The sequence below is a fragment of the Talpa europaea genome, assembly GCF_964194135.1.
Source record: "Talpa europaea genome assembly, chromosome: 12".
NCBI lineage: Eukaryota > Metazoa > Chordata > Mammalia > Eulipotyphla > Talpidae > Talpa > Talpa europaea.
In genome coordinates this window covers 16,902,980-16,975,068 of record NC_140079.1, presented here as the reverse complement: position 1 = coordinate 16,975,068, position 72,089 = coordinate 16,902,980, and positions in this window count along the sequence as shown.

Genomic DNA, 72,089 nt, shown 5'->3' with positions numbered 1-72,089 from the left:
CTCCCTCGTGACAGGTGCTTCTCACAGCTCTCTCTTGTTCGGTTTCAAGCCTTGTCACGGAGCTGGTTACTTCGTTCATTTAACAAATAGTCCTTGAGCCTAAGTGTCAGGCACTATGGGAAGCCCTGGGTTTATTCAGTGAGCAAAACAGACCTAGTTCCTGTTCTGATGGAACTTAAAAGCTAGTGTGGGAGGGACAGTTATTAAGCAAATGGTAACACTTGTAAATATATGGTTATATACGCCATAAAAATTACAAAGGGGAGGAACAGGAGCAATAGGGAGAATAGCAGGGGACTGAATTTAACTGGTGGGTGGGTGGGCAATGAAGGTTTCTGTATAAGAGGCAAAGGAGGAGGAGGGGTTAACCAAGTGAAGAGTGAGAGGAAGGGCATTACTGGCAGAGGGAAGAGCATGTCAAAGGCTTGGGGGCAGGAGATAGACTGGTGCCTTTGGGAATTGAAGGGAGGTAGGTGGCTGGAGTGATTGATGGGGAAGTTAAGGGAGCTTGGTGAAATAGCAAGAGTTAAGAGAAGGTGTCTTAGGGCAACAGGCAGCCATCTTGAGCAGGAGAAAGGGGTCCTGATAGTTCACAGAAAAGGAGGAAGCACCCCCCAGCAGGAGGGCCTGGGGAGAATCAGTATCAGAAAGGCCTATTTGACTCTGGCTCTGCTAATTGTTTCCCCTGAAAGCAAGTGCTCTGAGCTGTGGAGTCCTCACCCATGATGGGGGCTCTGTGTATCTCCTGGGGGCTCCTCCAGAGTACTCTTCACCTTTCTCTGCCCTGTGCTGGGCATAGCAAGGCTGGTCTGTATGGATTAAGTCAAAGCACCCCCTATACTCTTGCTTGGGTGATGGAGGTCCCAGTACAGATATTGGAGGGCAGGAGTGGGGCCAGGTACTTAATTTCCCTGCTCTCACCCTGCTGGGCCTTGGGTTGTCTGCACCCCACTCTGAAAGGCCATTGCTCCAGTCTCAACCCCCTGCCACTTCTGAGTCCTGGTTCCGGTAACTGTTTCCTCCAAGGTCACCTTAGCTGCTGGGTGATGATAGCCTCCTGCTGTTCTAGCCCCGAGGTGCTTCCTGTCCCTGGTCAGCTTACCTTAAACCTGCCCACATCTTTACTGAGAGTCCGCTCAGTGATGGTTAATTTTACATACCAATTTCACTAGCTGTGAGGTGCCTAGACATTTGGTGAGACATTCTGGGTGTGTCTGTGGGGGACCTGAAACATGGGCTGTAACTGGGCCTGGAATATTTTTTTCTTTTTTAAGATTTATTTTATTTATGTATGCATGCAAGAGCTGGGGTATAGGACAGAGCTGCTGGGGGTGGGGTGGTGGTAAGAGGATTCACCAGAGTGGGGAGCAGAGCAGGCAGAGCTACTGAAATACGCTGCTGAGGGGAGTAGAGGGTGAGACAGGAGAGGTCTGCTGCACCATGTGGGTAGCTCCCTGGCTGGTGATCGAACTCATGCTACAGTGTCTGCCAATAGCTTCATAGTGCTAAGACTTATCTCCCTGCACCACCAGGGAGGCCCTGGCCTGGAATCTTTAGGCCTGGAACTTCCACCATCAGTGCTCCTGGTCCCTCTGCTTGATAACTACTGGTCTCATAGCCCGGCATGTGCCTGCCCACCTCACCCGCCACTGTGAGGCTCGAAGAAACCTCTGTCTGAGAAAGTGCTTGGTAACCTGTGAAGTGTTATGTAATTGTGAGATACAGTGAATGTTGGGTTTTTGTCCTCCTGAGGACAGTGTTTGTGCCTGTTCCCTGAGGTGGGGTCAAGGACATGGCACTCAGGTGTAATTTCAGGGCCCAGTACATAGTGACTAAAGGTCTCTGGGTTCTGTCCTCCAACAGTAAGTGAAGGGTGAGTTTGAGCCCTGGTTTCCACTCCAGCTCTGCTCTGCACAACAGCTCATTTGTGGGATTGGAGGTAGTGAAGCTTGGAGCCCAGAATCAGAGCTGGGAGGTCTGAACTCAAATCGCAGCTCCTCTTTCTTCCTGTGTGACCTTTGGTAGCTTTCTGATCTCCTTACGCCTCAGATAATCACCTGTAAAATAGGATGCCAATAGGTTATCACATAGTTGTTATCTGTGTGTTCTCCGCTGCATTGCCTAAGACTACCTAAGGTAGGGCATAGTGACAGGACAGCGTAAACCTTTAGGAAATGCTAGTTATTACCAATCTGTCAGTTACTAGCTGTGTGATCTTGGACAAGTCACTTTAATTTTCTGAGTCTGATCTTTTCTCTAAAATTAATCTGGAATGAGTGAATGTATTTGCTCTTTATTGCTATATAACAAATTCCCATCCCTCTAGCTCCTTAAAGCAACACAAATTTAATATCACAAATGTCCTGTGGGTCAGAAGTTCTGGTGTGGCTTGGCTGGGTCTGCTTCTTGGGGTCTCAAAGGGCTATAGTCAAGGTGTTGGCTGGGATGTGCTGGCACCTGGGGCTCAGGTGTTCTTCTGAGTTCATTTACCTTGTTCCCCATCACAGGCTGTCAGCTCCTAGGGGCTGCCCTTGACCTTAGACAACTCAAAACATGCTTGTTTGCTCCTTCAAGGCCAGCAAGAGAGTGTCTCTATCAATGAGGGGCTGGCTCCTCTCTCAAGGCTTCACCAGATTAAGTCAGGCCCACCCAGGATAACCTCTCTTTTGATGAATTCATTATCAACTGTTTGGGGATCTTAATTACTTCTGAAAACAATCCTGTCACCTGTGCCATGTGTAGTAATAGGGTCAATACAGTGATGCCCAACATCTTTGCCATATTATATTGGTTGGAAGCAAGTCATTGTTTCTGCCCACATTCAAAGGGAGGGGATATATACAGGGCCCAAAACCAGGGGGCAGGAATCATGGGGTCATCGTAGAATTCTGCTGACCACAACGATCACAATGAATTGTAAGAGTATTCTTAACATCTGTCTTGCTGTGGCCTGAAGCTCTAGGAGGACTTCCCTTGGCTGCTGTTTTGCTCCCAGCATCGAAAACACAGTAGATGTTTGTGATGGGCCATGGGGTGCCCAGGTATTTGGCCAAACATTTTTTGGGTATATCTGTGAGGATGTTTTTGGATAAGATTAACTTATGAATTACAAACTGAGTAAAGCAAATTGCTCTCCTTAATGTGGGTGGGCCTCATGCAATTAGTAGAAGGCTTGAAAAGAACAAATAGCTGAATAAGTGGAAACGCCTCCTGTCTGACTGTTCAGCTGGGAACTGGTCATCTGTTCTCAGACTGGAAGTTATGTCATTGACACTCTTGGGTCTTCAGCTTGCTCACTGCAGATCATGAGACTTCCTAGCCTCCATCATTATGGAAGCCAGTTTCTGAAAATAAAGAGAAATGTTTATACCTACATATATATGTAAACACAGAGAAATATAGAGATATCTGGTATAGATAGTTTGATAGAGCTAGAGATCTCTATCTAGATACATAGGTATGGGACATGTGTATGTATGTATGTCTATATACTATTGATTTTTTTTTCTGGCAAACCCTAATATTAGTGTTCAGTAAATATTTTCTGATGGTTGCATGTGACTTTATGAACTCTCAGGTCCCTGCCAGCTTTCACACTCATTAATTTAAGAAACAGATATTGGACAGGAGGCACGAGGAAGACCTTAATACTTAGAGCTGGCTGAAGCCCAGAAGTCCTTTCATCATTACTTTCTGTCTCCCTCCATCATCCTCAGATTTTGACAGGGAGTTAGGATTAGGGGATGGGTAGAAACAAACCAATAATCTTCCCTTCTGTTCCTGTACCTCTTCATGGGTCTTTCTCTTTTTATGCTATATTGAAATAAAATTGGCATATAATAAACTGAACATATTTAAAATGTGCTATCTGATAAGTTTTGACATATGTATATTTAAGATAATGACTATATCCATCAACCCCAAAAGTTTCTTTGTGCCCTTTGCGAGCTCTCTCTCCTGCATTCCCCTCCCCTAATCCCCAGGCAACCACCAGTCTGCTGTCACTATAGATTCATTTGCATTTCCTAGAATTATATAAATGGAAGCATATAGTATGCACTCTTTTTTTGTCTGCCTTCTTTCACTCAGCATAATTATTCTGAGCTCCATCTGTGTTGTAGTATATATCAATAGTTCATTCCTTTTCATTTCTGATAGTATTTCATTAAATGAATACACCACAGTTTGTTTATCTATTCACCAGTTGATGGACATTTGTTATGTTTCCAATTTGGCTATTACAAATAATGCTGCTGGGAACATTTGTGTAAAAGTCTTGCTATGGATATACACGTACATTTAGATGTTTAAATATTTAAGAAACCGCTGTGGCATTTTCCAAATTAATTGCACCATTTTATATTCCTCCAGAAGTGTATGAGAATATCAATTGGCAACACTTGGTATAGTAAGGTTTCTTAATTTTAGCAATTCCAATAGGTACACAGTGGTATTTTTTCATCTGTTTCTTTGCTATCTATTTGCTATCTTATTTGGTGGGTCAAGTCATTATCCATTTTTAAATAGGGTTGTCATGTTCTTATTGTTGTATTTTGAGTTGTTTTATATGTCTCTAGGTATAGTTGTTTCATCAATATATGACTTACAAATATTTTCTCTCATTCCGTGGCTTGTCTTTTGATTATCTTCACAGTGTCTTTGAAGAACAGTTTTTAATTCCATGATGTCCAGTTAGCAATTTATTCTTTTATCTAGGAAAACTTTGTAGAGCCCAAGCTCATAAATATTTTCTCTTATACTTTTTTCCTAGAAGCTTCAAATTTTCAGGTTTTACATTTTATCATGTATTTTTTTTTTTTGTGGACCAAAATTCCTGTGTTTGTATGGGTATCTCTAGTTGCCCCAAGTTCTATTATGCTATCCTTTCTTTATTGAATTGCCTTTACAGATTTGTAAACATCAGTTATCTTGATGTGTGTGGTTCTATTTTCCAACTTCATTCTGTCACATATTTTTTACACCAATACCACAACTCTATAATAACCCTTGATTACTACAACTTAACAATAACTCTTGATTACTAGAACTTTATAATAACTCTTGAAATCATGTAGTGTCAATCATTAAATTTTCACTTCTTTTTCAATGTTGTTTTAGCTATTCTAGGACCTTTGCATTTCCTTACAAATTTTAGATTCAGTTGGGCAATTTATCCTTAAATACATGCTGGACTGTTGATTGGGCATGCACTGACTCTATAAATGAATTTGAGGAAGAATGACAAAAATCCAGTACATATCTCCATTTTTTAGGTATTTAAAATTTTTCAGCAAAGTTTTATGGGTTTTGGTGTACTTGATAATCACAACTTTTGCAGATTTACCCCTAAATATTAATACTTTGGGGAAATTTTTGTAAATAATATTGTTTTTCTTAATTTCTATTTTTGATTATTCATTTAGCATATTTTAAAAATGAAGTTGTGAATGTTGATCTAGTATCTATCAATCTTGATAAATTCACTTATTCTACTAATAAGCTATTATATTTTTTCATGGACAATCATGTTGTCTGTGAATAATGGTTTTTCTTTTTCCTTTCCAGGTTGATTTCCTTTTATTATTTTTTCTCTTCTTATTGTGCTTGCCAGGACCTTCAGAACAATGTTGAATAGAAGTGAGCATCTTTGGGTCATTCTTGGTATCTCTGTGTGTGGAGCATTATTCTCCTTGTTATAGATGCCCTTTATCAGGTTGAAAAAGTTCCCTGCCATTCCCAGTTTATTGTGAATCTTTGTCCTATAAGGATGTCAGATTTTGTCAAATGCTTTCTCTGCATATATTGAGACGATCATATGGCTTTTCATTTCCAATTTGCTCCTATGGTAATTGCATTGATAAATTTTGGATGTTAAACCAACCTTGCATTCCTGGGTTAAATGGTACTTAGTTGTGATGAATTATTTTGCATATTGTTATGTTCACTAGAATTTAGTTTGAAATTTTAACTTTTGATATTGTTTTATAGATTTCTTTTCTTGTAATATCTTTGTATGACTGATATCTGAGTAGTAATGGCTTTATAAAATAGGTTGGGAAGTAGTGCCTCCTCTTCAGCTGTCAGGAAGATTTTGTAAAATTTATCATTTTTCTATAAATATTTGGTAGAATATATCACTGAACTAGAACAGAAAGTCTAATTTGTCAGAAGATTTTTAGCTTCAAATTCAATTTTTAAAATAGATGTGATGTATTCAGGTCAGTAATTTATTCTTTATAGGAGTTGAAAGTTTATATTTTCAGTGCATTGATTTTATCTTAGCTGGATTTATTGGCACACCGTTGTTTATATATGCCCTTTTTGTTCATTGACTTACGTGGAAACTGTAGTTGTCATGTCTCTCTTTATTTTCATTTGTAATCTGTGTCTTCTGTGTACCTTTACTGATCAGCTTGGCTAAAGCTTCATCAATTTTATTGATAATCTCAAGAACCAACAGCTATTGTTTTTGTTTTGTAGTTCATTGATTTCTGTTCTAATCTTTGTTACTATCAGAACCCTGCTTACTTTGCACTTAATTTACTTTTTGTTTTCAAGTTTATGAAAGCAAAAGCTAAGGTCTTCTATTTGAAATCTTTTTCTTCTTTAATATAGACATTTAGTGTTCTAAATCCTCCTTTCCTCCCCTATCTCATTGCATTCAGTACTAGTTTGCAATCAAACTAATTTGATTAAGTTGTGTTTCATTTTTACTTAGTTCAAAATGCTTTCTAATTTCCTTTTTAAATTTCTTCTGTGATGCAGGGTAATTTTAAAGTATATCATTTTGTTTTGTTATAGATGCCCTTTATTAGGTTGAAGAAGTTCTCTTCCATTCCCACTTTATTGTGAACTTTTGTCCTGTAAGGATATCCAAATATTTGGAGATTTTCCAGGGATATTTCTGGAATTAGTCTCTAATCCAACAAATTTGAGAAAATATGTTTTGTGTGATGTAAGCACTTTATATTTATTGAGACTTGTTTATGGCACAGAATATGCTCCATCTTGTGAGATGTTCTCTGTGCCCTAGAAAAATTTGCATTCTGCTACTGTTGGGTGGAATGCTCTGTAGTGTCAATTAGGTTATTTGTTTGAGAGTGCTGTTCAAGTCTTCTGTATAGTTAATGATTTTCTGTCTACTGTCTTATCAATTATTGAGGAGTATTTCAGTCTCTGACTGTAATTGTGGACTTGTCCATTTCTCTTTGTAGTTCTATCAGTTTTTGCTTTATACCATTTGAAGCTTTGTTATTAGGTACATACATGTTTAGGATTATTATATTCACTTGATGAATTAACTCACTTTTTATTAAGGAATAAACCTTTAAAAATACCCAGTAGTATTCTTTGAATGGAAATATTCTTTGACATTAAGGTAGCCATTCAAGCTTTCATTTTTATAGATATATTGAAACTAAGTTAAACAGCATAAATTCACCATATCAAGTACACAATTGAATGATTTTAGTATATTTTCAGATTTGTGTGACCATCGGCACAACCCAACATTTTCTATTATGCCCCCCCCAAAAAAAGGCCTTCAAATGTATTAGCAATACTCCCATTCCTTTCTCTTTCCATAACCTTAGGTAACCATCTTCACTTTTTGTAGCTCTGCCTGTTCTGGACATTTCATATAAATGGAATCATACACTATGTGGCCTTTGTGTCTGGTATGTTAAATTTATTTTTAATTAAAAATTTTATATAATGGTAGAATCACATGTAGTTTTAAGAAATAGTAGAGGGAAAACATATGTAACCTTTAAGCAGTTTTTTTCCCAATGGTAACATCTTGCTAAATTATAGTACGTTATCTCCACCAAGAGATATACATGGACATATGAAGATACAGAACATTTCTATTACTACATATTGCTCTTTTTTTACTGCCTTCCCTCTCACCCCACCTCCCTCTTATCTTTTGGCAACCACTCATCTGGTCTCCACTTCCATAATTTTGTTATTTCAAGAGTGCTTTGTAACTGGAATCAAAGAGTATATAACCTTTTGTGGTTGGATTTATTCACCAATCATAATTCTCTGGAGATGCATGTAGGTTGTTGCATTGTAGGAGGAGAATTATTTTTTTTTATTATTGAGTAGTATTCCTTGATGTGGGAATACCACAGTTGTTTGGGCATTTGTCTATGAAGACCATCTTGAGTATTTCTTCTTTTGCCTTTTATGAATAAGATTTCTATAGACTCTTATGGTCAAGTTTTTTATAAATATAAATCTTCATTTTCTGGGTTAAATGCCCAGGAATACAATTTACTGGGTTATGTGGTAGTTGCAAGTTTAGTTTTTCAAGAAATTTTCATGATTTCTTAGTATATAATCTGCTATTCCTACTAGCACTCTACAAGTGATCCAATTTTTCCACATCTTCACCATCATTTGGTGTCCTTTTTTATTTTAGTCATTTGATGTGCATGTAGTAATATTTCAATATAATTTTAATTTGCATTTTCCTAAAAACTAAGGATGGTGAACTTCTTTCTTTTTGCTTATTTTCCATCTCTGTGTCTTCATTGGCGAAATGCCCTTTGCCTACCTTCTAAAATGGATTTTTAAAATTGTTGAGTTTTGAGGTCTCAGTTTATATATACTACATATAGTATGTATTTTATTCACATCATGTAGTTTGTCTTTTCAACCTTTCTAAAAGATATTTTACAAGACAGAATTTTTAAATTTTAATGAATTCTAATTTATCAATTTTCTCTTTTTCAGTCTTGCATTGGTATCAAGTCTAAGGCTTTCTCTTATTTCTTACTAAATGTTTTATAGTTTTACATGTCACTTTTAAGCTTGTGATCCATTTTGAGTTACTTTTCATGTAATGTATGAGATTTAGGTCAAAGTGTTTGTTTGTTTCCTATGGGTGTCAAACGGCTCCAACACCATTTGCTGAAAAGCTTATATTTTCTCCATTGAATTCCTTTTTCACCTTTGTTATAAATCAATTTAGCATATTTGTGTGGACCTACTTCTGGATTCTCTAGTCTGTTCCATTTATCTTTGTGTCTATTCCTCAATATCACAGTTTTGAATGCAGTAGCAATATAAGTCTTAAAATCAAGTAGACTGATTTCTCCTACTTTAGTCTTGTTTTCAAAGTTGTTTTTAGCTATTTTAGTTCCTTTGTCTTTCCATATAAGTTTTAGAATAATCTTTTCCATATGTACAAAGCATTTGACTAGGATTTTGATAGAAATTTTATTAAATCTATATATTAATTTGAGAATTATCATCTGTACTTATCTTTGCTGAATCTTGCAATTCATGATTACTATTTCTCTACATTTATTTAGATCTTTCTGATGATTTTCATCAATATTGTATGACTTTCAACAAACAAGTACTGTACATGTTTTGTAAGAGTTACAGCTGAATATTTTTAAAAAAGCAATTACAAATGATATTGCAATTCAAATTTTGGTTTGCATGTATGCATTGCTAGTATATAAAATATAATTGATGTGTATGGTTTTATCTTGTATACTATAATCTTGTTGAACTCACTTATCATTTTTAGAATTGTTTTGCAGATTCTTTGGGATTATCTACATAGGTTATCACGTCATCTACTGATAGGGACAATTTTATTTCTTCCTTTCCAATTATATGCATTTTCCTTCCTTTTCTTACCTTATTGCACTGGCCAGAATATCTAGCACAATTTGCATTAGAGTGGTGACAGAAGATATTCTTCCCTTGTATCAATCTTGTAAGAAATACATTTAATTATATATGACTTAGAACTTAGTTGTAAGTTTTTTGTAGTTTTTTTATTTAGTTGAGGAAGTTTCCCCCCTTCTTATATACAGTTTTATACTCAGATGCTGTTTCTACGTTGATTGATATAATTATGCAATTTTTCTTTTGTAGCCTGTTCACATAGTGGATCACATTGATTAAGTTCTGAATAGTAAACCATTCTTGCATCCCTGCATTACACCCAACTTGATCATGGTGTACAATTCTTTTATTTTGTTGCTGAATTCTATTTGGTATTTTATTAAGAATTTTTGTATCAATGTTCTTGAGGACTATTAGTCTCTAGTTTTCTTTTTGTTTATTTTCTTTGTATAGCCAATACTGGATTCATGAAGTGAATTGAGAGATATTCTCTCCTATTATTTGGAAGTATTTGTGTGAAATTGATGTTAATTCTTATTTGTAGATTTGGTAGAAATACCCAGTGAAACTATCTAGACCAGAAATGTAATTTTTAGAGGTTTTTCAATTATACATTCAATTTCCCTAATATTTGTGGGGCTATTCAAATGACCTGTTTCATATTACCTGAGTTATGGTGGCCTATATTTTCTCAGGAATTGGTCCATTTCATCCAACTTGTCAAGTTGTTAACAGTACAAGTTTTTAATATCTGTGGGGTTGGTAATCACATCCCCTATTTGATTCCTAACATTGGTAACTTGTGTCTTCTCTTTTTTTCCCTTATAAGTCATTCCAGGGATTTTTTTTTATTTACATTGATCTTTGAAAAGATCTGTTGTTTATTATTATTCTGTTTTAAATTTCATTTATTTCTGCTTTTACATTTATTTTTCTCTCTCTGCTCTTTTGAGTTTAATTTTCTTTTTTCCTAGTTCCATAAGGTGGAAACTTAGATTATTAATTGGAGATCTTTTTTCCTTCTCAGAAATGTATATATTTTGTACTATAAATCTTGGTATCAGCACTGCTTTAGCTGTGGTTCACAAATCTTGATACAGTGTGTTTCATTTTTACTCAATTCTTTATACTCTTTAAAGATTTCCCTTGAGACCATCTCTTTCATCCATGAGTTACTCTGAATTGCATTGTTTGGTTTTTAAGTGCCTGGAGATTATTTGGTTTTATCTCTACTGTTGATTTTCAGTTTGATTCCTAATGTGGTTAGAGGGCACAGTTTGCATGATTTTATTTATTTAAATTTTGTTGAGTATGGTTTCATCCCTCATGATATGGTCTATTTTAGTATATATTTCATGCCACTTGAAAGGAATATGTATTTTACTGTTGTTGTGTACAGTGTTCTACAATATATCAATTAGATCTTTTTGTTTGATGATTTTGTTGAGTGCTTTTATATCCTTGCTGGTTTTACATCTTGTTCTTTTTTTTTTAAAGATTTATTTATTTATGCATACAAGAACTGGAGTATAGGCCAGAGGTGCAGTTGTGGGGGATGAGAGGATTCACCAGAGACAGAGTGGGGAACAGAACAGGCAGGTTGATTGAAATACACTGCTGAGGGGAGCAGTGGGCGAGTTAGGAGAGGTCTGCTGCGCCATGCGAGCAGCTCCCTGGCTGGGGATGGAACTTGTGATGCAGAGGCTGAGGATAGCTTCATAGTACGGTGCTTACCTCCTTATGCCACCAGGAAGGCCCCTGCATCTTGTAGTTCTGTCCATTGCTGGCAGTAGAGTGTCGAAGTCCTTAGCTGTAATTGTGTTGTAATTCTCCTTTCAGCACTACCAGTTTGGCTTCATGTATTTTTTCAGCTCTGTTTTTTTGGCTCAACACTTCTTAGTAAATTGGCACTTCTGTCATTATATACTATAACTCTGAATCTCTGGTAATTTTCTTTGCTCTGAAGTTATTTTATCTGATATTAATATAGCAACTCCTTCTTTCCACAGAATAACATTTGTATCTATATAATTTTTCATCCTTTTAATTCTCACTAGCTTGTATTACTATATTTACTTGAATTTCTTATAGACAGTTGGGTCAGTTTTTAAATCTACTCCTTTAATTGGTGTATTTATACTATTTGCATGTAAAGTGATTACTGATATGTCAGGGCAGACATCTGTTGTTTTATTCTTTGTTTTCTCTCTTTTTTTGTTTCTCTGTTTTCCTTTTCCTGATTTCATTTGGGTACTTTAGCTTTTTTTCAAAGATTCCATTTTCATTTATTAGTAGTGTTTATGAAACTGTCTGTTTGTATTGGTGTTTTTTTTTAGTAGTTGCTCTAGTTATTATATTTTATTTACATATAACTTACCACAGATTATTGAAGTGATCATTTTGCTAATTCTCATAAAGTATAGGAACACTTAGTTCCCTTTACATTCCTTTACCTCGCCACATTTGTAAAATGATTTTCTTAAATAATTTCTCCATGTACAACTACATTAGACAATGTTATAATTTTTGTTTTAACTATCAAACACAGTTTCAAGGGAAGAAAGCCCTATTGAATGTATATATTTTATATATAATATCTAGAATATTTAGTTGTACTCAACAGAAGAATAGGGAAAAGCATATCTACTCCATCTTCCCAGGAGTGGAAATGTGCTTTCAACATTCTTTTGATTAGTGTTGGCATGGTATATCCTTTTCTATGCTTTTTAAAATATTTAACCAGGCTTCCCCTGGTGGTGCAGTGGTTGAGCGCTGGGCTGCGAATCTGCCCGCGGCCTCAGCAGCACCATTTCGATCCCCAGCCCCAGGCAAGGGACCCACATGGCGTGCAGACCTCTCCTGCCACCCGCTGCTCCCCTCAGTGGTGTGTTTCCTCAGTCTGTCTGTTCTGTTCCCCGCTCTGGCTCTGGTGAATTCTCTCACCCTCCCACGCTTCTGACTGTACCCAGTGCTTGTATGAATAAATAAATAAATAAATCTTTAAAAAAATAAAATATTTAACCTATTTGTGTCTTTATATTTGATGTTTTCTCTGTTAGAGGTATATAACTGAATCTTATACTTTTATCCAGTTCAATAATTAATGTATTTAAAGTCAATTTAAATTTAAAGTTGTTTAAATTGATTATTAATATAGTTAGGTTTAAACTGATCAGACTGCTGTTTGTTTTCTATTTGTCTCATCTTTTTTTCTGTCTTCTTTTGGATAAATTGAATATATTTTATTTAATTCCATTTTATCTTCCTTGGGTCATTAGCTGTAGTTTTATTTTTTATTGATTTATTTAATGTTTACAATAATTTTCCCTCATCTTGTTTTTTTTATTATGATACTATTTAATATATAACATAAAAAAATCTGTCACTTCCAATTTTTCCTTCCTGCCTTTGTGCTATTTTTGTCACACATTTTTACTTATATTGTAAATTCCATGTTTTCAAGATACTAAAACAATAATTACAAAACGATTTTATTTGCCTACGTAGTTGTCATTTCTGGTGCCCTTTATTGTGTTGTACATATAGATCTTACAGGTTCTGGCTGGTATCCTTCTGCTTATAGGTTGTTCCTTAACATTTTTTAATAGTGTGGGTCTTCTAGTGGTGAATTTTTTTCATATCTTTTTTGTTTAAAATTTTTTCATATTGTCTTTTCTTTGGGAAGATATTTTGTGGGGTATAGAATAGTAAGTTGACCCTTTTTTTTGTTCAATTAATGATGTTGCTTCTCAGTCTTCTCACCTGCTTTGTTTCTAGTGAGAAATCTACTGTCCTCTTTCTATCCCTTTTAATATAACATCTTTTTTCCTAGCTGATGTTGTTATTTTTCCCTTACTGATTTTGAGCAGTTTGATTATGTGGTTTGCAGCTGTAGTTTTCTTCATGTTTCTTGTGCATGGGTTTCATTGAGCTTGGCTCTGTTGACTCATATTTTTAACCAAATTTGCAAAATTATTGACCAATATTCAAACTTGTTTTCTGCTTCCCCTCCCTTGAAAACTCCAATTACATATATATTATGGTTCTTGGAGTTTTTATACCACTTACTGATACTCAACTGAAAAAATTCTCTTACTTCACTGTATTTCATTTTACCTTGCTATGTCTTTAAGTTCACAAATCTGTTATTTTGCAGTGTTTAATCTGTCATTAATTCTATCTAGTGTATTTTTCATTTTACATATTGGAGACTTCATTTCTAGAATCTAATATCTTTTTTGTATCTCCTGCATCTTTGTTTAGTTTCTCAACATTTGAAATTGTCATAGTAACTGATTTATGTCTTTGTGTGCTAATTCTAACATGTGTGCCAGATCTGAGTTGATTTTTGCGTCTCATTATGGGTTGTATTTTCTTTGCATGCCTGGAATTTTTATCAGCTGCCAGGCATTATGAATTTTCCTAGCTGATTTAGGTATTTTTTGCATCTATTGTTACATCATTATCACTGGAGGGGGTCACCCATTGTTCTTTAGGATGCCACCAGTGATGGGATGTCAAGACAGACCAAACCGGACATTTTACATCTTTGAGTTATAGCAAATAAGCTGGTATGTTCTATTTCTCAAAGATGTCTAGACTTATTCTCCAGTGTTGGCGAGTGACTCACTCCTTCCCAGAATTTTTTCACTGGGTCACACTCCACTTTTAAGGTTATATTTCTATAACATATTAACTTCTTTCTTGGGTAAGGATGGCAAACTTAAACTGCTACACTCTATCTGGGTTGATAACAGGGGCAAGAACCACATTTTTCCTTTCCTACCAAATATGTTTTTATGTCTTCCGTCCTCATTTTTTTTTTCATTTCTAGTATAGAGTTCCCAGTTCTTTTTGTGCACTGAGAATTCTGTAATATATGAGTCAGGCAAAATTTATATCCTCCTGCAATTTATATTCTGATGAGGGAGAATGTGGTAATCTAAAGAATGGCTTTCATAGATTCCCATGTCCTAATTCTCAAAGCTATGAACATGCTACCTTACATCAAACAAGGTACTTTGCAGATCTGATTGAGAATTGTGGTAATATCCTGAAGTATATTGGTGGGCCCTGTAAGCACAAGGGTCCTTATAAGATGGAAGCAAGCTGGGCAGAGTTAGAGAAGGAGATATAACAATGGAAGCAGCAATCAGTCAGAGAGGGATTTGAGGATGCTATGCTTCTTGTTTAAAGATGGAGGAAGAAAACCAAGCCAAGGAAAGCAGGTGGTCTCTAGAAGATAGGAAGGCAAGGAAATGGGCTCTTTCCTCAAATTCGCAGAAGGGACATAAGTCTGTCAATACTTTAATTTTACCCCAGTGAAAATGGTTTTCGACTTCGGGCCTCTAGGAGTCTAAGATAATAAAGTTGTGTTTTTTAAGTCACTGAATTTGTGGTAATTTGTTACAGCAGCAAAAGGAGATTAATATAGAGCCAAATAATAAATAAACAACTAATTAATAAATTACCTATGGTAGTAGCTGCTACAGGTGAACTATACAGAATTTGAGGGATTCATTTATATGGAATAATAGGTAATTATGTCGGGGATCCTAATCTGGATTGGATGGTCAAAAAAGATCTAAATAGATGACATTTCATGAGTTCTGAAGGATGATAAAAACAAGCCATATTAAGCTTCCTTCTCTTTCTCTTTCCCTTTTCCCCATTCCCTCCCTTGCTAAGAACACTGGCATAAGAGAGAAACCTGATGGAAGTTTGCTTCTGACCTAGGGATTAACAGAAAAAAAGTGAGGTTAATTTGTGAAAGGAAGTGATGAGTTTAGATGTGGGGAAAGACTTTGGCAGAAATTGGCTGAGGAAGACCTTGTTGAGCCTAAAACCTCAGTGTCACTCATCTTTGAACTTGCAAGACAGCTTGGAGGATAGTTAGCACAACTCTGCAAACTTGCCACAGGGGCCAGGGAATCCTGGTAAGGGCGGTGGCCTGTCCACAGTTACTCAGCCAGAATCAGCAGGTCAGGTGCTGATATCTAAGTTCTGTGCTGGCCTTCCCTCACACCCACTACACCACCATTTGGATTAATTTCAGATTAGTGGGTTGGGCTCCTGGAATTAATTACCAGGCTAAGGTCCCCAAATGGGCTTGGTTGCAATCAGCTTCTTAGACAAGGCAGGGAGGCAGCCAGACTCCAGAACAAGTAGCCTGGGGCTGGTAAAGAGGCCATTTGATATTTGGTGTGAGCCTGAGCTCTAACACTGCTTCCTCCCTGAAGGGCTGGGATCCCTCTTGCCAACTCCATGTCATTGAGACTGAGAGAGCCAGCAAGGATTCAACCAAGATAGCCTGTCACTGCCTGCCTGTAGAGGATAGAGAGAGGACTGCACCTGCCTGCTGTCCTGTGTTAATAGTCTATCAGGGAGTGAGCGGGCCATTGAGAGGGAGAATTGGGTCAGAACTTCCAGAACCTTCTCTGCCCCTGCCAGTGCCAACATGGATCAAGTGCGCAAGAAGAATCCCGAGAATTCAAACTCATTTCTGTGAAGTTTGTAGAAGTTAAATGAAGCTCAAGTGTGCTGGGTCTAGCAGGCAGAACAGGGACAAGATGGCAAAAGGAACAAAAGGGAGAGTGGGTATGGCCTTTATGAGAGCCATGATTCTGCTTGGTGGGTGCTCAGAGAAGGCCGGCTAGCTGAATGCAGCAATACAGTCTCCAGCATTTTTCAATCAACTTTAGAAATTGGGAACGGTGCTATGGAGGTTCACAAACATCATTATTTAATGCCTGTAAAATTCCTGCCAGATTTGTGCTTATCACCCCAATCCTACACAGGATGCAACTGCAGACACAACTACCAGGGTAACACAGTGACTTGCTCTGGATGGGAAGAGGCAGATCGGGTCCCCTGGAATTATCACCACCACCACCGCATAAAGGAGTGAAGGAATGAACAGGAAACAAATGCCATGCAATCTAGCTTCAGGCCCAAAGGGAAGGGAGGTCTTCGAGCAAGGGAAGAAGCCCTGGACAGGGGTTGTCAGGGAAGAGTGAGGACTAGACCCCTGAGCATGCCAGATTGATATTCCAGTTGGTGAGAGAAGATATGCATGAAAAATGATGGAATGATTTAAACCAATTAGCATGTGAAGAAATGTGGATAGAGCCCCACAGAAAGTCTAGTGGGAGAAGAGAAAGATCCAACTTCAAGGGGGTGAAGCTCAGGATTAAAGGGAAGGAACCTGCCAGTCGCGGGATGTAGGGGTGGCAGAGTTGTCTGTGAGTTGAGGAGGTGGCAACATGCTCCAGCCCCAGTAAGGGGTGAGAAAGGCAGCATGTTCTGGAAGGGGATCTGTTAAGTAAAGTCAGCTCCAGCATGGGATGGGTGCATGTGGGTGCCACGTTGGCCGCCCCATGTCTGAAGAAGGGGTTGGGTGCCAGGAAAAGGGGTCACCACTAGACTGGGAGGGGTGGCTTGCAGGAGCCTGAGAGGGGATCAAACTGGTGGAGACCTCCTAAGGGAGCTCGTCCCTTCCCTGAAGCTACAGAGGCCTCAAGGTTTGGGACTCCCTCCTCTCTGGGAGTCATCTTCCTGATGCTTTGTATTTTTTCCCAAGGATCTTTTATGGCCCCAACTTCCAGAGACCATGATCCTCATCCCTTAATCTGCCATTTGCTGCTGCCCAGGCTCTGGCACCAGCACACCTGTGGAACCTGGCCTCTACTGTCACCCAGGACATCCTCTGCTACAGGTGCACAAGTCCTTACCACCAGGTTCCTTCCCTTTAACCCTGAGCTTTACCCCCTTGAAGGTGGATCTTTCTCTGTCTCCCACAAGACTTTCTGTGGGGCTCTATTCACATTTCTTCTATTCACATGCTCCCAGAACATGCAGAGGCCTCGGGTTGGGGAACCACTGCTTGGCCCACCCTTTGCCTCCTACCCTCAACCATGGCCTTTCTCCCTCCTTCTGTCTTTCCAAATGCAATTTCTTTTAGACTTCGAGACTGAGCTCCAAGACCACCCCTCCAGGCAGCCTACCCTGTCTTCCCTAGTTCAGAGCAGCCTACGCTGCCTTTCCTAGTACCTCCCTCATTTGCAGTGGAAATTTCTGTCCCTGCATTTGCTTTCACACTTAGCACATCATCCTTGGATTGCTGGAGGAAGAGGTTACTGGACTTGCAAGATCTGGTTTCAGAGCCCCTGTGACTTTTACTATATTAAGCCTTTTTGTGCTTTGGTTTCTGTCTTTTGTGAAATAAGCGTAGCAAGTAACTGTATTATCATTCCATCATGAGCAATAAAACAACTTGGTGTATGGGATACAGCTAATAAGCAGTTGGTGCCTATACATAGTTGTAGAATGAACGCATGATTTCTTCATCCATGAACATCTCCCCAGCATGGGGCTTGGGTACCGTGATGGATAGACCACAGCTGCTAAAGCCATGAGGCCCTGAGCACCAGCCTGGGTCTGAATGCAGCGGGGAGGGAGGTCACTAGCTCAGTGTCCAGGGGCACAGCCCTTTGCTCTTCTGACCATGGTTCCTGCTTCTCCTGCCTCCAGGACAGGCGCAGGCACAGGTTCCAGGCGCACTTTAGGGTTCTGAAGAGCTGTGGCTCAGTGTGACCAGCTGCTGATCGTGATTGAGATCCTTCGAGTTCCCCGATTCCTTGAATCTGTCTGCTCTTTCTGCGATTCTCAAACAGGTTCTCAAATCCAGCCCTGTGGGATTCCTTCCCCTCTTTTGCTGGTCACAGGGAGTCCTACTTTCCTAATGAGCTGCTAAGGAGCTGTCAATTACAGATGCAAATGAGGAGGCAGCCGGAAACCATTACTGGCCCAGAAATGAAAGGAAGGAGCAGTTTCCCTTCAACCTCCTGGGCTGGACCGAGCGAAAGACAGGGAGGCTGGCCTGTCCAGGTCCCACTGCCAACAGCACATCCAGGCCTTCTCCTTCCCACACAACCCCTGCTTGGAGGTTGCCCTCAGAATCAGGTCAGAACTGCAGGAATTGTCCATGCATGTTCTGTGTACTTTTCTGTACATATGAGTTAGTTCATATGGACACACACTCAATACAGATTAATAGCTATTAATATATGTGGTGTGTACATTTTCTTCTAACAAAAAATTTCTTGTTGTTAATCTTTCCTTTTTTCACATGGTTATATGTGTGTCTCCCACAAAAATCCAGGGCAGTAGTTGCTCAATAAACTTTCACTTAATTAATTAATTTTTTAAAGCTTTTTTTTTTTTTTTTGAAGATTTATTTATTTATGCATACAAGAGCCGGAAATATGGTGGGTGAGAGGATTCAACAGAGACAGCATGGGGAACAGAACAGTCAGACTGACTAAAATACACTGCTGAGGGGAGCAGCGGGTAAGACAGGAGAGGTCTGCTGGGCCATGTGAGTTGTTCCCTGGCCAGGGATTAAACTCATGCTGCAGAGGCTGCAGATTGCTTCATAGTGTGGTGCTTAACCCCTTGCACCACCAGGGAGGCCCAACTTTCACTTAATATAAAAGGAAGAGTATGTGTGAACCCACTGCCTAGTCAAGTGGGGTGGGAACAGCTTGTCTTCTGGCCTTCAACTCCTCACACCCTTTCTCTCCAGTGAAGCCCCCTTTTCTAGTTCCCAGAGACCACCTGCTTTTCACATTCTAAAAAACAGAAAATGTTTTAGTAAAATATCAGCTCAAGGTACTATTGGGTCAAGATGAGGAGTGTGGTTTTTGGTGCAGACAGCCTGGGTTCAAAAACTGTTTCCCCTTCTTTACTTTAGTACAGTCACACCCCTGAGGTCTGCATTTGTGACCTCGTTCCTGTGACTAGGGATTCGCAAGGATGAAGTGGCACCGTGCATGCCGGGGCTCAAGGGCCCAGTGCATGCGAGCTCTCAGGTGATGTTGCAATGATTCAGTCCTCTCACAGGGAGCAAAGGTACAGTCTGAGTCACCCCTCATAGAGATACGGTGTAGGGGAAGGGTTGCCTGTGGTTCACACTGTGCAGAGAAGACTCTGAGGTTCAGAGGATTTAGCTCCAGGTACTCAACAGAGGTGGGACTCAAGCCTTCATCGTGGGCATCTAGAATCCCTGTTCTTTCCATGAAGGAACTCACTGCTCTCTCTCTCTCTCTCTCTCTCTCTCTCTCTCTCTCTCTCTCTCTCTCCATACACACATACACACCTCTAATTGTAGATATTCATATAGCTATGGGGTGAAGTGAAGTGGGCAGTCAGAGCTAGCTGGGGAAAGGGGAGGGTTGTTTTGTTTTGAAAGAGTAGCAGCAGGAAGGGAAAGAGAAAAATTTTGCTACTTCTGAGATCATGACATAGGCTTATGAGTTTAGAACTCTTTTTGTTCTAAACTGATTTTGAAGGATGAAATCTCAACCAGGAAAAGATGGTGCTGAGGAGGGTTCCAGGTAAAGGGCTGTTTCACTTGACCATTTGGAATTTGGAGAAACTTCCGCTGGTCTACTGGTCTAGGAGAGAAAGGGGCTCAAGAGGTGTCTTTGAAGCTGAAATAGGCATCTGCTGAGGAGATTGAAGACTCTGCCACAAGGTTGAGGGATGCTTCAGTCAGAACCTGCAGCGGCCTATCCCCCTGGCCAAATGCAAGAGGAAATGGGTTTAAACAGTGGCACAGGGGAATCTTGTTAGACCAGACATGGAAAAGTCTGGGGCTAGCACTGGCTTCAGGTAAAGCTGGGTTCGGGGGCTCAAATGAGGCCATCAGTTTTCAGTTCATCCCTACCTCAGCTCTGCCCTCCAAACCTCTGTTCTTTGCCCCCAGGATGACTCACGGCAGGGCCACGACAGCACATCATGGAGGTTAGCAGTCCTGTGACGGAAGGAGAACAAACATGGGGCAGCGTGGGGAGGGGGCCCAGTCAGGTTTGGTCAGGAAGCCAGAAGCACTTCAGGTATATGGAAGAAGAATGGATTTAGTACTGGTAGTACAGTGTTGGAAGGACTGAGGAACAAGGGCCAGGAAGGCAGCTGCTAACCTCCAGGACTTGTAGAATGTGGAATTCTCGGGGAAGCTACCCCCAGTGGCACCCAAATGAGTGATTCATAGGGGATGCTTGGAAACTGGGCGAGGGGAGAAAATAATAGCTGCTGTTTCTTCTCTGCCTTCCACACCTTGTCCACGTGCCTTCGTCAGCAGGCTCTCATGGAAACCAGGAGGAAGAGAGAACTTCCTGACTTTGCTCCTGTGCACCAGGAAAAAGCTGAGAAGGGTGGGAACAATACTGAGTGCCAACAAGTAGCCCCCCTCAATAATTCTCTTGCAAAAGGTGGATTGTGTTTTGTAGACTCTGGTTGGGTTCCATAATATCCCAAGCAAAGTACCACATCTGGGTCTTCATGTTCTAAAGGTCCACGGAAGTGGATTTGAGTCCATTCCACCCAAAACACTTGGATTGAGACTGGGGAGGTTGTCTCTTGAATGAAAATTTGTTAGTAAAAGAGGAGAAACTGAGAGTCAGGAGCCAGAAAAATATTCACTGTGATTTCTCTCTTGGACAGACAATTCAGAAATGGAGCCATTGGCTCCACTTGGAGCCAAGTGACTACTGGTTTAAATACCTGTGTGATTTCAGCAAATGTCTTAAATACCTTCACGTTTCATATCCCCCCCCTGAGAATAACAGGCTGATGTTATCCAGTCAGCAGGGTTGGTAACAGATTCATGAGTAAGAAATGCTCGTACCGCTACCTGGCACAGCATACATGCACAACAATTTAGTATGTTTTATTTCTCTCTTTCCCGCCCATGTATTTATTTGATTCTACCTAATCTGTCTATCAGCACCGTAATAGTTGCTGGGAATCAAAGATGAATCTGACAGTTTCTGATCTTTACTAGTTCAGAATCCAGGGGCTAAGAGAGTCAAACAAATATTTAAAAAGTGTGGTCTATTTCATTATAAACAAGGTATCACTTTTCTGATGTATAAATGAAATGGCATGCATATTAAATGACATTCCCTTACAGACTTAATACTACCGTTGTGTGCGATTATTCTGGCAAAACTGGGGATTTCAGTTGCCATTATTCTCTATCTGCTAGCAGCGTTCTGTCCCCGCTGGGGACCAGAGCGGGCTGCCTGCTTAGTGCTCTGTCTCACAAATAATAATATATATTATTAACATATTAATTAATTAATCATTAATAAAAATAAGCCACGGGAAGGTCTGAGGGCTCCTACAGATCAAATAACGACTCCAGAGTAACACTCTGCCCCCCTTCTCTGTCTAGTTCTCTTTACCCTGATTTGGGCTGTGCCTGACCCCAAGAACAGATTGGGTATGAGATCAGGGAGGTTTCTGGGCTTGGTGCATCTCTGCAAGAGTCTTTCCAAGGCCTGTAAGGAGCATATTCCAGCCTTCTAGATAGCTCAGCTCAAGAGGGGTTAAGCTTCCAAGGAAAAGGTTACAGGAGGCCTTGGCTGGCCATCTCTTCACTTAACAATGACAACGATTCTTCTGCGCAGTAACCTTTGATCTAATTGCACACTCGGCATCACTCAGCCGGACTCACAATTCTCTGCAGAGTAGGGAAATGACAAGAGACCAAAGGGTCGTGAAAGTTCAGTGCTTGGCTTTGTGGCTTTTTGCCTCAAATGCCACCCGGGCTCCTGCAGTAGGAGCATACAACCGTGGCTCCCAAGTCTATGTGCCCCTATGGCAGGAGCGCCAGGGGGTCAGGGCTGGAGGGGAGCAGGAAGAGAGCGAGCAGGAGGACCCCTGAGGATGTGGTCCCTATGCCCAGCTGCCACAGAGGTGATACTGAGAAGGGCATCCAGACCCACAGGCTGTGTTCAGGCATTGGGGTGCTGGGTGCTTTCACCTGAGGGGTTGTCTGTGGGCTGGTCACAGGGGTAAAGAGCCGGGGCAGGTTCCCATGAGAGGAAGCAAGAGAGAGAAGAATGGAAAGGGCCTGGCTGCCTCCTGAGTGCTAATCTAAAGACAGCAAGGCAGGAAGATGGCGGGATCTCCATACCATGGTCCTGGGAAACTGGGTGGGCTGAGTTCCCAGAGAGAAGAGGAAAGCTGGGCCCTAGCCTTGGCCTGTGCTCCGGCAGGGCCTGGCCTGCCACCCCTCAGGCCCCTGCATGCACCTGCTGTTGCACACTTGTCTTCCAGCTGCCACGCCCCACTGCTGTCCCCTTAGCCTGGACAGAACAAAGCTGCACTACGTTACCTTCCCCTGTGTCCTTCGACAGGTCTCAAAGGCCCACAGAATGAGCTCAGCTCTTTGGTTTTTAACCTCATCTAGGAATTGAGCTCAGTCTCCTTGTGAAGCATCATCTCCAGCAGTAGCCATGGGCCCACTGCACTCTTGAATTTCCTGAATACACCGGGCACTGTCCTGCCCATGGCCTGGGATCCTTGATCTTCTCTGCACCTGATTATGCACTGTCCTTTGCCCAGGGTCACTGTACCTGTGCTCCACACATCCCTGCTCTCAGGTGAGAATTTCTGGCTCCTTGCATATGTTGAATTTGACCCTAAATGGAGACATACCCACTTCTGTGAGTTTGTAAGCCCCGTGGAAAAGCCAGTTTGTTCTATCCACAGCATCTAGCTCAGGGCCAGGCTTATAGCCCGTGGCCAGTGGATGGTGAATGAATGTGGGGCCCTCCCTGGAGCTTAATTGTAATGAACCACGGACGGCATTGGTCCAGAGGGGCAGGCTGGTAAAGGAGCAGTGAGGAGGCACATGGCTTCTCTTACTGCCATCATTCATTTGCCAGGCTGAGCTCAGCAACCTGTCACCAAGGGATATAGAGCTTGAGGCCTGGGGCCTGTTTCATATGGGTCCAGCTATTCTTGGGAACTTTTTGTGTAGTAAAGAGAGTCCCCCGACTGGCCTGCTGACCTTTGCCCAGGCCTCCTGAAGGCTGAGTTTTTGCCTTGTACATAGTACAAGAGCTGCTTCCCTGGAGGAAGGAGAACAAGCACGCAGAAGGGGTGGCGACAATGGCATCTACTTACTGAGCATGCGCAGTGTGCAGACACCTGCTAAGCATGCTGGATACACTCGCTCATTGACTCCTTACAGCAGCTTGGCGACTGAGAGATGATTTGGACCTGAGGCTCAGAAGGGTTAAGTCACTTGCCTAAGGCCATATGGCTAGAAACTGATGGAGCAAGAATCTGCATCCACTGACTGCAGAAGTCCACATTCTCATCAGTTCTTTGATTCTTCACAGTCTCGGCTGGAGGTGGGGGGCTGTGCACCTGCAGCTCTACCTGCTTCCCAGGGGGAGTCTCTAGAGGCTGGCTCTGCAGCTCTTGATGGGCAGTTGGTTTGCTGCCTTCAGCCCTTGGGAATTTGGGGTGTGTGTGTGAGAGAGAGAGAGAAGGGAAGAGGGGGATCTGTTATACTGATCATGCCTGTGTTCTGTTGGGTTCAGAACTATGTGACAGAAACATGGCCTGGCTAGGAAGGGGTATCTTTATGGCACCACTGGCTGCAGGGGCTGGAGTGTCTCTCGCTGGAGATAAAGTCAGGGGAGATGGATTAGGCTCATCAGGATCTCAAGCAGCAGAGAAAGGAGGCCGACAGCAAGCGTCTCAGCTCAGCCCCCCCATCCTGTCCTGTCCATGGGAGTGGGCAGGCAGGTGGGGGGCTCAGCCTGCCCCCAAAGGGGGGCTGCCCTTCCTGAACGTGAATGCCCGCCTGACCTGTGTGCCTCTGTTTGCTTCTTTCTAAGAAAATGCTAATGTGATACAAAGCACATTCTAATCACCACATCTAATTACAAAAAAAAAAGAGTAAATCACCAAACAAAATTAGTTTTCAGAGTCTTAATTATCACCAGAAAGAGTAATTAATAAGTGAAACAGGAAATGACCCAGCCGAGTGGGCCTGTAGCCCTCAAAAATGTGCTTGCCTCCTCAGCACGCACATGGGTGGGGCATGAGGGTGCAGAGGGGGGTCAGCGGACAGAAGGGGCCTCGGTGCCCAAACTCCCAGGGCCCCCGTGGGCATTACCAGTTTCCTAAGGCTCCACAGGTTCTCAGAAGTTTGCATGCCTTTCAAACTTGGTTTGCAGAGTTTCCGGGTCATTTCTTCCAGGCCCTTTTCTCCCCCAGGCCTTGAGGCCGGAGTAAGACAGTAGAATTAGGAAAAAATAGACAGACCATCCTCCTCATTTACCTCCCCCAGGGTAGAGGCTCTGAGCCAGAAACTCCCAAACCAATCGATGATAACAAGCTCAAGTTCAATGGCATCGGCTGACTGGTGAGACCGTCCTAGCTTTTCTTGTCTCTCCTCCTCGGCTTGTATTTCTTTATTTATTTATTCGTTTTAATAGTAGTGCCATATAAATAAAACACTATTACAAGAATGTCGTGGAAAGTTCAAAACTATTCATTATCCATTTCATACAGATTAAAATTGCCATCAAGGCTGTTTGGATTTGACTTGCGTTCCTTTCCTTCTAATGAGCCGGATAGAGAAGGCAAAAGATGCTAATTCACCCTTACATCTCTATCATATCTCGGCTTTTACTATATAAAGCATCAAGGTCGCATTCTGGGGAAATGTCTTTTTACCAAAGGTGCTATAATAATAATGAAGAAGCAATTTGTTTCAGCAAACTGCCTGCAGTAATGAGGCTTAATTATAACCATGTTATTAATACCGCTGCTTAAGGTAATTCACTTCTGAGCGGGGTGCAGAACAGTAAACTATAATTTAAACAAGAATCGAGACCTAATTTAAATCATCGGATCTACTGCGGAAAAAGGCAAACAGAACGACTGTAATCTGCACGTGATTTAGAGCTTCTCTCGGTGCCATTTCCGGAAGCCCTAGGTGACTGTCAGGGGGCAGGGCGCCTGGCATCTGGTCTCCAAGTCTCCTGCTTCTTCCATCTCCCGCAGGAGACGCAACTGTGCAGACTGCGTCCGGGTGGCTGCTGCCTTGACCCCTTCCCAGCAGGCAGAGAGGCTGGGAGCTCAGGAAAGGGTCCTAGTCACCCCTGTGGCAGTGCCCAGGTACTCTTTCACCCCTCTTCTCTCTGCTTATTTGTTGTGAAAATATGCAGCTTGTGCTGGAAGGGAATTTGTCCTTGTTATCAACTCCACAGAAGAAAGGCAAGGCTCAGAAACGGCAAAAATAATTGTCTGTGTGGCCTTTTCCAGGAACACATACTGGCTGCCAGGTATGACCAAGATCCTCCCAGCCCTGTGCTCTGGCAGGAATGTCAGTGGTCTTGGTGTCTCTGCCCACGTCTAAGCAACACCCAAGGCATCTAACCCAGTGATTCCCAGACCTGGCAGCTCATCGGACTCTCCTGAGATGCTAGTTAGAAAATACAAGTTCACGGGCCTCCCCGGTGGTGCAGTGGTTGAGCGCTGGGCTGCGAAGTTGCCCGCAGCCTCTGCAGCGCCGGTTCCATCCCCGGCCGCTGGTGAGGGTCCCACATGGCGCAACAGACCTCTCCTGCCACGCCCACTGCTCCCCTCAGCAGTGTACCTCGTCAGTCTGCCTGTTCTGTTCCCCGCTCTGGCTCTGGTGAATTCTCTTACCCTCCCGTGCTTCTGACTGTACCCAGTGCTTGTATAAATAAATAAATAAATAAATAAATAAATAAATAAATAAATAAATAAATAAATAAATAAATCTTTTTTTTAAAAAAAAGAAAGAAAATACAAGTTCATGAATCCTGCCCCACCCCCTCAATTCTGATGTTGTTAGTCTGGCTCTGGGCCAGGGGACACCATGTGTTTATCAAAAACAGTGGTTTTATGATGGTGTAAAGGGCTAAGTGTGTAGTTCATCCATCTATTCAGCATCACCAGTGTATTTAAAATACCCCAAAATGGGGTATGTGTGTTTTCTCGATCACCTCTTCTGAGTTACATTTATTCGCTCGTCTATTCAACATTTGTAGGGCGCCAATTATGTGCAAACCACAGCTTATGCACATCAGCTCTTCCTAGTCAACTATGCTTTAATCCCTGCTGCTGTATTTTCAATGAATTTTCTTCCTTTTAATACAGGTCTATATTCCATGTTACTTTAAATGAAAAGGAACAGGAAATTGAGAATAGACTTAAACGTGTTTTAAATATTATAAAAAACCATGTCTAACTCCAGGTTTTATGCCAGTGCTCTGTGGACACTGAGTATTGCCAAGGTAAATTGCTGTCCTGTCTGGGTCTTCACCCATATAAGCTAGCTGAGAAAGACTTAAGAATTCCTGGTGGTCAAGGCACAGTTAATGAGGCAGTTATGAATGTTACTTGCTGGGAATTTATAAGAGCAAGAGAGTTTTTTGGAGGCAGAGCAATGGAGACACCATTTTCCAGCCCTGACTCCATGATAAATCATGGGAGCCTCTACACCTAGTGGGTGAGCATTGACTGATATCCAATTCCTGCCTGTCTGCCCTCCAGCCCAACACATGACCAGCTAGTGCCTTCCATCCTAACTGGATGCAGGGGGTCGTGGACTGGGTGGTAGGGAGGGAATCCAAAGGCCTAAAAGCCAGAGTTTACCAAGGGGAGACTTACATACCTTCTGTGGCTTAGGTCTGCTGCAGAGTATGGACTCCCCAATATCTCCTGCCTCCCCTCCTCCAAGCCCATGCAGACGCAGGTCCAAAGCAATGCAAAAAGTGAAGCCCATTGGATTCAAATCCAGAAATATTTTTGCATGAAATGTTTGCTCCCCTCCCTCTGCCCTTCCCATCAGCAACCCTTCCCCTCTAATGCAGGATTGCTATTTTGTGAAGTGTAAGCGGAAAGGTGGGTTTTCACCTGGCTCAAAATACAATAGAAGTTCTCCTTTATTTAAGGAAGATAAAGACCTTATTTTGCCAAGGTCAGCCAGCCTTTTTAGGCCTGCCTCAGTTTACCTATAGTGCCAACTGCACCCATTGTCTGTCTCTACTTCTCAGTGGAGACACATTCCAGCCCCTACTCCATGATAAATCGTGGAATTCATCATTATTTTTTCGTGGGATTGTCATCCCTCTGCCTCCTCTGTTTCCTGTTTTCCTCTTACCTTCACTCTTTTCCAAGAGCACTCTCCCCTCCTGGGTTTCCTTCCTGGTGCAGGAGCTGTGCAAAGCTCAGTGACACCAAATGATGTCCCCAGCTGGTAGTGACGATTGGGCTCTGGCTGAACAACGGTAACAAGACTCAGGCTGCTCACAGCCCAGGAGGTGCTGGGAGGGATGCTCCCGTCCTTTTAGTCTGAGTGGCTGTCTCTTTGTCTCTCTTTCTCTGCCACCCTTTGTCTCTTTAACACACAAACACACAACATCCCACACATTTATATGCATATACATTTGCACATACATATACTAGTGCACACAAGCAAATCCACACACACAGTACAAACACACATACACCATGCCCGGCGTGTGTGTAAAACCATGTATGCATGTGGGTGCAGATGCAGACATAGCTTCCTGCAGCAGTGACTCTCCCTTTCCCCTTAATTAACCCCTCCTCTCTTCCCAAAGTGCTGCATTCACCCCACCAGTTATGGGGGCAGGTATCTGGGGAAATAGGCCATTTCAATCCTGGAGACACTGTGAACCCATCCAGATAAAAATGCCTGGAGACCAGCTGAGAGCTGTAGAGGTTGGGAGGTGTGAGGAGGAGCCGAGTCTGGAGCATATCCCTGAGGGGGGACAGAAAACCCCTCTAGCAGTGTCCCATTTCTCTGCAGCCTCCTGCAGGCTGTTTCATCTCATATTGTGTGAGCTCTGGGGGGGGTGTACAATTTGAGGAACAATAACTATAAAGTCATTTGCCGTGCCCTGCTGTGGCACAGCATCTAACTGACCTGGCAACACACTGACCTGGCCCTCCGAGCTGACCCTCACTGCGGCCTTGTGTTCATCCCCTCCCCATTGGCACCCGAGCCCCCCCGCCTTCCATCCTGGGAGTCCAGACTCGGGGCCTCAGAGTAGATCTTCCAGTCGAGGTTTTGGGGTTGCAGAGGAATACCAGGGTGAGCTCCTCCTGTGCGAGGTCTAAGTGGCAGGTGATGACCCAGAGGTGTTTGAGAGTGAAGGGCAGGCCCCCCTGGAGTGGATGTGGGAAGCTACTTAGAGAGCCCCCCTCTCTCCTGCCTTACTGTGGCATTTAGCTGGAGTCTGGAGGATAAACAACCTATGAAAACCTGTGACTTATTGCCATGAGCCTCAGGGCTGCATTTAAAAACCTAGATATTGGAATCCCTTTTTCAAAATAAAGCTGAATAGGTGTCTCCTGTCTAGGTCAATGGGCCCTTCACCCGTGTTAAGGGAGGGCCGGAGTTCCTGGGGGCCTCTGCTCCTCGAAAGGCCCCCACGGTCACTATTCTGATCATCACGATCTCTTTCATCTTACCCTTTTCAAAGCACTTTTACATCCATTAGCCCATTAATTGATTCATTCATTGTACACATTTATTGAACACACAAGGCTCTTCAAATCATTTTAGAACAAGACAGGATCTAGATAAATATATGTGTACATATCGAGTATCCTTAAAGTGCAGGTTGTTCCGATGAGCCCCAGGGAGGGAGGAGGGTTCCGTCGGGACAAAGGGGGGTCAGCCTTTGCAGATAGCCTCCCCCGCACGCTCTGTAGTCAGATGGCAAATTCTTGTGTGAATTTGGCAGATGTGTAAACTGAGGCCCCCTGGGAATAACTGACTCGCCTGAGGTTAGAGGTAGATGCAGAATTCACTTCCTGATTCAAGTGGGATGTGTCCTCCTGTCCGTCCTCTTTTCTGAAATGCTGCTTTCCAGAAAGTTCCTCCTGTGGTCAGATCTCTCCTTTCCTCCCCCTTCTCTTGGACTCTCTGGAATAAACTGTCTCAAAGGAGGAATAGTCACATTGCAATTCTTTCTGGGCCCACATATTGCTTCAGGGACAAGAAGAAAAAAAAATGTCTTTTCTATTTCCATAAGAAGGTCAGCGAGACTGAGCCATTGTTTGCATTTCATATGCAGTCTCTCCAAGGACTTCCATTTTCTCCAGTAGGGCCCTGGGGTGGGCCAGGCAGGCCAGCTGGGTGCAGTATGCACTGTACACAGCAGTCAGGACTAAGTCTCCGTCCACCCCAGGCTTCCCTCGAAGACTGAGAAGATAAAAAGGCCCCTCTCGGCCCTCCAGCCCGGACCCCGAGGCTGAAGGGGGTTGAAGGCCTTGTCAGAGGTCACATAGCTGGTGGCAGAAGGTTGACATTGGCGCCCTCTCATAAGCTTTTATTTGAACTTGTGCCTCTGCTTGTCTCTGTTCTGAAGAGAGATGTGTGTGTGTGTTGTGTGTTTGGGGGATGTGTGAGGCTGGTTCAAGGTTGAAGGGGGAAGCAATGTAGCTATTTTCTCTCTGTCCATGTCATCTTGTCAAAAATTCTGAGACTCTTCCAGCCGCAGGCCCCTCTCAAGTAAGGTCATAGTGTCAACCCATGAGCAGCTGGAACAGCCACAGGAATGATAATGGAGCTGCCCAGGCTGTGTGTGTGGGCCCTCACCCCAGCCAGCCCGTGCCTAAGGTGGAGCCTGCCCCCAGGAGAGATGCTGCAGGACAGAACATCCTGGCCTCTTGTCCCTCAGGAGCAAGGGACATGTTCTTGGTTGCAAACAGGCAGAGCTGGCCCTGGGCAGAGTAGACAGAAAGGGGACTTTTGGGGAGGACATCGGAGGCTCACTACATCTTTGGAATGGTCAGGCCCTGGGGGTTCTGCAGAAGGAGAGGCAGGGAGAACAACAGTTGCTTTTTAGCCCATGTCTGTTCAGGACTTGCCTTGTTGCTGCCTGGGCTGCCATGACTGTGCCAGTCGCAGCTACAACCACTGTCACTAGACACTTGTCCCCAAGTCCCTCTCCAGGGTCCCGGGCCCAGGGGTTACACTGTCTGCCTCATCCTGGGTACCTGGGAACCAGAGGCAACGGTGGAAACAAGTGATTGGCTGGGCCCAGACTCCAGTAGGTGAGGGAGCAATCGTCTGTGTCTGTTTTTTTTTTTTTTTTTTTTTTTTTTTTATAGTGGGAGATGGTCCAGGCAAAAGGGAGACCTTTGTCCTTCAGAGAGATGCTGAAGCCCGCACCTTCCCTTTCATCGGGACTTCCCTTAAGTGATCTATAATATGAAACAGAGTAACTCTTTTTAAATAATGTAGAGGATATTTTTCCTTTCAGAGGATGCTGGACAGATGGCAAATGGGCAGTGAAATGGGCTTAAATCCCTGTAGGAGAGTGGGGCTTAGATGTGTGAAGGGTTACCTGGAGATGAAGGATGCAGGGCCCGGGGTAGATGGCTGTAAGGTGGGGTGTCCTCACTGTGAGGAGTAAAGAAGATCTCCCAGGTCTACTCCTTCCTTTTTACCCCCAGCCCTGCCCTCTAGAGGTGTGTCTGGTCATTCAAGGGGGCCAGGCCAACAGCATTTCCTGGAAATACATGGAAAAGCATAATAATGATGGAGGGGGGCAGTGACTGAAGGAGGGGTTCATTATTCCTGCATAATGAGAGAAGACCCTATTGGGGCTTTCTTTTCACTCTTAGCCTCAAGAAAATGAGATGGACAAAGCTCCCAATCTAGAAAGTTCTCTAAGTAAGAATATACCATGCCACTCAGCCAGGGGGATCACATGTGCTCCCCAGAGTGCTGTAGCCATCCAGAAAAGAGGTGTGCCCATGGCCCCATCTTTGTCCAGTGTCCTGTACCTTTAAAGCCCTTGCCTGCCTGATGCCACAGTCCACAAGGAAAGGGGCCAGCCCAGCAGCTCTCAAAGGAGCCCAAGCAATAAATGATGAGCATCTCCTCTGAACTCATCTCCCCGTGCCCAGTATTTAAAGTGAATTGAAACGAATATCTGATAAATGAATAAACCTGTAAATGGAATCAAAAACCTTATGAACCTGAAGGAGAAATAGGAGTCCCAGGTCTGTTAAGTCTAAATTGAATAAATCTGATCAACTCCCTGACAATTTCTGCCAATGCTCTTGAAGAAGAAGAGGGGTGGGCAGAGATGGGGCAGAGGAGGGAGAAAGAGGCCGTGGGGGAGGTGAGGCAGGAATGGGATCAGTCATTTCAGGAGCCCCGTGTGCCAGAGGAAGCCCTGGCCTCACTCAGTGGGGCTGAGTAGACGACAGACCTGCAAGGCCAGGATCCTCTGAGTCTACCCCAGAGGATGCCTCTGGAGAACAGTTAGAGACATGCACAAAAAGGGGCCAAAGTCCCATGTGAGCCTTTCAGGGGGAGGAGCTGTGGAAGAATGGCAGCTGGTGACTCAGTTTCTGGGCTCATGTGAGCTGGCTACTGGGGTGAGGGTCTGGGGTGCTGGGGATTTGGTCCTAGAACAGATTCTGGAGGAAGGAAAATCACATACACCAGGAGCTCTGAGCACTGATGCACCAGGGAACTCCCTTGCTCTCCATCAATGCTGCCTCTTTCTGCCTAATAAGTTGGACAAGTTGCTTCCTGTAGTGCTTTTAGAACATGGCCGCAAAATTCCTTAACACTCATCTCAATGAGAGTTGGTTGCTGCTGGTGGTGGTGGGGGGGGGGCGGGAAGAGGTTTGAGTTCTCTCTTCTTGAATCCAGGTAACTGTGACTGTTGCCACCAAGACAGAATGGTCACACTGATGACGTGGGACTTTCAAGGCTGGGTCAGAAAAGGTCATGCAGCTTCTGTCTGCTTTTCTTGGCTTATCTCTTATGGGGACACCAGCCTCTGTGTAGGAAGACCAGGTATCCCGAGGCTGTCGTGCTGGGGAAGTGTTCCAGGCCACAGCCCTGCTGAGCCACCAGCCACCACTGCCGGCCCCGGGAGTGAACTCTGCTGACCCCGGGGGAGTGGGCCCTGCTGGCTACCCAGCCCAGTCGAGCCTTTGGGCAAGCTCAGCCCACAAGTGGCTGCACAGGGCAGGTGCGAGCCGCCCCTCCAAATCTTCCCCAGACTCCTGGCTTACAGAATTATAAGCACCCCAAAATCATTTTTTCAAATACTGTGTTCTGGAGTCATTTTTTAATAGTAACTACAATACTTTGCTTCTTGGGTCTTGATTTTCTTTTTTAAATGGTTATATTAGTTTTTTTTATTAATATTTTTTAATTGCATTAGTATTGGTTTATATTGTTGTTTGCATTTAATTAATTAATTAATTTTGGGGGGGACTGTGGCTCTTTTATTGGGCGTGGACACAGTTTAACATCTTGTGTGGGGAGAGAGAGGTAGGGTGGTAAGAGTAGAACAAACAGGGAAATGTAGCTCGCCTGAAATCGTGTAATTTTTTCTTCTTGATTGTGTAAGGCATTTTGAACTGGAAAAACTCCTTTGCTTCACATTTTCCAAATAATTGGAGGGAACCTAATTGGTAATTCAGAATACAAATAAGACCCCCTTTTGCTCTCTCCCCAACCCCCTAAAAAGTCCTGTACACCCCAAACCCATAAAGTACAAGGCAGGCAACCGGCTTCATGAATTAGGAGGCAAACCGTGTTCATCTGGAGGCTGACCCTGCTGTTTCAAGGGCCCTCCTGAGGGCCCCGGCCCTGGCCCCTCAGGGCTCAAGGGGGAAGTGTCCATCTTCCATGAGGGTTTAAAGTCCCAGCGGGGCACCGGTCACTGCCTCCTGGGCAGGGGGAGGTTACAGCCTCATTTTAGAAGGATCCTCCCCTTCATGTGTGGTTGCTGTAGCACACCCCATGTTGTCCCCTCCCCTCTTTGTAGTCTCCCCTCCCCCTCCCTCACCCTCTCTGTCTGTCTCCACTGTGTACTCAGCTTTCAAGGGTTAATTTTTGGGTTTGGCTTCATCTGATCCTTTGCTTGGTTTCTCTGCGAATAAGTGACATGATCCTGTATCTGTCCTTCTCCTTCTGATTAACTTCGCTGAACCCAAGCCCTTCCAGTTCCATCCTTGTTGCTGTGAATGCAAGAGTTTACTGTTGTGATAGCTGAGCAATACTCCATGACGTACATGTACCACATCTTCTTCATCCCGTTGGTCTGATTTGGGCATTTGGGTTGTTTCCATGTCTTGGCTATTGTTAGTAATGCTGCAGTGAACGTGGGAGTGAAGTTTCCCCTAAAAAATGAGTGTTTTGCATTCTTCTGGTAGCTGTCTAGGAGTAGAATTGCTGGGATGTGTGGCAGGTCCAGTTGTAATCTTTTGAGAAAGTCACACACTGACTTTCCACAGGGGTTTGATCAGTCTACCTCCCGGCAGCAGTGCAGGGGGCTCCTTTTTCTCCGCATCCTTGCCAGCACTTGTTGCCTCTGATCTTTTTGATGTGGGCTGTTCTCACTGTGGTTTTCATTTTCATTTCCCTGACTATGGATGATGATGAGCCTATTGTGCCTATTGTCCATCTGTATGTCTTCTTTGGAGAAGTGTCTATTTAGCTCTTCTGTCCATTTTATTTATTTTTATTTATTTATTTTAAAGATTTATTTATTTATACAAGCACTGGGTACAGTCAGAAGCTTGGGAGGGTGAGAGAATTCACCAGAGTCAGAGTGGGGAACAGAACAGGCAGAAGTACCGAGGTACACTGCTGAGGGGAGCAGCGGGCGGCAGGAGAGGTCTGCATGCCACGTGGGACCCTCCCCGGTGGCCGGGGATCGAACCGGTGCTGCAGAGGCTGCAGGCAGCTTCTCAGCCCAGCGTTCAACTGCTGTGCCACCGGGGAGGCCCTCTTCTGTCCATTTTATTTGTAACTGGGTTACTTGTTTTCTTTTTGTGGAGGTATATGAATTCATCCTAAGTCCTTGGTATCATCACCTTGTCAGATATATGATGTGACAATTTTTATATCTATATTTTGAAAATTATAATTAGCAGATAAATGTGACATTTTTAAAAAGTTCAAATGGCACAAAAGGATAAAAATAGAAATAAAGCAATTCCCTTCCCTACTCTTGAGTTCTTCCCACCACTGTTATAGATCCTTCCAGAAATGTATTGTTTTTGAAACTACGTGCAGAATTACATCATAGGTAAGTTTTCTTTTAATTTGCTTTTGTCATTTACTAATATAGATTGAAAGTATCAATATACATCAGCCTAACACATTCATTTTAATGACTATATAATATCCATGGAATGATTGTATCAAAATTTACTTCCTCAGTCCCTGTGGATGAAAGTTTAAGTCATTTATACATTGGTTGTTCGGCTTTGCATTGTAATACTGCAGTGAAATTCTTGTACTCTTTATTTATGCTTTCTTAAATGAGCATATTTTATGGGTTAAGTTCTTAAAAGTAGAATTCCTGGATCAAAAGACATAGGTATTTAAAGTTTGATAGTTATTGCCAAAGCTGACTTCTAAAGCCCAAATTTATATCTACACCCACAAGAGGCCTAGTTTCTTGCCACCCTCCTAATCTTTTAAGTTTTGCCCATCTGCTACAGGAAAAATCTTGTCCCCTTCAAAAGTTGTGAGGTTGAACATTCTGTGTATGTATCATGATGATATTTAGTTCTTTATTTCTTTGAACAGCACATTTCTCTCTTGCTAATTCTAGTTTGTTCATCTTTTTGAAAACTGCTTTATAATTTTTTCGTGCATAAACTTTTCACTATCTTGTTACACCTATTATTAAACTTTTAATTGTCTTTTGGCCTTATTTAAGATGTTTGTGTACAGAGTTTTACAAATTTTATGACATCAACTGTATTAATTGGTTTTAAAAGTAATTCTTGACCTATTTTCAAAGGTCATCCCTACTCCAGAATCATAAAATGAAGCAATAATATAAATTATGCATATTTCTCCAGGTATCCTATTTTACATCAAAATTATTAATCTATTTGGATTTTATTTTTGTTATAAGGAATGAAATAGGGATTCAATTTTACTTTTTACTAGTGGTTAATCTAGTTCTATACAGTAGAAAGAAAAGGTAAGCCAAGTATGTAATTTAAAATTCCCTATTTGACACATTTTAAAAAAGTAGAAAGACTGGTGGGAGTAGTTATAATAACATATTATTTAATTTAGGTGTCCAAAATATGATTTTAACATATCATTAATATAAAAGTTATGAGTTGCTTTATAATTTCTTTTTTAATACCAAGTCTTCCAAATCAATTGTATATTTCTGACTAGCTACATTTCAAGCACACAGTGGCCACATGTGGCAGGCGTCTACCATATTAGACATTAAAGCTGGGAAGGGAGGGCTCTGACCTACCAAAGTTGGGGTGGCTCTGGGGACAGGGTTAAAAATGAGGGGCAGCTGGGCGTGGGCCTGATTGCAGGGATCCACTATGCCTTTGTTGCCAGGAGCCCAGAACAAAGGTGTCCAGTCCAAGCTTTGACAAATGTCCATAGTTGGAGCATAGAATCCCCTTCACCCTTGAGACTGTATTGTCCTGTGTAGGCAAGAAATGGACAAGACACAGGCAAAGGGACACTTGCATGGAGGAGTGAGGGCTCACCCAAGACTCCAGTCCCTTGGTGCCCTTCCATGGTTGGTTAAGGCCATGGAATGTCTTCAGTTTCCTTTCAAGAGAAGGGGAATGCCATCCCCTCCAAGAACCCTCTCGACCCTCAGAGTCACCTGTCCTACTGCCATCCTCACCCCAAAGGGAGGTATGAAAGGACAGGTGGGTTCTCAGCATATTGCACCTAGGGGACTTAAGACTGGAGTCTGAATCCCACTTGTGCCCGGCCACCCAGCAGGCCAGTGGCAGGGCCAGCGCTGGACCGCTGGCCTCTCGCAGCGTGGCTGGATGGCCTTGCTGGTATTCTCTTGTTCCTACTCTGTTTGGAGAAGCAGAAAAAGGAATGTCAGGCATTGACTCTGGGCCACTGGGTTTTCAAGGAGTCACAGGGTCATACTGTGATGGAAACAAAAGGGAAAAACCCATCTTCACAGCTTCCAGGAGATGCGCAGCCTGTCTCCGCAGACTGCTTGCTCCTCATCACAAGCGCGACAAAATGCTATTTTCCTTTCAGTGGTGTGCACAGGTGCCAATCCAAATGAATATGATTCACACACTTCTGTCCAAACACTGCGAAGTCTTCAAAGGTTGATTAAACCTCTGACATTGTTGCTTCATTTCTCCTGCACTCCCCACCAGGTGAGGACCTCCCTCTCTGACCTCACCCCCTGCTTTTCTGTCCTCTGTGCACCCACCTTTCCCAGGTGGAATCCAGATGTCCCAGGAGAGGATGGCATCTGTTCTCCTTGGGAGGGGCTGGCAGGGAGCCTGGCTTGTCATTTCCTGGAGACTCAGGGAGTCTCACTACAGTGAGGGCACCTTGTGTGTGATGGGGGCTGGTACTGGGGGGCACTTAAGGGTGGGGAAAGTGAGAGATTTGACTTTGATTACCCAGCAAAAATCCATTTCCTGCTAGTAATGACTGGCTGGTGCATATTGGAAATCACAGTCTCCCTGCTCGACATTCCCCGTGTCATTAGTCCCCAGTGGAGCGGTGACTCATTGGAAATCACACCTGGTGCAATGAGGCGTGATGTGCAGCTCTGCAGACCTGCCTCCTGGGCAGCCTGACAGTGGCGACTTGGAGGGGTCCAGCTCTGCCCAGGTTCCCCAGAAAACTCAGGAGATCCAGTAATGCCAGATCATCTTTCCAGCTTCCTTCATTGCCCCTACCTTTATAGCTGGCATGTGTACAAAATCATCAAGAATCTCTGGATCTCCCACAGGGCTTCATAGAGTGCCCGGTGCCCAAGAGCACCCCACAATGAGCTTAGTGTGCAAAGGACAGCTTGAAAAATTGAGGGACCCCACAAAGGGAGGGCAAAAAGTCTAAGTTGTTTCTGTTTTGTTGCCTTAGCATCCATTTCCTTATCCTTGGTAAGAGCATCCCAAGTTTCCTTTGAAGAGGCTCCTCGCCTTTCGGGGATAAGTACCACCAAACATGGACCAATCGACATTTGGCCATAGTGACTGGTCCAGGGATTTGTGTAGAAACCGGTGCAATGTTGGGACAAGTGAGTGGGGCTGCCGAGTTGATTGCAGGTAAGAGCGGGGCCATAGTTGGCTGTCTTGACACCACATGGGTGACTCCATCATTGGAGGAGACTCATGCACAATCACCTGATTTACAATAAATGTTCTATTGCAGTTCAGTGGGGAGGGGACGAGGACGTGCTTTTTAATAAATGGTGCTGGGTTAATTGGATATTCATGTAAAAAAAATGAACCATGACCTCTACCTCATGGCATTCACAAAAAATTAATACACAAAGGATCATAGATCTAGATATGAAAGATGAAACAATGAAGTTTCTAAAAAAAAAAGAATGTAGGTGTGCTTTTGAGATAGTTTTCTTCAGTACGATACACACACATTGAACTAAATATAAAATAAATGTTAAACTGGATTTTTTTAAAATTAAGAATGTCAATTCATAAAAAAGGCAATACTAAGAGGAAGACGGAGCAAGTTAAAAATTGGGACAAGATATTTGTGACTCCTGTACCAGAGAGAGCACTACAGTAGTCAGAATATATAAATAACTCCTACAAACTAGTAAGCAAACAATAAGCAGTCCAACTAAAAAATGCTAGTGGAGGGGTGTGAATAAGGGTGTCTGCTCCAGACAATGATTTTGAAGTATGTTCTAAGACTAAACACACGTATGATCTATTGCTGGTAACTCCACTCCTGCATATCTGTGCCCAGTAGAAACAAGTACTTTTGTACACTGAAAGACATATCAAAAATATTCATAGATCCTACATTCATAGTAGCCAAAACTGGCAATGATCTTTGTGTTTATCAGCAATAATCTGTGATATAATGGAATACTGTGCAGCAGTGAAAAAGAATAAACTCCTGGTACACATGACAGGAAGTCTATATTTCACAGTCACAATCTTATTTGAACAAAGTCAGCCATACAGGAATACACAGTGCAACCTTTGATTTATATGAAATAAGATAGGAAAGACTAATCTGTGGTGATAGAAGTCAGTATGGTGACTACCCTTAAGGGGTTATTGATGACAGAGGGACAAAAGAAAGATGGGGTATTAGTAATTCTATACCTTGATTTGGCTGGTTATTTTGTGTTTAGAAATTTACCAAAATGTACCACATAAGAGCTGGGTACTTTTCTGTACCCTAATTAAAAAAAAGGGGGTGGGGAGAGATTGAATCATGTGATGTCTCCTGAGCACCTAGATCCAGCCGTACCTGAGCACAACACTCCTGGATTCTCTTAAGAGCCAATGAATTCACATTTTTCTCTTGAGTCATTTTATGTTGGGTTTTCTTTCACTTGTTACAAAAATTGTCCCCACAAATACCATCCCTCTGCTTCCAAGTCGAAGTATTACTCCTTCAGCCTAATCTGTGTGGGACTTTCTGCCTTAATAGTTCCCCAGGTGAGCAGGCTCACTCTTTTTGTTTTTGTGACCAGGCAAAAATCCAATGTTTTTGTATCTTAGTTTTCTCTTTTGTGAAATGGAGCTGATAATAGTACTGACCTCACCTCATGGCCCAGGTCCCTATGTGGAATGTCAGCTAGATAACATCTAGTCTTCTTTCTGGTTCTCCTTTGATTAATATTTGTGGTTTTAACTGCTACAGGAAGAAAGATTGCATCTGTTTTGCGCACTACCATATTTCTAGTGTTGGGGCCACCTCTAGAGTGTATAGAGTTCTGGGTAAATTATTTTGTGAGGACTCATGGATATAATCAATGAAGTCACACCAAGACAGCGTGTTAGCACCATTCTGCTAGACCAATCTCACGGGACTCCAAAAAGACACACAGTTATGCCTGGAGGGATGATCTGTGGACCAGTCTATACTTCTGGAAGAGAGTCTATAATTGAGTCTGCTCAGAGCATCTGGTCACATCTGCATGTATGTGTGTGTTTGCAAGTTCGGTGGGGAGGTGGGTGGAGGATGAGAGGATCTCCTGAAGGGCAGAAACAGGGGCAGGGCTTTTGTGGGGCACAGGGCTCCCACCTGGACAGCATTGTCAGGTCTGGCAAGTTCCAGGTGCCAGAGAAAGACCTAGAAAATTCATAGAAAGGTGCTCCAAAGCACAGGACCTCGAGATCCAGGCCCATTTTGCTCTGTTCTAAGGTCAGGACTGTCCAAAACAGCTTCTAGCATGCCAGAAACTCAAGGTTGTTTGAATAAATGAGTGAATGAAAGGTTGCACAAGGGTTATGTAACACATGGTAAATGACCAGTAATCTGGGGTAAGTTTATTATTATTCCTGAGAGGCAGGAACCCTTCGTGCTCCCAGGCCCCCTCCCAAAGCCAAGGAGTCTGGTAATGGGATCTCGTGACCATGAGTGAGTGGGTCAGCTGCTCACAGGATCAGGCTTGGGCACAGTCCCATAGTAGTCCTGTCCTAAGGACAGATTCCCAAGGATGAACAAAGGGCCTGGAAATCAGGCCAGGGAGAAAAAATACCCTTTGGGGTTATTAAGTGTTTGTTAATTGGTCACCTCGTTAGCAGCTCATCTGCAGCCTGAATCTAGCAAGTGAGAGGGTAAGAGGAAGGGAAGGGGGCCACCCTGGCCAAGACTGGCTTCACAGACTCAATAATAAGGACGGAGCAATTACCGGAACTTCCAGAGCCAATTCCTGTTCCAAGCGCGCCAGGCCAGGCTTTGTCCTACAGAGAGCAGGAAAAGGTCAGTGTGCTCCGTGGGAGGAGGAAAAAGAGCCCTTCACAGCGAAAGAGCCTGCCCAAGGGAGGGAGACAAAGAAAAGGAGGGCTCTGTAGAGGTGAAAAACTAAAGAAAGAATGACATTTGGAAGTTCCTCAGAATGAGGGGAGGAGAATAATGAAATAAAAATTACAAGGGAGAAGGAGCCAGCGAACAAACCAGGAGAGGCCAAGGGGGGACAGCAGCCGGCAGCAGCCTGTGGAACCTGAGCTGATCACAAACCCTCTCTCGGCCTTGGTTTCCCCATCTTTGAATGGAGCGGCTGTCTAGATCTAGGTAGTTTCTGACAGCTGGAGTGCTGAGGTTGGGTGGGGGTGAACAGCCTCTCTCCCTCCTCTCCAGCCCTCCTGCCCTCTTCCCTGGGGTGCTTCCCTCTGCTTCTCCCCTGGCTAACCCAGTGTGCTCCAAATTCTGAACACCAGGATCCTTCACTTCTTTGCCTCACCCCTGCCCCGGAACTCTTTCATCTGCAGGTATGGGTATCACTCCTAAGGGAGGGCCTAAAGGCATTCCTGGGAATCCTGATTCCATCCCCTTTGTCATGATCTGAGGCATAAAGTCCTGCTCCCAAAACTTGCCTCCAGGTGTCCCAGGCTTCTTATATGATGGTAGAACCATGTGGCTATATCTGGTTGATAATCTATGGGAAGCTCAGGTGTCCTTTCCAGTTTGAAACCTAGAAGAGCCAACAAATGGCCCTCGATTGTCTCCTTCCTGCCATCACAAATTCAAAAACCTGGGTTCCTGAGTGATTAGGTGGAGCAGAGTTCTCTTGTTCCATGTAGGCTAGGTATTAGGAATGAGAAATAAACCTCTGCGTTTAGACTTGTTTGCTACATAAGCATAACCTAGGCCATCCTGATCAACCCCAAGCTGAGTTTAGAATCTTGAGACTGCCCATCTGGCCAATCGCAGAGCTTCCTAAAAGGAAGTTTTATTTCTAGGACTATCCTTACTAGCTCACCTGCCCCAGTGCTGCTGACTTTGCTCTCTCAACTTTGAATCTGATATGTCGATTGTATTCTCATACCCTGAGAAGTTCTCCACTGCTCTCTCACAGGCAAAAAGCAAACTCCTTTCAGTACTCTACAAATACCCTTCAAGTTCATGTTTGAGAACCACAGTGCGAGTCATTGTGTTGTCAGCAAAAGAAAGGGAAGCAGAGGTGAGAGCAGTGAGTTATCCCATTTGCAGAGACAAGGGACTGAGGCCTATATATGACAAGCAGGTACCTAGGGCTGGGCTTTGTGCCCTTTCATCTATAGGGCCTGGCTGTCAAAGCAGTTCCTGAGAGTTCCTCTGCCTTCTTAACATCTACTGTACTAGTCCAGCAAACCCACATGCCCTGAGACCAGTGAACTGAGTGATACACAGTTAACAACCTCCATGAGATCTGGGGCCAGATCTCCAGGCCTGAGCCCCATGGGATGGGGAAGGATCTTTCCTAATGGAAGGATGCAAATAGGCATGTGTGGGTGTTGGCCAGGGAGGGTGCTTGTGCTTGAGAGCAGGAGCACTTGCGGTTCTGTTGGGTGGGGTGAGGATGCCCAGAATATCTCCCCCTTCTCCAGTTCTTCTGGCCTCTTCCCCGGGGTACCTCCCTCAACTTCTCCCTTGACCAGCTAATCAGTTCCAGGCTCTGAGCTCTGCCGCAGGATCCCTTCCTTCCTTTTTGCCTCACTTCCCTCTACCCTTATCACCCACAGCAGTGGGTACTCATTATTTAAACAACCCATGCGCTGAAGTCTTATTTATCCAACATCTTTCCACAGCATATGTCAAAATTTACAGTAAGTGCATTCATCCCATAATAAACATTTGGCTTTGCTGGTCTACCGGCGGCAGGGCTAATTAGGGAGAGTGATTCCCTTGTTATCGGAAGGGAGGTCAGATGCAGCAATTAGCATCCTTGCATAGCTTTCATAATTGTGACTTTGAGGCTAGGCCCTTTGGTGCCAGGTGGGGAAGAGAAGTTGGCAGGGAGGAAAGGGGAGCCTTCCCCAGGAAGTTCTGAAAAACCAGAGCGGAGCATTGTAAAGCAGCCTGACTAGTTGGTTTCCCAAGCTCCCAAGTCTCTGCTTGTAGCCTGAGCTCCTTGCTTGCCTCTCACTTCCCAAGCAGGGCCCGGTATTGAGAATTTTCTCTTCTACTCACCTCTGTCTACTCAGCCCTCTCCATGGATGTTCAGGAGGACATTTTTACTGAAAATCCTGTCGTTGTTTCATGCTGAAATCATTCAAGCCACATTGGTGCATCTAAGGATCAGCACTTTAGAGTTTAAGAGAAGCTTAAAGGTGAGCTGGTTTATCTCTAACCCCTCCCACCTTTTTGTCTTGATGGCAACTGTACCAAGCACTTATTCAACTTTGGTGGGGAACTCTGGCCTTTTCTGGGGAGGAAAGATCCAAGAGCTGTAGATGGACTGGGGTTCTCCAGGAGAGAGAAAAAGCCATGGGTATGCCTGGACCTGATTCCTGGGTGCTGCATCTCCCATCCCTGGACAATGCAAACTTGAAAGCCTAAGGTCCTTGCAGTTCAAAGAGACAGGCACAAGGGAACAGGTAGAGAACCAGGATCAGGTCTGCAGCAAGGTGATAAAAGGGAGCAGACAGGATCAATGGAGGCCAAGAGACTGCCATTCAGGAATCCCCAAGACCACTCTCAGTTTCAATAACTTACTGGGATTTACAGAGCTCAGAAAGACTGTTGTACTCACAGTTATGGTTTATTATAACAAAAAGATGCAGATTGAAAAGCAACAGGAAAGATGCATCCACAGCATTCAGGAGAGTTCTCGGCATGAACCTCTAGTTGTCCTCTCCCATGGAGTCATGCAGACAGTGCCTACTTCTAGCAGCAATGTGTGGCAACACACGCAAGGCATTGCCAGCCAGGAACACCTTGGTTTTTATTGGGGTTTGTCAGGTAGTCATGGAGCACCTACATGGTGAAACTTAGTCTCTAGCCTCTCCAGAGGTCAAGCAGATAATGAGTCGCCCAAGGCTTCCAGATAAAGATTGGTTACCACCCAGCAACTAGGCAAGGGTTCAGTGTTCCTTAGGGCAGATAATCCTTGCCCACCCTGGAAAGCCTTCCAAAGGAGGAGGCTGAGGAAGTACTAGAGGAGCACACCCCCAAGGGCAGGGAGGACTAAGCCTGCTTGCAAAGAATCCACCTCCCTCTCCCCCCCTATTTCCTTAGGGACTGGTCAGAGAGAACATAAAATTTGAGCCTTTTGGAGCCTTTTGGAGTGACCTCTCCATCTGGGGTGAACTGGTCTCCAAAAACAAAGTCTGAGGAAGGAGGTAGATTATGGTGCCAGAGCAGTGAATGACAGGTGAGGGGTGAGGGGTAACAGCAGGTGTGCATCTCCAGGGACCATAGCTTGCTACCTAGTACGTGCTGTGGGATTCCAGAATAAGGTGAGCCTGGTTTTAAAGCCTATCTCTACCTTTTTTCAGCTTTGTACACAAGTTACATAACTTAATTAAGCCTCAGTTTTCTCACTTGTCAAATGAGGATGGTAACTGTTCTGGGTCCTTGGGCTGTGGTAAGGTTTACATGAACTGAGCATGAGGTAAATGGTAGCTCTCCCTGTCCTCACCAGCCTCACCTCTTAATGCAGCCATCTTTATCTGTGGGAGCTCTGGGCTTTAAATATTTCTTGATTATATTATGGTGAAACCTGTGTTTTGATTTTTGACAACTTCCCTGCTATACCTGCTCACCTCTGCTTCACTTCCGTTTCTATCGGTGGCATCACTGTTTTTGCAGGACCATCAATTATTTATTCCTTCACTCATTTAGTACATGTTGATATTTGTTGTCTGTTACTGTGCTAAGTGCTGTGGATAGAAGGAAAAATAAGACAGTCCTTACCCCCAGAGGACTTGTGGTTAGGTGAGATAGCAAACAACTGCATAAAATAAACAGTTAAAATGTTTTGTTTGGCAGATGTACTGAGGACTTGGTATAAAATACTCTGCCTCCCAAACTCTCTTACTTGTCTTTATTTCCCTCTTGAGGTAACTTCCATTTTCTCCCTTTCTGTTCTTGTTGCTTTGTGTTCAAGGATTGTAAATAAAATCTAATTCCAGGTTGGAATTCACAATAACTGCCAGTGATATCCTAGAGAGATGTGTTGAGAGAGATTCTAAGGCTACTTTTGGGTTAGTGAAACTGGATAAGACCCTCTGACTGAAGAGAATTTAAAAAGTGTGATCATTTCATATAAACCTGACTTCTAGAATTGGAGCAAACTCAAGACTTCAATCAGGCAGCGATCTTGACTCTGCATCCCTTTAATGCTCACTGTTACAAAGACCCACTTTTATACCCCCACTTTCTGTCAGGAAGTCCCTAGCTCAATCCCTACCCCATGAGTCATTGTGAACCATCCCCTCCCTCAAGAGAACCCCTGGCATTGCTCACTGTCTTCTGTCTGGTGTGATGGCTTCTTTGCTTTAGATAGTCTAGTCCTTGGGCAGGAATTACTGGTTTTATATCTGTGACCTCTCTTTGTCCTTCCCCACCTCACTTTACGGGTCTGGGCTCTTGGTGGGTGGTTGACACCTTTTGTGTCAGAAATACCCTGGCCATGTCATCTCTAGATAAGACATTTGCTTAGAAGTCTGCAAAGAAAGTGTAATGTCAACAAGTCATTTGCTCCTTCTCCAGAACTCCGCACTTTCACTGGGTCCTTTCTTGCAGCCACACCTCTCTGTTTCCCTCATACAACCCAAGGCAGCATTTCTAAGTGTACCTGGGAGCACTTCCAGCCCAGCTGGGGCCAGAGAGATTGGTGTGCAGTTGAGCTGTGGACATTCATGGTGCTGATGCTGCCTTCAAAGAGGTGATGGCTTGAATGGGATTGTCGGGGAGAGAACTGGGGACCTCTGCCACAGTGATAGGAGCTTCTTGTGAAAGTCAATGGGAGATGATTTGAAGGCTGTGATCATTCTACAAATCTTGCTTTCTACAACCTGAAGTTTTGCTGGGACTTCTGGAAGAACCTAGGAGTAGCTGATCCAGATGAGAGGGGCTATGGCTACTCACCTTTGGAAAGCTGGAACTAACAACGATTACTGGGAGGCACAGGCTGTTAATCTGGACACAGGGTGCTCACAATAGTGATAAAGTGAATCCTAATGTTTGGAGATTGGGCATTCAGGAAATGTTTAGTGAGTAGGGTTCAAGGCAGCATAAGGAAAAGGCTGTTGGAAAATCATCTATTCATTGGTCTTTCATCTCTTGAATGGTGTGTCCTCAGTAGCTGCAATGTGCTAAGAATGGTGTCAGACACCAGGGGCACAGAGAAACTAGACACGGCCCTTGTTGTGGAGGATGTGGGGTCCATGCAGGATTCTGGAGCACAAGAAACAAGGCAGAAGAAACAATGAACTTGGAGCGATCCGTTGGAGGCAGGCAATAAGGTGACTTGAGTACGATGCTAGAGAATTTAGCTTTTATCAGGTGGGATATGGGGAGGCCCTGAGGACATTTTAACTAGGAAAGGATATGTGTGTATAAATAAATATATCAATAGTATCTATAAATAATACAGCTGGCAACCTCTCATAGGTGGCTTCATTTGGCAGCCCAGGGCATGAGCTGCCCTGACTGGTGTGATACTTCCGATGAGTTGCATAGACTCCCCAGATGGCTTTCCAGAACATTCAGTAACACTCTTTGCAGATGGTTTCCTTTCAAACTTCACCAGCACCCAACAGGCGTTTCCTGTTTCGTTCTCTGTGGGGACTCCAGCAGCTTTCTCTGTTATCCCAGAAGCAACCCAGCACCCTTTTCTGCCATCCTGTGGGTTGCAACTATAACTTCTCCAGTGAGGTCTAAATCACAGTGGCACTTGTGTGGTGAAAGTCCAAATATTTAGACTTCTGATGTGATCAGAGGTGATACTATGAATGTAATTTTCCAATACCGTGTAATGAAATGTATTCGTATTTGCAAGATTGGTATACCAATATTTCCAAATGATCACTGCATGGTGTAAAAGTTCTACTCCAAGTATGAGATGGACTAATGGTTTTAATGTGCCCTAGAATGAAAAGGTTTCCAATTCCAAGCTGCAAATAAACATTAAGAAACTCACCCTTGTTGAGTTTTGATGTAATTTCCAAGAATATCTACAATTATCAGACGAGACTAATAAAATACTCCCTGCTTTTCCAATTACATATCTGTATGAAGCCGTATTTTCTTCATATACTTCAACAAAACAACATATCACCACAGGATGTTTTCAGGAGCAGCTAAGAGGATCCAGCTGATCTCGAATAAACCAGACATTAACGAGACTGACTTGTGAATGTGTAAAATATTGCCACTGTGTTCATTGATTTTATTTTGGACAATTAAAATATTATATCAATAAGTAATGGGTTTATCATTGTTACATTTAAATGATTAATACATATTCTTTCTTGTCTTTTTCTAGACTTACTTATTTTCTTTATATCAGTGAGAGAACTCTGGGAACTACACCTGAGGGGAGTAACCAATGACTGTCCAAAGATTCAATGATATAAGAAAATAATTGATCAATAAATACTTTCAAATTTTCTCAATTTTAGCTTCTTGTATGGCAAATAGCCATAGATATAACCTAGGACCTAAGCAAGTGCTCTTTGAGAGCTTTCATAAATTCTAAGATTATAAAGAGATCAAAATCTTGGGTGTTCTAGGGCCTTCCCGGTGGTGCAGCAGTTGAGCGCTGGGTTGTGAAGCTGCCCCCAGCCTCTGCAGCACCAGTTCGATCCCCGGCTGCCAGGCGAGGGTCCCACATGGCGCGCAGACCTCTCCTGCCTCCCGCTGCTCCCCTCAGCAGTGTATTTTGTCTGTCTGCCTGTTCTGCTCCCTGCTCTGGCTCTGGTGAATTCTCTCACCCTCCCGTGCTTCTGACTGCACCCAGTGCTTGTATAAATAAATAAATAAATCTTTAAAAAAAAAAAAATCTTGAGTATTCTAGAAAGTTGCCTTCAAAATGCGAGGTCCGTAAGTTTGAAAGTGAGCAGCAGCTGAGGTCCTGAGGCATGTTAGCCATGGCGATATCTCTGTACCAGGGGGTTAGAATTCATATACATCTGCATCCAGATGGCCACCAAGCCTTCAGGAAGAAGCAGAGAAACCTCTCCTGTTTTGTTTCTTACAGCATCACACTTGCCTTCCTGGAATATTTGCACCTGTTTATGTTGTCACAGGCCACTACCTTTGCTGAACCTATCACCAGTGATGGAGAAACCCCCATTGTTTTGAAGAAGTCTAACCTGTGGGTGACCTTGCACAATAGGGCTTCAGTGGTACTGGGGGACTATTCTGATGCCACCTCTGCACACGTCCAGCAAGCCACTTCTCTGGTAAGTGCTTTTCTGGCATCCCATCTATGAACAGATTCTGCTGCTGCTGATCTGCTTTTCCTTTTGTCTTAAAGTGTGTTGCTTTCACCTCCCTGCAGTGGATGCAGTTTCTGCGTGTTTTGACTGCTTGCTTCCTGTTAGTCCTTGGGGAGGATGCTAAAGATACCTCCTGTGCAACAGTAAATGAATAAAGACCTGGCCGCTCAGCACTCACAGGAAGGGGTCACTAGCCTGAGATAGCAGGAGCTCCCAAGAATAGAGTGAAAAAGTCTGGGAATGAACTCTGTATTGGAGCTGAAGTACAGAGCAGGCTTTCTTAATTTTTCTAGTTAGAATGAGGAGCAGAAGTTGACCTTAGGAGGGCCCATGGTGACTTATGGAAAACTTGTTTGAAATGTACCCCACTGGGCAGTATTGGAGATATCCAGTCTTTTCCCCATGAGTGGATCGACATTCTTGATATTGAAGATTCCAGGCCAGATGGACTGGAGTCTACTCTCCTCATCTCAGGTCCTCCAAGGGTCAGAGCTACCAGAAAGGGAGGTACGGAGAAGGGTGCCCTGCAAGAAGGGGACCCCCGTGTTGTGAGGAGAGAGCAGTTTCCTGCGCTCATCCATCACCCACATGGCAGATGCCTTCCAGTGGGCCTCTGGTGGCAATTCCCCTGAGATTAGCCCCAACCTGCACCTTCTGTCCCAGGCCCCAGGGGGCCTGTGAGCTCAACCAGGGCAAGCTTCAGGCTGACCAGCTCTGCAGAGTGGGTAACAGAATGGAGGATGCTCCTCAGTCACTTCTGAGATAAGAAAGAACAAAATAAGAGAGAAGGAGAGGGAGAGAGAAGGAGAAAATCAAAGACTAATCCTAAAAATTCTCCTTTAATCTTAGAGCTTCCAGACCTAGTTTCCCTTTCATCTAGGACTGCAAAGTTATCTAGTTATTTTATGGGTAGTGAAACCACAAGGCGAAGAGAGGGTGGGGGAGATTAAATTAATGAGCAGGTAAGCAGGTTTATTATTTCGTCTGATCCTTCCTTCCTTCCTGCTAATTTCTCTGAGCCAATTTGGGAGGCAGAGCCTATCATGTTAACTCAGAGACAGACTATTGTATCCATGTTCTTTCTGAAGCCATTTATCTGAAGGATATTAAAGATCCAATTTACATAGACATTATAGCATTGTGAGGAGGGTGTGTGCATGGGGGCACATCAGAGTGAGCAAGAGGGGGGTGGACAAGAACTGGTGCCCGTCCACGGGGGCCTGTGTGTGCACATGCTCAATCTGCAGAGTCTCTCTTCTCCCTTGAGGCTTGCAAAGAAGTTTGCAATTGCTCAAGTTAGTTCAGGAAGTCATTGGACCTTGACCAAAATCAGGCTCCAGGCAATGTGGGAACATTTCACTTTGTGGTTCAGCTCTCAGGCTCCTACATCTCCTTATTGCTACCAGATCCCATGGAGGTGATGGGAGCCTCTAGAGTTTGATATCAGCTTAATTGGACGCCTGGCTGTATTGCCCCAGCCCATGCATGTGCCTGTGTGATGAGGACCAGGGTAAGGTAGATGCTGGGAAGAAGAGGTCAGGTTCCCAGGTTAATCCTTGGCATCCAGGTTAACTGTCCAGTGCACAGAGCCCTCGGTTCTGCAATGGAATGGCCTGGGACATCATCTTGGGGGAGGGGTGGCATTTCATTCATTCATGAAACAAACATACAAACACCTACCCTACCTATGACCCTGGCTTGTTAGGATGAAAGGGGAAGATCTATGTTACAGAACTCTAAACAGAACTTGGCAGAAAGGAGAGAATAACACACACAGCTCTGGTGGTTTATTGTGAAGATTCTTTAGCAACATCCAGTTTCCCTTTACTGACACTGGATTCACCAGAGAGACATCTGACGGCTGATTTGGCCTCCTGAGCTGACTTGCTCACTAGCCCATGCCAGTGGCAGTGCTGGTGTCCCAGCAGGGGCTACTGCCATTGTGAATGAGTGCTGGCATTCACTTCAGTTCTTCGCTTCAGTCTTTGATTCTTTCATTCATTTGGCTGACATGAAGACATGTGCAATAGTTCATAGCCTTGGCTCCACTTTGGATCACCTAGAGACTTATGAAAAATACCCATATCCAGGTCCCTTTCCAGATCTCTGGAGTGGCTCCCTGGGCACTGATACTTTTATAAAGCATCCCAGATTGTTCTAATGAGCATCCAGGGCTGAAATGTTGACCTGGTGTGTGCCACGCAGCGTGCTTGCATCCAGAAGATACAAAGATGAATCAGATGCTCTTAGCTTGATTTAAACCATCCCCTTAGCACCGGAGTATTTCCAGAAGAGGTCGGTAGTTATACTCCTAATTTTGCAAACTTGAGCATCAGGATGAGATGCAAACTTCCTATCTACTGAAAATGAAATGAACTTCCAATCTACCCCTTGCTTGTAAGCTTAGCCTGCTGGCCTTACTGCTTCAGAATAAGAGGCCCTCCCCAAATCTCAGATGTTACTGAGCTCCTCTTGGCCTCTTGCTGCAGCCTCTCACCTGATCCAGGCATCTCCTAGGTCCCTCTCCCTACCCAGGTTCTGGACCAGGTCCTTGTGGAATCCATAGGAGATGTAACCTTAGGAGTCTCTGCCTCATATTTCTTGCTGGAGCTCCCAGAGAACTGACTCTCCTCTTCCTTCCTGCAGCCTAGACTGCCTTTGCACCTGCAGCTAAGTTCATGGCTTATTCCAGCAATAGTCACTCATTTGAAAAGGAGAAAAAAGATGCTGATATTCTTGCTGATGCATCTAGGTCATGAGATGAGCTCTGCCCACTTTGTTTTTTTATGAGATGACCAGGGACACCACCTCCAGGCAGTCATCCTACAAAAGCTCTTTTCCAGTTCCCTGCCTTTGTACTCCATACCTCCCTTAAGTTTACTTTCCCCGCCCACTGCCCTAAGAAGCCAGCACTCTGCATGCTTAGTCCTGTGCCTGTCCCAAGTCAAGGAGGTAGTTCCAGCTCAGGTCAGGTCTTGTGGTCACGGCTGCTTAGGAGCCTGGCTTCCCCATCACTGCTTCTTCCTTGACTGTCTTCAGAGCTTGCTGCTACTATGGGATGGGATTGTTTTATCATTCAAGTCTGTTAAGAATCTGTTCCTTTCTGCGTTCTAAACTTTGTTCCTGTCTTCCCAGGGACTTAAAATACTGTCCTTGAACTGAGACGGGACCCCTGCGCATTAAGCACACTGGAAACTTCAAAGCTGCGTGTGTGTTGTTGCAGAAGGTCCCAGGGGAGCGGCAACGCGTGAGCATGTTTGCTGTAGCACAAAGAGAAGCCTCGCTTCTTGATGGAGTTGATCTGAGGGGTGGGGGCGGGAGAGGGGTTTCTATTTGTCTGTGGAGGAGGAGAAGATTAGGGGAGGAGAGGTTTAAACTCTGGGAGCACTTGCTGGTATCAGCAGCCTCCTTCCCCAGGTGGGCACGGTCTCCTACCAGAGCAGAAGCAAGTAAGAGGCCAAGACCTCCTGAGACTCTACAGCTCAAGCTGCTTGCCCTTGAATGATCATAAAGCACCACCATTCATGTAGCACATTTCCAACATGACCTCATTGGGTGCTCATGCTAGCCCTGTGAGTAGGAAATGCTGTTACTACAGCTGTCACATGAAGGAACACAGGCTTCCAGAGAACATCCTGCAAGCTTGAGATTGCCCAGCTCTACCTTCTTTGAGATTGCCAGACCTACCTTCTTTCTTCTATCAAAGCTGGCGATTTGGTTGCAATATCTGATTATATGATTGTTGGTGCTTAGAAAGAAGGCTGAGTTGAGAAGGTTTTGAGATTGCCTCTGGGCTCAGTGGCAATGAGAGCGGCCATTGGCTTCTATTTATCATCCAAACAGAGACACATTGGGGAATAAAAGGAACCCGATTAATAATAATTATGCCTGAGCAACAAATATAAATTGGGGTGAGCCAGGATGTACCATCACCTAATTAAGTAGTGATGTGTGATCTGGAAATTGGAGTTGGTGGTGGGTGGGCTGCCATTCTGTAATGAACATGTCCGCTCTGCACTTATTTCTATGGCTTCTCAGAGGATTTCTCTTCTCATTCCCAAAGGACAAGCTTGGCCATTCATGTCTTGTAAACACGTGAGTAGGGTAGTCATATGTCACCTCATGTGACTACAACCCAGACCTCAATCTACCTTGGCCTCTGTGCTTCCAAATCCTCAACCTCCTCATCTTCTGGAAGGAGAACAGCCATAGAGTAGGGTTTCAAGGGAAGGGGAGGCACACAAGTTGAGCGCTTCTCTTTGGGACAGCATCATCAGCATCACCGCCCTCCCTACCATCCCCTGGCACAAGGATGGTTCTGTCATCTCTCAAAACCCACTCTTGTGCTGATTTGACAATCATCTGTTCACTGCTGGAATTTGCCGTCAAGCCCTCTCACCTTCTGTCTTGACTAGTTCTACATGCTCCTGACTTCCTCTCTCCTTCTGCTGTGGCCCTGTCTATTTCATTTCCCCTGTGCTGACAGACTGTTCTTTGTAAAAATTCAAATCTAACTGTCCCATGTCCTAAAACTCCTCATTGATTTTCCCCATTTGGTATAGTCTGAATGTTTGTGTTCCTCCCTCCTACCCACAATGCGTAGGTTAAAGCCCTAACCCTCAAAGTGACACTATTGTGGATGTGGGTCCTCTGGGAGGTGATTAGAATAGTCATGTGGATGAGGGTGGGGCCCTCATGTTGGGATTAGTGCCCTTAAAGAGGAGACACCTTAGAGCTTGTGCTGTCTCTCATGCACGTGCTGAGGAAGCAGCCCAGCTCTACCATGCTGTGAGAACACAGCAAGAAGGCAGCAGCTGCAAACCAGGAGGAGAGGACCTGACAAAATCCTGCCAGGCTGGCACCTTAACTGTGGACTCCCAGCCTCCATAACTGTGAGAAATAAGTTTCTATTGTCTAAGCCTCTCAGCCTGTGGTATTTTGTCATGGCTGCCTGAGCACTAAGGCAACATCAAAAACAATTAGGCTCACTTTCGCAGCCCTCCACAATCACTTTCCATTACTCCCCGGTACAGACTGTGCTCTGACATTACCAGGTTATTCACCATGTTGTGATGACATGCACGGCACATATTTTCATGCCTCCTATCTTTGTACATGCTGTTCCTGTTGCCTGGAATCTCTTCTTTCACCTCCTTTAAGGTCTGGCTAATGCCTACTTTACCCTTAAAGCCCTAACTCCTGCCAGCCCTCCCCAGCCCCCAAGCCCAGCAGAAGTAATTTCCCCACTGACTTTGCGATGTGGAGTCTTTGACCATATGCTTGCTGGCTCACAGCTTTATCCCTCCCTCCAGATGTGAACTCAGGGCTAGGAGTCGTCTGCTGTTCATTTCTAACAGGATGCCTAGTACATTAGATGCTTAAATCCTGTTGAGAAAGTAATAAATGCCCCAAAGGATGGATGAACAAATGCACGCATGAGTGGCATCAGACCCTTGGGCAGAGCTGTTCTCTACAGAATTGTTCAGGTCATCCGGGGAGTGTACACTTGGTTCACAGGGAGTTTCTGCACAGAGAGAACCAGGGGGGAGGCGGAGGACAGGGAATTAGCCGCAGAGACTGAAGAGATCTACAGCTTTGCTCTCGTCTTCCTGTGACTCCCTCTGGGTAGAGGTCAGAGGGCAGCAGTGGGAAGCTGTGGGGTTGGAGCTGCCTCATTGCAGGGCCCAGTCACTGGCTGAGGAAGCTCTGCTGAGAAGTACAAAGTGGAGAATGAGCCAGAAAACAAGCTGTCCTTTTTACCGTAGCGCGCCTTGTTCCCCTCCCTAAGCTTTCTCTTCGGCCCCAAAGATGTAAGTGACCTTCTTTGCCAACCTGCAGTGGCATCCACCCTATTCCACCCTCCCCCTCTTGCATGATCCTGGCCTTGCCCCTGGAAGGGCCCCTCAGGCATCTGTGCTCCATGGTCTTCCTCTTCACTCTCCTTCTTGGGAACCCCATGCTCAGTAAATCTTCCCCCTACCCTCCACCAGCAATTTCCCCCAGGGTGGTGCTGCAGATATTAGGGTGCAGGCTGGGTTTGGGGGAGAAGTTAGGCTGAACTGGGGCCTGGAATAGGAAGTTCCCACCCCATGAGCTACCCCAGCCTCCCTGGGAGACTCCACTTAATCCCCCAATTCTTGCTCTGAGGGGGGAGGGGCCCCCTTCCTGTTTCCCTGGCCTCAGGGCTGACCCCTGGCTACAAAACTGTTGATCTGCATTTTTCCTTTTTGCCCAGCACATTGTGGCAGCCCAATTAGTGCCTTGCAGAGAGTTTCTCAAGTCTGAGCTATCTTCCTCCCCAACCTTTCACCTTCTGATTCCGCTTTCCTGCCCTTGTAGGGAGATGTTTGACAAGCTCTTTTCCATTTCATCTTCAAGCCCGCTGACGCTGACGTACTCAGAAGCTCCGCTGCTGTCTTCCATATGAAAAGCAGGTTAATTAAGGCATATTTTCCAGCTTGTTTTTAAAAGGGAAAACAAAAGAGAGAGAACAGGTATCCTAGCTAATGGTTCCTAATTGTTTCTTTCCCAAAAAGTCTTCCGCATGAAACAGCCTAATTGAGAACTTCCTGATGCTGCATAGAGAGGCCCCAGCCTGACTCCTGCTTTTCCTTCTCTCAGGATCCACTGCAGCTCATCTCACCGTGGGCGCTCCCTTCCCCTTAACTGAGGTTAGGGGTTACCGTGGACTCTGTGCAGCCCAGAACCTTCTGGGGGCACTGCAGGGCTTTCTGTGCCAGCCATTGGGAAGTGGTGAGCAGACAGCCCTCACCTGCGAATCCTCCTTAAGCCTTGCTCCCGATGAAGGCAGTCACGGTGCCCAGGGTCTTGCCTCTTTGCTGGGGCAACCTGAATCCAGTGACTGGCCCATGCAAAGGTGGAAAAGCCTGGACCCTTCTTTTCTGCTTGGTGCATCTCGGAAATGCCATGCCAGTTTCATTTCCTGTGGTGTCCACTGCAGCCTTTAAGGACACTGTATTTCACACCGATTCCTCCTTCTGTCCAGTCTTGCATCCTCCTCTTTCCCATGTTGTTGAGCCCGAATACTTCCGAATAAGCTTCCTGTGCTCTAATCTCCATGTCAGGCGCTGACTGCTGGGCAACTTGACCTGCAACAGTGAGCTTCCTCTTTGCTCCTAGTGTCCCTTCTCCCCGCCATCATCAGTGGCGTGTTGTGTGTTGTGACCAAAAGTGACACGTTAGGAGGGACAGGATGTAGTTAGGTCTTTTATGTTTTTTTCATGTAGCAGAGATAAGTTGATTTAATTCTTTTATTTTTAAGTTTCTTTTAATTAATTTATTTATTTTATACAAGCACTGGGTACAGTCAGAAGCATGGGAGAGTGAGAGAATTCACCAGAGCCAGAGCAGTGAGCAGAACAGGCAGACTGACGAAGTACACTGCTAAGGGGAGCAGCGGGCGGCAGGAGAGGTCTGCGCTCCATGTGGGACCCTCGCCGGTGGCTGGGGATCAAACCGGCGCTGCAGAGACTGCGGGCAGCTTCGCAGCCCAGCTCGCAACCGATGCGACACTGGGGAGGCCCAAGCTGATTTAATTATTTGAAGATATTTTTATACTCTGTTAATTCCTACAAAACACTGTCTCTTTCCCTATGATCTGTCATCTCTATCTACCTGTCTGTCTGTCTACCTAAACTTACTACCTACTGGTAGCTCTATTCATCTGTAATGGATGAGCTTGGTACCCTACCCAAAGCCCCACTATGCTGGCATCCCCACCCTGCTGTGACAGTTGGTTGATAACAGTTCCTAACTGTGCCTTTTTATGGAGTGACTCCCAAGCCAAACAGGTGGCCCTTTGCTCTGAGGATATGCACTCACCTTCCCTGGTTGGAAACCTCAGGCAGTTACTAATCTGGCAAGGGGATGAAAGGTCAGCCCTCTTGCCTCAGGGAAGGCCATCACCCTGGTACAATTTGCACTGCAGAGAGCCCGTGAGGTCAGGCTGAAGCTAGTTCTCAGCCATGCCTGCTAAACCTTTTGCCCTCACCCTGTGTCCCTCAACCCCCCTTCTCTTGAGTATACTTCCCCAATAAATTGAATTGAAGTCCTCAACCCAAGTTCTATTTTTTGTAGAGACTGACCTAAGATACTTGGTATCCAGAGTACACCTAAAAACATCAGCAAACAAAAACCAAAAGCAGACAATAAGGATGAGATTCTAGAACTGGATTGCTATGGAGACCCCACTGTTGGTGGCAGGTGGAGTGTTGCTGGTCCCTGGCAGTTTGTAGCATTGTGGTTGCCAAGATCGTTTCCTAGGTGAGCTGGAGAGGTGCTGTCGTCACCAGTTTGAAGTCTTGGGAATTTGTGAGGTGACTTAGCCTTCTCGGGCTGCCATGACAAAACTCACACACTGGGTGGCTTAAATAGCACAAGTTCATTTTCTTGCAAGTCTGGAGGCCAGAAGTTCTAAGTGAAGCATGGCTGTAGCCTGTGAAGGCCCCTTCTTGTGCTCTCTGTGGCCTTTTCTCTGCACCCATGCAGCCTTGGCCTCTGTCTCTGTCTCTCGATTCTAAAGATGCAAGTTACATTGAATTAGGGCCCCAAGTCTGGCCTCATTTCACCTAAATTAACTCTTTGTAGGCCCTGTTTGTGCATATAGTCACATTGGGCTTCAGCACAGGACTTCGGGAAGATACAGTATAATCCATATCAGAGGGGATGGGGAAATATCTATAAAGACTGTGGAATTGGATGACTTTTGCTAAGCACTATTGAATTGTTGAAGAGAGAAAATGGCAGGCACAAATCTATTAATTAGCAATTTAAAGCAAAGTCACGGCATTTAAAGAGACCTTTCCTCCTGCAGCCAGAGGCAGACAGGACCTCCGTGTAACAGTAACAGATCTCCAAAGAAGACTGAATTCTTAGCTAAGGTAAGTCACCTATGGTGAAAGCAAGGCCTGAGAGGCAAGGGGCGGGGCCCTGACACTGGGATGGGAGCTTCTGGTTCCCCAGAATTGGTTCCCCATCTGCACAAATGGCAGCTTCCTTTGGTTACAAGACAGACGCACTTACTTGCTGGAGGCCGGTGCAGAAGCTCCAGTGAGATCTTAATGCCTGTCCCCTGCATTCCTGCCTCTGCCTCCCCTTTTGTTGGTGGTTTTGTCATTGAAGTGTGTGTGTGTGTGTGTTCAAAAATCTCCTCATTAACTACATGACCCACATATATCTAAGTCCAATTTACCTTATGATTTCTCAAGTCTCAATTAAGTGCTAATTCCAATCTACATGTTCTGAAAGATGGAGAATTTTGTACTAGAAAAAGTTTACCAGTTCAAACTGAGTTAGGAGGCAGAATCACACCACATAATTAAACTTCAGCTTCCTGAATTCCATCATAGAAAGCCAAAAAGAGAGAAAAGAGGAAAAAGAGAGAGAAGGAAAGAGGTGTTTATTTACCTGTTATCCTTTCTTTCATAGCTCAAAATTAATAAGTAATCAAATGAAAGAGCTAATGTTTGGTTTTTGAGCTTTTGAAAGTCCACGCTTTGAGATTTTAAGGATTTTCAAGCAGAATTCTTTTTTAAAAATAATTTTTAAAAATTTTTTTATTGAGGTAACATTGGTTTATAACATTGCATATTATTATTATTAATTTTTTAAAGATTTATTTATTTATTTATACAATCACTGAGTACAGTCAGAAGCATGGAAGGGTGAGAGAATTCACCAGAGCCAGAGCGGGGAGCAGAACAGGCAGACCGATGAAATACACTGCTGAGGGGAGCAGCGGGCATGGCAGCAGAGGTCTGCGAGCCATGTGGGACCCTTGCCGGCAGCCGGGGATGGTACCGGTGCTGCAGAGGCTGCGGGCAGCTTCGCAGCCCAGCTTTCAACCGCTGCGCCACTGGGGAGACCCTGCATATTTTTTAGAGGCATAGGTTCTGACAAGACCCCTTTTAGTTTGCATGCTGGATTTTAAAGCAGGCTCCTCTATGTGAAACTATTGATTTCTTCTATACTGTGGACTCTTCACATTAGGCTTCCCCACTTTGGTCTGAATTAGTGAAGTTTGACTAAATGTGGACAGCAAATGAATTGCAAATTATATGTAAATGTGTATAAATTAGCACCAGTTATTAGAATAATTTGCATCAACAGCTCTATAATTAGGCAGCAACCTGGGAGAGAAGGGCAGTGGGCAAAGGATGGAGGAAGCTGGGCAGGTGGCCCAGGGGTTTTGGGGTCCCCACCTCTATGTTAATGAGGCTCCAGTTTTCCTGCCCCATGCCATTTGGCACAAGACCTTGGGGATCTAAAATCCAAGCCCTGGCTTTGCCTGGTTCCTGGAAGATTCCCTGTTGGTGCTGCTGGGGAACCTGGCTTCTCCTGCTTAGTGGGAGGCTATGGGATTTGGGGTGTAGGAGTCTCAGATCTATTGCTTTCAGGTTGACGTTGGCCAAATCACTCTCAGATCCTTAGTTTTCTCATCTAGAAGATGAGATTGGTGAAAGTGCTGCTCCCACATGAGCCCCAGCACCACGAAGCCCAGAGGCGATCCTATATTGTCCTGCACAGTCCCCTGCATGCATTTGGTATTATTGTAACAACTGAGTCCATCTAGCCAGCAAGTGGCTGATTCCAGATGGAATCCAGGTTTGTCTGACTTCACACCCTTCTGCATGGAGGCCTCCCGCTGCTGAGCAGGAAGCATGCATGAGGAAGAGTTAATTGCCATGGTGTCCATTCTTGTGGCCCCATGTGGCTTCCTTCCTCATGCAGGCACAAGTCTCTTGGGGCCAGGGATTGTGTCCTCTATGCCTTTTGCATTTTATTTCAACAGCTTTCTCTTGGCCATGCCTGTTGAGCACCTGTCTTAGGAGCCCTGTCTGACCATGGACTGTGGATGGTCTTTCTCTTTCTCTTTCATCTGGAGCAATGAGGGAATGGCACCAAGTTCCCATGCCCTTGTCTGTATCTTGGATAGTCTACACTCGGGGCAATAGCCACTGGGACACAGGGAGTTGCGAAGAGCGTATGATGAAAAAGTGACCACTACTTGCCTTGGGAATGAATCATACAGGTATTGTTTTGAGCATGTTTGCCATCTTCATTTGCTGTGAACACACAAATTGTGCTCTGAAGCTAGCTCAGAAGGGTGTCAGGGGATGAAGGAAGAACACTAAGATGTGTGAGCCATCCCTAGGCAGATCCTTGGGGGAGAGGGTGCCTGTCATGGAATAATCATGGGGTGTAGGCTCAGTGTCAGGGACTGTTTCCTGCTCTGTGATCATATAAACCTTCCCTTCATCTGTATCCTTCATGGAATGACTGTGAGGATAAAGTCTGATTTTATATGTAAAAGGAGTTTACTATTATTTTATGGGGATCCAAGGCTCCCCCTCCCCATCAACCACCAGGTCTTCAGTTTCTGCCTGCCCTTCCAAACTGGCATCTGCCCCTCCATCTTTCAACACCCACACAACACCCATGCAACACACACACTGAGGACTGCTGGTCATTCCTGCTGGCCTTACGCTCACTCTCTTTCCTGAATAACTTTTCCTGCTCCATTTGTTTGGCCAGTGTCTGCTGATCAATCCATCCATTCAATAAATGATTGTTTTTAAAGATTTATTTACTTATGCATGCGAGAACGGGGATACAGGCCAGAGGTGTGTGGGGTGAGAAGATTCACCAGAGACAGAGTGGGGAACAGAACAGGCAGACTGACTGAAACACACTCCTAGATAGGAGAGGTCTGCTGCGCCATGTGGGTTGCTCCCGGCCAGGGATCAAACTTGTGCTGCAGTGACTGCAGATAGCTTCATAGGCTGTGTCTTAGCCCCTTGCACCACCAGGGAGGCCCAATAAATGATTTTTTATTGAGCATCTACTATGGCCAGTCACTCTGATAGACCCTGGAATGCAAAAATGGTCCCTTCCCTCCAGGAGTTTACATTTTCTGGAGTATTTACTACTCAGCTAAAATATTACCACCTTCTGGGCCTCCCTGGTGGTGCAGGGATTAAGACACAACCTATGGGGCTTCCCTGGTGGCGCAAGGGTTAAGACTCAACCTATGAAGCTATCTGCAGTCACTGCAGCACGAGTTCAATTCATGGCCCGCCAGGGAGATACCCACATGGCGTGGCAGACCTCTCCTGACTCACCCGCTGCTCCCCTCAGCAGTGTATTTCAGTTAGTCTGCCTGTTCTGTTCCCCACTGTGTCTCTGGTGGATCCTCTCACACCCCACACCTCTGGCCTGTACCCCAGTTCTTGTATGCATAAATAAATAAATCTTTAAAAAAAAATAAAATATTACCACCTTCAGTGACATCCATCCCCTCCCCCCCAGCAGATTTAAGACTTTGTCCCTCTCCAGTGTCAGAAGTTCTATTGCTGTGCCTTTAACATTTGCACCTTCCGCCCTCCTCTCTTCTCATCCCCTCTCTCTCTCCTGTCCTTCCTTCTCTTTCTCGCCCTGCTACTGGCAGCCATCTTCTTTGTCCTTCCTTGAAATTTATGAGGCCAATCCTTGAAATGAGAAGGTGACTACTTTCAAACAGATAAAAGAAAACCCTTCTTTTCCTAGCAGATAATTAATTTGTGTCACTTGCTGGTTGTGGAACATAATTGAGGCCAAGGGCTTAAGAAGGCCCTGAGAAGGAATTAGACACGTAGTCACACCAGGGGGAACGTATCACTCACTCAGCTTCCCCATCCCTGGAGGGTGAGGTTAGCAAGCCCTGCCCTGAGTGGGGAGCGGAGAGATCTCAGCCTATTAAGAGGCCCCAGCCAGGTGCAGGGTTCACTTACCACATAGTGAGCTGAGCACCAGCTCCTGGCATTGCTGATGGGCTTGTTGTCAAAGAGTGGATGGAGGAATTGGAAGCCTTAGATTCAAGTCCCAGCTCCGTCCTTTAACTAGCTGAGAGTCAGACCTACTTCTTAACTCCTCACAACCTCCTGTTCCTAGGAACCCAGGAATGCAGTGGATTTCCCCTCCCTGGCAGTGAGGTCTATGGAGGCTTGGCAAGCTGAGGGCTCCTGGATGCCTGCTGGCTCTTTACCTTTGGGCACAGGAAAGGCAGGACACTGGAGAGAGAATGTTCCCTAGAACCCTGAAGGCTGAAGCTGTCAGCATTGATCTTTTCTACAGAGACCACCCTGTGGGGTATGTCATCTCAGCTGAGACCGTGGGAACAGAACCACTGGACATCCCTGAGGCCCAGGCCTGCATTCGGCACCAACAAGCTGTGAAGTCTTGGCAAGTGTTTCTTTAATTTGTTGTTTCCTTTCTTAACTCTCAGTTCTTTAAATCTGCACAGGGGACACAAGGGCTTGGAACAAATAGATACTAGATGGTGAGTGTTTCAAAGTGGATTCCTCACAACTTTCGTGAGAAATTTCAAGAAAGAAAAGAGTTCCTTAAGAAAAATTCAAGAAAAGTTTGAGAAATGCTGCCTAATATAGAAAGATAACCAGAGTGCAGATTAGCATAATGCAGTTATTAAAAGGCCTATAGTTGGGGGAACTGTTTTTGTTCAGCCCTAGTTGGGTCCAAATTTTTGGAACCCTTATTATCGCCCTGTGGGTGTCTATGCTCAAAAATTCTGCTTTGGGGAGCATGTGACAAAGCAGTCTCTTGATTTTTTTTCCCAGTCAAATATTTTGTGTGTCCATGAAGCTCATACGACTATTGCTTACAATCGGGGGCGCGGGGGCTCACCCCTGCACCAAAGATTTCTCAGGGGTCAGCACTGTGCCATTGGAGTTTCCTGTTGAGCTTCTGTGCTATCTCCTTCTTCCCAATCATGTGTTTTGTGCTAAGATGACATTAACCAGCTTTCCCTAAGCAGGCGACAAAGGGAGGTGGCTGGCAGGGGACCCAGCAGCTTGGGAGCCCCAAATAGGTAATTGGCGGTGTGCTGCAGGTGCTGACATGTTGCACTTGTTGCAAACTAGCCCCTTGAGGCACTACAAGAGCTGAGCCTCGGGACCTGGTCGCAGGTGCTGAGCCCCTACCTGTAGAATACCAACCAAGAGCAGGATTGTGCTGAGCAACTCAGCATTTCCTCAAGAAATACATGGGGCTCTTCAGCTGTGCCAGGAACTGCATTGACTGCTGGAGACAGAGGTGACTCCAGCCCAGCCTCTGACCTTAGGTGCTCTTGGAAAGGACAGGAGATGGCATATAGACAGGTAACTGCATCTATTCTCATCCAGTGATAGGAGCTGTCACCTGGGAAGTTGGCCTCCATCCCAGATCTTGGGGATTGGAATCCCTAGGCCCAGGCATCTTTGTGTGATATGTGGCTAGAGTGAGAAATTACTGAATGACCTGGATTCAGGGCCTGGGAAAAGCCTGCATTCTAGAGTCACAACACTGATGGTGTAGCCCTGGAGAAGGCCCTCCATCTCTCTGCTCTTTACCTTCCTATCCCCCAGCTTTATTGAGGCATAATTGATGAATAAGTAAATAAAACAGTAAGATATTTAAAGTGCACATCATAATGATGTGATACAGGTATTCATTGTGAGCAGACCCCCATCTAGTTAATGAACATATCCATCATCTCGTTTGGTGTATGACAACATTAAAGCTGGAGTGTCTTGACAGATTTGCAGTTATACTCCACAGTGTGACCCACTGCAGTCGCCACATTGGACTTGATTTATCTTACAGCTGAAAGGTGCTACCCTTGGACCAGCCTCTTTCCGTTTCCCCCAGTTCCTGGCAACCACTTTCCCACTCTGTGTCTATGAGTTTCACTTTTTTTAGCTTGTGCGTGTTAAGCGCTACCTCGCAGTATCCATCTCTCTCTGTCTGGCTTATTTCACTAGCTACTTTATCGAGCATGCTCCTGCCTGCGTGGGAGGAGTGATGTTGGAGCGGGGTATGAAACACCTAGCCCAGGGGCTAGCAGGCGCAGGAGCTCAAGGGGTGGCTGCCTGTCTCTGTATATTTATTGATGTGCAGTAGAAACACAGAAAACAGAAAAGTCACCCTTTGAGCTCTTCCCCACTCCTCATTCCAGAAGGTAGCAGGGAACCAGGCTGGGGCAGTACCGCTGCGTTTGGCTTAGAGATTCCATGTACCTGCAGGGCTTGACATCAGTCCAGACACTTTAGTGTCTTGCTTTTTACAGAGCAGAATAGGGAAGGGGGAACTGTGAGGTTGCAGAGTTGCTGGGCCCTATTTAGCCAAGATCCAGATTCCTGTTACAGCAGCTCATTTGGTCTGATTCACACATTTAGTATCTAAGCATTGACTTTTGTGCAGCATTTGTTAATTTCCTATGGGCATGCCTCATTGTCATTGCTAGATCCTTAAAGCCAGGAACTGGACATTTGACACCTCTTCTTCCCTAACCTAGTGCAGTGCAAACAATAAGCACTCAATAAAAACCTGTGGCTAACTGATAATTGATCTGTTGCAGCAGTAAGGGCAGATGCCAGCTGTGGCTGTTTTGTCTTCAATTTGGGTTCATTTCCACCTTTAAAGAGCTTGTGCATTATTATATTATCATATTATGCAAACCAAATATCCTAAAAAGACAGATAGTTAACAAACAGACTAGTAGATTAGGGATGGCCTATGGGATTCAGCCTAATCAACTAGCCTACTTATCTGCCTGTGATCAGGGCCCCGAATCTTTATCATTCAGCCGAGTGAAGCAACATACCAGGTTCCCAGAGGAGTAGAACGGGATTTCAATTACATATCCATTTTTTTATCACTTCACTGAAATAACATGGGCTCCCTGGCTCTAAATTGCTAAAAACCAGTTTAAGTTAGGGAGACAAATAGACACTAATTACAGAGCAAAGTGGAGTCCAAAGCATCTAGGCACTTGGCTGAGCGATGCCTTCCGTCACTCCCTCCAATGCAAAATGGGAAGAAATTAAAGTCTCTGCTCCTCTACTCCACTCTCAGGAACCCCTCCCTACAAGGGGGTGGGAGAAAGGGGGGGTACAAAAGAGCCATCTGTGGAGAGAAGTTTGGATGTTCTTCTTTTAGCCTTGGCAAGCTATTAACTTGAAGACCATGGCATCTGTTTCTTTTGTATAATAATCTGTGCTGTTGTCTACATTCTTATCTATTTAGAGGCACCCTCTAAATCCTAATCATACTGCAGCTTCTCAGTGAAAAGAGTAATAACATATAAGCATCAGGTGACCCAACTAATGCCTGCTCCATGACAAAGCAGTTGTATGACCTTGAACTAGGTACAAGACCTTCATCTTTTGTACTTCAGTTTCTTCTTCTGTAAGGTGAGATCCAGTGATATACTGGCACTTATTTACACAGCTCTCCAGGGAGGAAAAGCTCTTATCTGTAGCTTTTGCCAATTTCCATGGTGTAAATGCTCCTGCTGTCACTGAACACAGAATTGGGCAGAGATGCTCTGAGCTGCCCTTGTGAGCTGGCATGAGAAGGTACCAGCAACCACCAGCCAGGATTGCTTCCATCATGTCATCAAATGATAAATGGTGGCCCCTAAGAGCATATTCAGTCTCTCTCCCTGTCTAGTTGGACACCTATCTCTAGTTCTTAAAGCTAAAATTAGTTGGCAGGTAACAAGAGAAATCGCTAGCTTCCACCCCTCTCAGAGGTGGGTAGCATTTTCATCATGAGATAAAAATAAAATACAGAATTTTGTTCATTATTTATATCAGTCTTTGAATATGTAGTAACAGTTATTAATAAAATGTAATAATCATATTCAAACTTTCATTGAGTGGAAAGAATCTCTTCTCTGCCTTTGTGTCTTTGTGAAGGAGAATGTGGACAATTTATTCCATGTCAAGTGAGTCTGACAAGGGCTAGATTGACAAGGTGCCTTCTCGCAATCTGTCACGCCCAAGTCCACATGCTCAACAGATGCTTCAAGGCTGTGTATTGGTGAGTCTTCCTACCCATAGGGACTCTTGTCTTATACAAATGGCAGAGATAGGACCAGCAGGCACGCAGTCCTAACTGGACCATTCAGAGTTCCCCAACGCACTTTGTGTTGCCTGCATGCCCATGCATTTTTCTTGGGGTCTCTTACTCCTCTACCTTCTGTTCTGCTCTCATCACTAATGCTTCTTCTAGCTTTCTACAGACCCTCCCCTACTATATCTAGCTTATCTTCCTTTGACCCACAAGAGCACTTTGACCTCTCCTGTGTCACATCTCTTACTGTGTCTCAACCACAGCCGTTGATGTACGTGTCCTAGCCCCCAGCCAGACTGTGACCATCTTGAAGGAAATGATTAGGGCTTCTTAACTGTCTTTGTTATTTCCTACAATGTGTTTAATAAATGCATTTTGAATTTTAATTGAATTTATATGACTGGAAGGTGATGTAGTTCCTTAATCTAAAGAATTCTTTAAAAATGAGCGCTGAAGTTACATTCTATTGAAGAATACGCAGAGTAACATAAGCCAGGACAGTTGGTGTGTAGAACAGTAGTAGACAACCACATCCTTAGTGTGCTTTGTTGGCTGCCAAAAGATGTACCCCCAGCCCCCAGTAGTGAGCTTCATATTCTGATGTTATTCACGTCTTCAAAAACAGTGTCTTTTCATATATGCACACATCAATTTTATAAATGAGATAATAGTTGAAAACAAGATTGTTTTTAATATCTTCTTAGCACACGGAACATTGTTAGTCATCTACACAAATGGTTAAATACAGAAGCTGTGCCCCCAGAGAGCTTAGAATTTGGTGAGGAGGTTAATATCAACATATTTGAAGTGTAAGTGGTCTGGGGGTGGTTAGGGAGTACTTGACTTGAGCCTTGGAATGTGAAGTAGAATTTGGATAAGAACAGGAAAAAGAGAGGAGGGAAAAGAGAAGCATAGGAGCTGAGTAGAAAGAGATCATTCTAGAACCCAGAGGGGAAGATGTGAACTAGGAAGGAGTAGAGCATGATGGGGGAGAGTATGAAGGGGAGGTATCTTCATTGACCATTGTGAGTTTCTGTGTTCGGACATAATACTGCAGGTTTGATTGAGAACTAAAAGATTAGGACCTTGAATGTGTGTTAAATTTGGACTTTATCTAATAATCACTGGGATGTCATGGAGAATTTTGAATGAGGAAGTAGCACAATGATAGATACTAGAGGGTATAAACCAGAGAATATAGGCAGTTGGAGTCAAGATCCTTCATTGGGATTAGCCAGGGAAACTGAAAAATCTGCCTTTGAAGATCACATGGTGGTAATGAAGGAACGGGAGTAAGAGACTCTACGAAAGAAAATACTAATAACTTGGGATGTGGTCAAACTATTTAACAGGGAGTCTCAGATTGAAGTAAAAGGTGATGGGTGTGTAGCTATTGGAAGGATGTGGTTGATGGGAATTAGAACTGAACCTAGAAATCCTTGAGAAACCCGGGGAACGTCCATGGGACATGCTGTTCTCTCTCTGTCTCTTTTCCTCTTGGGTCAGAATGTTGGGCTCTCTCTGGATTCTAGGATCAGTCCTTCTTCCTGTACAGCTTCTCTACTCTCTTCTGTCTATTCTCTTTCTCTGATCATTTACATTTTCCTCTCCCTTAATAACTTCAACTTTTCCAGGCCAACTGTGACCCCTTAGTACTCCCACTGCCAAGTGACTCAGCTGTTTAACACATGCCTCTTCACACTTTGGAGAGAGGGTTGACTCAGTTTTCCATACTTTATTGTACTGTAGCTTGCTAGCCAATGTTGGTTTGGCTGGACTTGGCCTTACTCCCACCCAGCTATAGTCTGAAGAATAAACTGATAGCAGAATCTGGATCATATAATAAAAAACAGAACCCGAGTAATGCATGCAGGGCCTAGGAGAGGCTATGGGTGGGGGAACATCGTGACCATTACCACTATATAGAGTCTTTGATTTTAGACAACAAAGATGATGGAGAGGTCAACAGTGACTAGAATGTCATAAGTCTGACCAACAGGAAAAATAGGAGTAGTGATGGAGAAATAAAGAAATGTAGCAGGAAACTGGGTAGAGACACAGAAATGATATATTCACTTAGGACTAAGTTAGATTTCCTTTATCCGTCCACTTACTAAATATTTATTGACTGCCTGCCATTTGCCAAGAATGGTACTTCGTTACTAGGTGGAAACAGAACAATTCATAGGCTTGAAACACTGGTTACAAAGGAAGGTTCAACAGATTGTGATAATAGTGATACTTCCCACCTATTAAGCTCCTGGTCCATACACTGTGCTTTTGGTATACTATTGAACATTGCCCTGATAGCCATCTTATGAAGATATTATTTATTCCATTCTATAGTTAAGGACATTAAGGCTCAGAAAGATCAAATAACCATCCCAACTAGTGCAATTTGAACTTGAGTCTGACCGGTGACACTTATCTACTCTACTCGGAATAATTTGAGGGTGGTGGGTCTAGAGCTCCAAAGGGAGGTCAAGGTAAGGCTCAGGATTTGGAGTCCATCATGATGGAGTGAGCCAGAGAATTAACTTGTTCTTTTGAAGAAGAGGTATGCTTGCATCTCCCCTTCAGTAAATCTACCTTGAAGGAAGAGGAGGAAGAGCCAGAAATCAAAACTTGAGAACTGTGAAGGACCAAGTGGGGAAACAGAGTCACCAGGAAAGGGTCTCTGGAGGAAAGAGCAGCTGTTCTCGTCTGAAGGCACAGGATGCAGGTGGTGTTGGATTCCGATATTTTCGGAGAAAATAGCTCAAGTGCTGTCGGGGGAGACGTGCGAGCTTAGTGCCATCCAAAGGCTAAATGGAATTATGAGGAGACAGGTTTGGGCTCAATATAAAAATTAACAGAAGATCGCTCCAATTATTGGAGTGGTTGTGAATCTGCAGACACATTTGGGATCCACTAATCATGACACAGGCTGCCTGTGGGATGCTGGTCTCCCAACTGAGGGCATGCAGCAGGCTGATGTGTAGAAGATTCACATTGGACTCGATGGTCTTTCAGAGCCTTAATGACCACCAGATTCTTTCATCCTACATCTTTGGAGGACGTAAGAAATGGGATTTCTGTTGCAGACTGAGACACTCACCTCACAGAAGTTGCTTGTCAGGCAATGAGGCTGTGCTTGGAGACATCATCTTTGAGATGATTTCAAGAATATGGTAACCAGGGAGGGCAGTAGAGCTAGAGGGTTTCTTCTTCTTTCTTTTTTTCTCCCCTTTTTTTGTTCCCTCCTTCCTTGCTCCCTCCCTCACCTTAGCTTCTTCCTTCCTTTTTGCCTGTTTTCCTTCCTCTTCCCCAGCCCCCAACCCCCACCACTCCCTGCCTTTTTTTAAAATGGAGGGAGATGATACCCCACTGTCCTCTAAGAGAGCCCTGGACACTAGGTGACATGAGACTGACTGGTCATTTTGGGGGAGAATGGGGACCCATGGGCTAATTCCCTTTCTCTGAAGCAGGTCCCAGCTCAGTGTTCTATCAGCCACCACAGTGATTTCCCTGACATATCATCACAGACAACCTCCTTGGCTCAAATCACTTCCTGCTGTGCACCCATAACACACAGATTGGAGGTAACTTTACTCCAGAGAACCAATTAGCACAGACCCAGGCTGGGTAATTACAGTTTGATAAGATCCTTGCAGCCGATATCCAGGGCAGATAAAGCACTAGGAAGCCATTTCTCTGCAGGACTTGGGGGAGGAAGTATTGTAATTTGCCTTCCTGCCTCTCCTTCTCTGCCCTTGGACCATCACCCCTGCCTCTCCTAAATTTCACCTGGCCCTAGGGATGAAGGCATGTGAGGGAGCTGTTGCTCAGAGACTCTGGAGTCATGGTGGTGCCTCCTAGGACCCATCTACTGCCTGCACCTGTCCTGCCATCAGCCCCGGGGGCTCTGTGCACCTATCGCTGAAGAGATGGAACCAAGTAACTGGAAGAACCAGAGGGTTCTAGCCCATATGCCGGATACAGAAGTGGACTAAGCATCTCCTCTCCATAAATAAGTGCTTGTCTTGGGGCTATGCACAGAATGAACTTTGACCCATAGTCATCCTCTGTCCACTGCACTTTGGATAAATAAGAGGTTGTTTCAGGTGTGAGCCTGTTTCTCTTCCTCCTCCTACTCTGAGCCACTTGGGTCCACCTGAACCTCCCCAGCCGCCTGTCACTAGCTCCTCCCAAACATGTGGGTCTCCTTTTAATCCACTCTATACTGCAGAGGGATGATTTTCAGATGCAAATCTGGTTATGTCCTTCCCTTGCTTAAAATTACCACTATATGTAGTCTTTGATTTTAGGCGACAAAAATGATGGAGAGATCAACAGTGACTAGAATGTCATAAGTCTGACCAACAGGAAAAATAGGAGTAGTGATGGAGAAATAAAGAAATGTAGCAGGAAACTAGGTAGAGACACGGAAATGACATATTCACTTAGGACTAAGTTCGATTTCATTTATCCATCCACTTACTAAATAAGCAGCCTCCCCACTGCTGTCAGGATAACGTGCAAGCACCACCTTGGCACAGCTGTTGTGCCTGCCCCTGCCGATCTTTTTGGGAACAAAACATTGTGGAGTCATCAAGGTCCACTGTATACCATTGCACCCCTAATTTTCTTTTTTGAAGTCCCCAGCTATTAACTTTTCTTTGATGAGCATAGATTTTACTTTTTTTTTAAATTAGTAAGCAGTGAGATGGACTTCTATTTTTGGTGTCCATTTCTGATAATGGTAGCACACCTGTACACACCATCACTGTCAGAATACAAAATAGTCCCATTACTCCTACAAAATGCCCTCATGCCCTTGTTTGGGTGACTGTCCCCCTTCCCTAGCTCTTACTACACACACATTCGCTTTCCGTCATTATATTCTTAGAAAAACATCATGTCCATGGCATCATACAGGATTCAGCTTTTGAGGATGACTTTCAATCAGCCTCAGATCACTGTGATCCACCCAAATTGTTGTTGGCATCAGTAGCTTTTCCTTTTTCACAACTGAGGAATACTCCATCTTAGGACTGAAAAGCAGCATGTTTATCCACTCACCTGTTGACATGACCTAGTATTTTATATGTTGTCCTTTCTTTGAGAGACATTATTCCTCCCCTCCTCTTTGCCAGTCTAACTCCTCATCCTTCTCCGATGTCAGTGTGAACATCCCTTCCCTAGCAGGCCCCTCAGACTCTGGACGGGAGAGCATTCCCATGCGAGGTGTCCCCACCCCCCAGTACACCCTCCTCAGACTCATCCCTGTCCTTTTTTGGGTACTTTTTAGTTAAATCGTCTATGTTCTCCACCATCTTTAATTTTCATGACTATAGTCATGTTCAGTACTGTTTCTATCACCCAGCAGGACTGAATAACTCTTTATTAAATTAGTACTAATTTAATAAAGGTTAGTACTAGACAGAGGGGTTTAGTACTAAACAGAAAGTCGCAATGGCTGTATGAGGAATGAATAACGACACGTGTTTTGGTGTCCATCTCATATACATAACACAAACATAACATACAACAAGAACGTAAGATCCGTGCAAACAGAAACATATGTGTGTTGCTTTTGTCTACACTGCTGAGGTCACTTTGCCACACTTTCCTAATATCAGGAGCCACCAGTCATTTTTTGTTGTTGTTGTTTTTGCAGAGTTACAAAAAGGAATTGAAGTAGCTTGTAATAATGACACACTACAATAAGACAAAAATATAGACAGATGATGGGAATGAAGTGAAATAGAGGAAAAATGAAAATATGAGTCCTAGGAAAAGCTGGAACAGAAATTCATACCAGATAGCCTGAGCTCCCTAGCAGCCAAAGACAAAAGGGAAGCCCGCTGTGGCAGATTTTGCATTGTCCACTAGTAAAAGTTATACCAATTTCCCAGGAGAAGCTGAAGCTGAGGGAAATTTCCCATGTGGGATTTCACAAAAGAATACAGAGATCTAAGAGGCAATTTTGAAAATACCATTCTTCCATTGAATGCAATAGTTAAACTCACTGCTTTTTCTGAAAGCATCTCTTCAGTGCAAAGTTAAAACAGTAAGTCAGTAAATCTACTTCCAGAAGGAGCCAAAACCATTTGGTCCAGATACACAGCTCTCTGATCATCTGACTTGATCCGGGGATAAAAATCTAGAATATCTAGAGGAATAGATGGGCTGCGTGTCCTTCCGATAATCCTCTATGAATATTATTTCTTGCTCTGGGCTTTTCATGACAGCAGCAGCAGACAGCACCAGTGTGTTCCCCAGTGAGGGCGTGGAGAGTCGGCGTCTGTGTTGTCAATACAGGGTAGCACACATCCTCCACACAACAGCAAGTAGGCAGCAGCAGTGGCATCCTCACAGGAAATCAAATGGCCTCACCAAGGCTCTTGCCTGGCCAAGCTGCCATTAACCCACCATCCTCAGAGGGACCAGAAATATAATACCCACCCAGTCCCCATTCCTACACCCCTAATATGTCCACAGCGGGAAGAACCCATTGCAAATTTTGGTGCCCTTTCAAGCGAATTCAGAAAAGGGAGAACTCTAAGAATATCCAGATCCTGAGATTAAAAATACTGAAGAAAATGAGGGTGTTAGCCCGCATTGGATGCAGGAAGTGTTCCCACGTGTACCTTTTTTTCATTTGCTGTTCACAAATGCAAGGCAGGAAGCAGACTGGACAGAGCTCTCCGTTATTTATTTCTTACAGATGCCAAAAGGATGCTTAGGAGGTGAGATGAGTTTCCTGAAGTCCTCGGCATAATGTGTCAGAACCAATACTCTGCTCTTCTGGACTCAAATCCTATGTCCTTTGCACTCCCCGCTTACGGCCGTAGCATGTGAGAACACGACAGGCTAACTGCTAACGTGGCATGATTTCCTAGGGTAATAGCAGAGAGAGGCAACCTAGAGCTTCAGATCAAGAAGGAGTTTCCAACTATAATAGAAGGGATTTGGGTTAGACATTAGGAAGATATTTCTGCCAGGAAGTTGTAAGTCATTAGAACAGGCCACAGCCAGAGACCCTGGAATTTTCTTACTTAGAACCTTTGCAAATATGGGTGCTGCTCTTGCTCCGGAGCAGTTTTGGGGTTGTCCTATTGAAAGAGCCTATGTGTCCCTTGAATTTCCTTTTGCCTCCCACCCTAACTTTCCAGAGCAGCTGGGGCTTCTCCGGGAGCTCAGCTAGGATCCTGCGCCATTTATTGGTTCACTCTTTCAACCATATTTGCTGTGCTGAGCCTCGTTTGTACAACAGTCTCAACGGGCGATGTTTTCCACCCCAGTTAGTTTAGACAAAGAGGCTTTAACGGAGGGGCTAATTACAGAGATGTGGGCAGGGCAAAGAACCCCAAGGCTCAGTGAGATTCTAAAACCATGAAGAGCTGGCAGCCATAAGAGGGAGTGTTACTGGAGCTCATGAGCGTGGGCATCACATGGGAGCTGTAGCCCAGGAGGGACCCTCCGCTCCTGCCAGGTACCCTGTGTCAGAGCAGAGAGGGAGCAGGAAGCAA